General features: G+C 48.1%; 4 protein-coding genes across 8 annotated transcripts; 3 read left to right on the top strand and 1 right to left on the bottom strand.

Moving 5' to 3' along the window:
• The first annotated feature begins 12,218 nt into the window (after positions 1-12,218).
• On the top strand, positions 12,219-23,248 carry LOC136490881 (protein NRT1/ PTR FAMILY 4.5-like). 5 transcript variants are annotated; one of them, XM_066487086.1, is made up of 8 exons: positions 12,219-13,820; positions 13,947-14,016; positions 14,097-14,162; positions 19,815-19,984; positions 20,131-20,348; positions 21,356-21,796; positions 21,885-22,003; positions 22,118-23,248. In XM_066487086.1, the coding sequence occupies exons 4-8, from the start codon at positions 19,888-19,890 to the stop codon at positions 23,031-23,033; spliced, it is 1,791 nt and encodes a 596-aa protein (XP_066343183.1). In that variant the 5' UTR covers positions 12,219-13,820; positions 13,947-14,016; positions 14,097-14,162; positions 19,815-19,887; the 3' UTR covers positions 23,034-23,248. The 5 variants fall into 5 exon arrangements, with proteins under 5 accessions (XP_066343183.1, XP_066343182.1, XP_066343185.1 ...); XM_066487085.1 differs by having other exon boundaries at positions 12,219-13,419; XM_066487088.1 differs by having other exon boundaries at positions 12,219-13,419; positions 19,833-19,984.
• Positions 23,249-25,120: 1,872 nt separating this feature from the next.
• On the top strand, positions 25,121-28,839 carry LOC136494707 (protein NRT1/ PTR FAMILY 4.3-like). Its single transcript, XM_066490874.1, has 5 exons — positions 25,121-25,238; positions 25,357-25,574; positions 27,160-27,600; positions 27,702-27,820; positions 27,937-28,839. Exons 1-5 carry the CDS (start codon positions 25,151-25,153, stop codon positions 28,745-28,747), a joined length of 1,677 nt encoding a protein of 558 aa, XP_066346971.1. The 5' UTR covers positions 25,121-25,150; the 3' UTR covers positions 28,748-28,839.
• Positions 28,840-30,708: 1,869 nt separating this feature from the next.
• Positions 30,709-33,087, top strand: LOC136490883 (phosphoglycolate phosphatase 1A, chloroplastic-like). The gene is made up of 11 exons (XM_066487091.1): positions 30,709-31,048; positions 31,149-31,216; positions 31,297-31,389; positions 31,478-31,549; positions 31,619-31,690; positions 31,874-31,933; positions 32,019-32,071; positions 32,187-32,284; positions 32,371-32,470; positions 32,608-32,711; positions 32,799-33,087. Exons 1-11 carry the CDS (start codon positions 30,793-30,795, stop codon positions 32,903-32,905), a joined length of 1,083 nt encoding a protein of 360 aa, XP_066343188.1. The 5' UTR covers positions 30,709-30,792; the 3' UTR covers positions 32,906-33,087.
• Positions 33,088-33,227: 140 nt separating this feature from the next.
• LOC136490882 (uncharacterized) lies at positions 33,228-35,933 on the bottom strand. The gene has a single exon (XM_066487090.1). It carries the CDS (start codon positions 35,598-35,600, stop codon positions 33,612-33,614), a length of 1,989 nt encoding a protein of 662 aa, XP_066343187.1. The 5' UTR covers positions 35,601-35,933; the 3' UTR covers positions 33,228-33,611.
• Positions 35,934-70,116: the final 34,183 nt, after the last annotated feature.

The following is a 70,116-nucleotide window of genomic DNA, read 5'->3' on the forward strand; positions in this document are numbered from 1 at the left end:
TATTGATCACTGGAAAAGTTTCATGAAGTTTGGAATCAAAAAGTCGCATGAAATGATAAGTCATATCTTTGCATGAATTACTTTATCAAGTGGATGGAAACCTATGAAGTCAACCAAACCTTGCAACCTTGCTCAAACAACTCTAATTGAACTCTACAACAAAAGTCATGAAGGGTTTGTGTTGAGCACATGTCAAGAAAAGGCCTCAATTGGTCAAAAACTCTAATTCTAAGGGTTAACGAGATGCTGCTTTGATCAAAGTAAAAGAATGGTTTATATTCAAGATACAAGGTTTCACCTTAAATAAAAGTTGTAGTATAGTTTGTGTACTACAAACTTCATTTAAGGACCTAAGTCTAAATCTATCTCTAAGCTGGACAAACAAAGGTCACAAGATTGAATCTACTGTTGATTTGAGCACTTAAAAATATTCTAAGTCTGAAATTCATCGACAACGGCAAGTCGACAATGTTTGTGAATTTTTATCTTCAAAATTCATATGGTATCTCAATTGGATTCCTTAAGATGAGTTGAAGTACCTTTCATGGTGGAAACAATAAATCAAGTCTCATCAAATTTGGAGTTTATTTGGATCTTCAAAAATACTCTCCAAAAACAGCAAAAGTTACGTTGTCACTTATCGGACATTGACACGTCGGCATTCCGCGTTCTCCAAATTTTGTTAAGCAACTTGATTTGGTACCAAAACAAAAGTTGGAGTATACATGGTAGAGAAGAGCATATAAAAAGTTGGACTAAGTTTGACTCCGTTTTGGTCCTCAATTTCGAGTTTACTTAACCGTTGTGAACGCACTGACACTGTCATTTTGGGGCTTAATTAACCACTAACCTGCTGCCCTACTGGCTAGTCACCCTTAACGAATGTTGGAGAGGACTTAGAGAGCAGCCACTTTGCTTAAGGCTCCTAGAACCGAATATGCCCCGAAGATGCCCAAAACTTGGTTCTAATGTAGCCACGTCGTTGCCTACCAGCTGCTCGGTGGAATGACTCAAAGGGCGACGCGTGCCTGTGCATGGCGACCATGCACCGAGAATGCCCCCACCATTCCTGTGCGCTGCTGCCACGTGGCCGGCCGCTCTGTCGTGCCCCTGCTGATATAACCGAGCGCCAGAAGCTGCCCTCGCCTCCCTCACTCACCTCTCCCACTCACTGTCCTCCGCTCGCTCTCCCTCACGTGAACGCCGAGAACGGCCATAGCCGCCGTGAGCTCAAGTTTGGCCACCGCTGTTCTCCCACCTCCGAGCGCTTCGCAGCCCAACAGCCACCGCCACTACCTTCTCCTTGCCTTGCTCCATCTCGCGCGCATGCTCGCCCAAGCTATTGGCCTCCGGAACAACGCCGCCGCCTTGCCGCACAGCTGCATGCCACCGGCGTGTGTGGCCAAGGCGCCACGGCCCACCTCTGGCCAAGCCGTGGACACACACGGGTGCGCACGGGCCCATGGTCCCTCCCCGCCACTTCCCCCGCCGGCGACGAGGCTCCTCCGGCCAGCAAACAGCGAGCTCCTACGCTGCTCCTTCAAAAATCGCGAGCAGGGACCTTGTCTTGAAATTTGAAAAAAGTAAAGGTTCTAACTGCGAAGTCAGTGACTCATGTGAATAGTGCCGTAAGAACTGGTTTGTAATTATTTTGTAGGAACTTTGGAAATTCATAGTAAATCGTAGAAAATTCATAAAATAGTAAATGTGGACTTTTTGGAATCCTTGTAAAATTCTCTATGCATTAGATCTATAATATGGCATATTTTAGTTTTAATATTTTGCGGTAAAAATAGATTTGTGCAGTAAGGTTCTAATGCTAGTTGAATTTGTTATTTTCCATAACTGTAGATCTAGGGCTCCAAATGAAGTGAAATTTTTGTGGCATGCTACTCATGTGATAGTTGATGTGTGGTAAAAATTTCATGAGTATTGGATGAAGTATGAGTGAGTTATTGGTTTATCTTGCTCTCATATGATTTCTTGCTTTAGCAACTTGTCTTTTTCATAAAGGTTGCTATACATATTCAAATGGAGTGAAATTTGTACAATAAACTATTGAGAGGATATGTGAGCCACTGTAATTTTTATAGGACTTATTGTATACTTTTGGTATATGTTCATTAGGTCACCTTGTTATCTAAAATAAATTAAGAAATGCGTTAAAAGAATTTATTTTGTCATGGACACTAGGTTTTCTGGTGTTCTTTAGTCATGTGTGAAATGTTGGTAAAGTTGGTTTTGCCCAATTATGAATTTGCAACATAAGTTAATAATTATTTTCTTGCCCATGTGGTTTATGGACAGATCTGGAAACTTAGCAAAGTTCTTCATGACAATGTGCTTTGTTGTGAGACTTGTTTATACAAAAGTTGTAGATAATTTATGTATCTAGCTGCTGTTAAAATTTAGTGGTATTTGGTTGTGTGGTTTGTGAGTTATGCCTGTTTAAAGTTGGGTTACAGAATTGATTGCTCTCTGTCAATTGTGGACTAGTTTCTGTAAATGGGTATATTTGACTTAGTTAACTTGAGAATCATGCTAAGATGATTAAAAATGAATTGTAGACAATTTCATAAGCTTTCCAAAATGTCTTCTTGTAAGTCATTTGGATTTGTGTAACTCCAGTTATAGCTAAATCTTGTAGCTGCTATTTGCATGTCCGGAAATTGGCAGATTCCAATTATAGTGTTTGCTTGTATATTGTTAAGTGTGACTTATGCCTTGAATGATGACTGAGTTAGAGCACCTGAGATCTTGGGAAACTTGTGTCATGCTTGGTGTGGTCGTCTTCTTTGCCATCTTAGCATGATAGATTGTGTGATGTTTAAGTTAAGCATCGCAAAGTACTTAAGTGTGTTAGTGTAAACTATGCTTGTCTTGCTTGCTATTTTGTGATGCGTCTCATGGTACTATTCTTCATATTTATGCACTTGTATATTGCATCTCATCTAGGTACGCTAGATGCACCACGTGAAGGATGCGATGTTGGAGCCAAACCCAAAGACAGCGTTTGAAGGATCTATCCCGAAGATGGAAGGACTAAGCAAGTGCTAGGACCTGAGATGTCACCAGGACGGTGCCAGCTAACTGAACTGACTTGTGTCGGATCCCAGGCAAGCCCCAGAGCATATTAAGCCTCCTAATTTCTGAAATGCAGTTAAAGTATCATTGTTACATATATATATTGTTGCATTAAGTTTAGGTGTTGGATGCAAACACTTGCTGCATTGGTTATCCAATCCTTGTCCAGATATTGATACCCTGAATCCTATGTAGCTCAGGCTCGTGTAGTGCTTAGCCCAACTTAAACGCGGTAGAAGTCAGGTGATTTCCTGTCACCTGCGAGATATAGGGACATACATATGGCACGGTTGGCTATATTTGCTATCGTGGAAAAGAACCTGTCTTAATTTGAAATGAAGACCAGGCGGAGGCTTACCGATTTGTAGTGACTCCGTCTATGTCGCTTAAGGATTGAATCTTGGAGCCTTTCCTATTCATGTTGAATGCATACCTCTCTCTTAGTTGGCCGTGTCCGAAGACCGACCGCGAAGCCGAGTAGCTCAACTCAGGCCGGGAGTCGATAAGTATAAAGTACGCCTCGGAAGGGAGCCGTAGGCGTGAGTCCAAGGGTAGGTAATTTAAAAGTCCTGATTGTCCTGGCAGAAGGGTAATCCCTGAGAGTGCTGGCGCTGATCGAACCCACGAATTTGGTTCCTGAGTTGTACCAAAGGTGACCCACGGCTACCCTTGCAAAGTATGCCAGGGTGAGAGTTAGGAATACCCCTTCAGCTGAGTTGTAATTCAATTCGAGTCGCCGTCTCTCCCGGTTAGTGAGAACTTGACGGGCTTATCTCCAAAGTAGATACACTAAATAACATAATGATTTGGAAATGATGATATGATGATGACAGCCTTATTATACCTGCTATGGTTAATATTAATTGCTCCTAATAAGTGAGTGCTCTAGTACAGGTGCAAATCTAGTGGATAGGTAAATGATGATAAACTTGATGCGAAGTTTAAATTGGTCACTATATTCATAAGCTCTTTTATGCAACTGTGTCCAGCTAGCCCACCTCATAAGCCTTGCATGACCCTTGGTGTCTTTTATTTTTGGTTTTGACGGGTAAGTCTAGCTGAGTACCTTCTCGTACTCAGGGTTTATCCCACCATGTTGTAGGTGAAGTTCTTGGCCTGTGAAGATGGTGGCTAACCGCTAGTGGCTCGGTGATTCTATACTTACTTCTCATCTATATGCTTTTGTCGGATGATGTCACTTATGCTAGCAATGTATTTGGAACATATATTAATGTAATCTTTTGAAATCTATGTTGTTTTCCCTAATCAATTTTGAAACCCAAACTTGTACTATTATTTATAAATCCATTTGTACTATTATTTTCCGCTGCAACCCTATGTATGTGATGTGTATTTGCTTAATCACGCGATCTTGGTTGTGATGTTGATTTACCGAGGTCTTTTGGGACACTCGGCGGACTACTGGGTTTATATGAGTGAAAGTATGCGTGAGTCAGCATGTTAGCGGGGACAGCCGTACTTGATCTTGTATAAATTGGGTGGTTCTGTTATACGCGTGATGTCCACAAATCCTGGCATGGACCTTGAGGAGGAGCTGTTTCCCCTGGTTGGTAGGGATACACTTCATGAGCACCCCCAATGGACTCCGTTTGTAGAGTTCATCACCGAGCACGATGAAGGTCTTTGCATGTCGAGCGATCCATCGGGCTTTAGTCCTTTCAGGTGGGAAAACCTCCTCGAGGAGGTAGGCGAGTAGCGGCGCTCGCTAGTCGGTTTGATTGAGTGCCAATACGATGACATTGGCGGGTGACGTCGTCATGGAGGTACTGGGATCGGAGCCCCCGAGCGCTGGCTTGGCGTTGGGGTCGGAGCCCCCAGGCATCTGTCGGGCGTCGGGGTGTGTCTGGATTGGACCTTCCAGGATGCGGGTGGATGGCTCATGGACGTCGTTGATGAAGACCCCGCTTGGGGATGGATCCCGCATGGTGGCCAATTTTGTAAGAAAATAGCAGCATCATTGTCCTTTCGGGGGATGTGATGCAGCTCGATCCCCTAGAATTTGTCCTTGAGCTTGCACACCTTTTGGTAGTATGCTATCATGAGGGGGCTTTTGCATGAGGACTCCTTCATGACCTGATCGACGGCCAGCTCTGAGTCACCATGAACGTAGAGGCGCATAGCACCGAGCTCGATGACGATACGTAGTCCATTGATGAGGGCCTCGTACTCTGTGGCATTATTTGAGGCTAAAAAGTGGAGGCGGATGGCGTGTCGGAGCCTACTCCCATCCAAGGAGATTAGAACCACTCTAGCCCCCTGAGCCAGGCGCCATTATGGACCCGTCGAAGTACATTGTCTAGTACTCGTGGGTGACGTTCGGGGTCAATAGCTGCACCTCTGTCCATTCGGCCACAAAATCCATGAGAGCCTAAGATTTAATGGTGGTATGGGGGATGTACCTAATGTCATGGCCCATGAGTTTGAGTGCCCACTTGGAGATCCATCCCATGGTGTCGTGGTTGCGGATGATGTCCCTGAGCGGGTATGAAGTGACGACCGTGACTTCATGGTCGATGAAGTAGTGTAGGAGCTTCTGGGTCACCATTAGCATGGCATATAGGAGTTTCAGCACCTAGGGGTATCGGACCTTGGGGTCAGTGAGTACTTTCTCAACAAAGTATACGGGCCGCTGGACCTTAAGATGGTGTCCCGACTCCTCCCTTTCGACGATCAGGGCGGCGCTTACCACATGGTCACTCACAGCGACATAGAGGAGCAGGGGTTCTCCCTGTTCGGGAGCGATGAGGATCGGGTCCGATGTTAGGGATGCTTTGAGGCTTTCCAAAGCTTGCTGAGCTTCCTCAATCTAGACGAAGGTGTCCATCTTTTTGAGGAGCTTATACAGTGGCATCCTCCGTTCACCGAGCCAGGAGATGAATTGGCTCAAGGTAGCTAGACAGCCGATGAGCCTTTGCATGCCCTTGACGTTGCGTATGGGGCCCATGTTGGAGATGGGCATGATTTTTTCAGGGTTGGCCTTGATGCCACGCTTGGACATAATGTATCCTAGCAGCTTTCCCTTTGGAACCCGAAAACACATTTTTTGGGATTTTAGCTTGATGTTGAACCTTCAGAGGTTCGCGAATGTTGCTGCCAAGTTTACGATCAGGTCACAAGCTTGAGCTATTTTGACCACTATGTGATCAACATAGACGGCGATTGTTGGTTTTGGCCGCTCGGCTTGATCGGGCTGATCGAGCGAGTCAATTTGGTCGGTGAAGCATTGCTGTATGCACCTTTGGTAGGTGGCGCTAGCGTTCTTTAGACCAAAAGGTATGGTTACGTAGTAGTATGAACCATATGGGGTAATGAACGAGGTTGCGAGCTAATCAGACTCTTTCATCGCGATCTGGTGATAGCCCGAGTAGGCATCCAGAAAGGAGAGGATCTCATAACCCAAGGTGGAGTCGACTATCTAGTCTATGTGCAGCAAAGGAAAGTGATCCTTTGGACATGCTTTGTTGAGGCCAGTATAATCAACGCACATTCTCCATTTCTCAGTCTTCTTTTTAATAAGGACAGGATTGGCGAGCCAGTCAGAGTGGAATACCTCTAATGAATCTAGCTGCTAGGAGTTTGGTGATCTCTTTGTCTATGGCCCTATGCCTCTCATCATCTAAGCAGCGTAGGCACTGCTTGGCGGGCTTCGAGCCTAGGATGAGGCGCAGTGCGTGCTCGACGACCACCCACGGTATGCCCGACATGTTAGAAGGTTGCCATACGAAGACATCGCGATTGGCGTGTAGGAAGTCGACAAGCTCACATTCCTATTTTTCTTGGAGCTAGGCCTCGATCCGCACCGTCTTGGTTGGGTCGGTGGGGTCGATTCCCAACCCCTTGGTTTCCTCGAGTGGGCAAAAGGTCGTCGAGGAGGTTGGTTTGTTGTAGTCTAGGACTGCCAGGGTCGACGACTCCCCGAGCCATGGGAGCTCGGATGAGTGGATGACCATGGTGGCGAGCTCGAAATGCTCGCGGTCGCACGTGAAGGTGTGCGAGAAGGCACTGCTCATGGTGATGATGCTATTCGGTCTTGACATCTTCAGCTTGAGGTTGGTGTAGTTGGGGATCACCATGAATTTGCCATAGTATGGCTGCCCCAAGATGGCATGGTAGGACCCTAGGAAGTCCACCACTTTGAAGGTGAGGACCTCTGAGCAGAAGTTGGCTCGGTTGCCAAACATGACAGGCAGATTGATCTGCCCGAGTGGGTATGCCTGCGCTCCCGGGATCACCCCATGGAAGGGAGAACCCACAAGGCGGAGTTCCGACCAGGGGATGCACATGGCGTCGAGGGTGTCAACGTAGAGGATGTTGAGGCCACTGCCTCCGTCCATCAGCACCTTGGTGAGGTGCTTCTTGACGATGATGGGGTCGATGATGAGTGAGTAGCGTCCCGGTCTCGCAATGTGGGAGGGATGGTCCCTCTGATCGAAGGTGATAGGAGATTTCAACCAACTGAGGAAGGAGGGGACGGCCGTCTCGGTGGCATATGCCTCCCTATAGCGCACCTTGTGCTGGTGTTTGGTCTAGATGGCATCGGATCTGCTGAAGATCATGAAGCATTCCTCAGGGTCAGGGAAGCCATCTCCATCCTTGCCCGCCGCGCCTCCTTTCTTGGCTGCTACCTCTTTGCCATCTCCTTCTTTCGACATGTTGGCCTGTCGGAGGAAACATTTGAGGAGCTTGTAGTCTTTGTAAAGGTGTTTGATGGGGTAGGCACGGTTCGTGCATGGGCTATCCATGAGTTTGTTGAAGTGGTCAGGTAGGCCCTATGGGGGCTGCTTGCCCATGCGATCAACTACGGCGACCAACATGGATCAGCGCCAATCCTTTTTGTTCTTCTTGCCCCTCTGTGTGGAGGGGCCCTCATCTTGGTCCATGCGCTTGGCCTTGCCTTTGTCCTAGCCTTCATTGAAAACCACTCCGATTGCCTCCTCGTTGGAGGCATGGTTAGTGGTGATGTCAAGCAGGTCGTGGGTGGTACGGGGCTTCAGGTAGCCAAGCTTGTGGATCAGGGACTCACAGGTTGTCTCAGAGAGGAATGCGCTGATGACGTTCGTGTCGACGACATTAGGGAGGGAGTTGCACCATTGGGAGAACCTACGAATGTAATCTCATAGGGACTCGCTGGGATCCTGCTGGCAGCTCTTGAGGTCCTAGGAGTTTCTAGGGTGGACATACGTCCCCTGGAAATTTCCAACGAAGACCCTCTTGAGGTCCGCCCAGTCGCGTATGCTATCGTGCGGGAGGAATTCAAGCCATGTCCGAACATGTTCCCCCACGTAGATGGGGAGATACTAAATGATGAAATAGTCATCATCCACCCCTCTGGCTCGGTAGGTGAGCCAGAAATCTTCGAGCCAAATATTAGGGTTTGTCTCCCCGGTGTACTTGGTGATGTTGGTGGGTGGGGAACGACGCTCTCCGGATACGCTGATCAAAGGCCCATGGTCTTGGGCCCTCAGGGCTGGGACTCCGGTCGCCTGGCTAGCGACCATGCCTAGGGCACATTTCACTGCTCCCCTTGATGGTTCGGTCGGGACCCGTGTCGCCTGCCCTCATTGCCGCCCAGTGGATGTCATCATCATGCCAGGCCTAGTGCCGGTTGCTGATAATGCTACGAGCATCTTGGTGCGGATTGGTCCGTTCATGTACTGGCGGTCGGTGTAGGGCAGGCGCTAGGTCAGACCATGGCGTGGCCGCTGCCTCCTGAGACGAACTTGGTGGCTGTAGCGACGAGCGGATGGAGCGATCAGTCTGGCGCATCCCCACTCCCCTGGTGGGGTGAGAGGGCACATGTCGGAGTCATGATGCGGAGCTTTCCGCCTATTGAACGGCGATGGCTTCTACCAGTACCAGAAGGTTCTGGTAGACTGCTCGCTCCTAGGGGTCGACGGGCTCAGGAACACCGCGCAGAAGCATTACCGCAGCAGCGATGTTCTGGCTAGCCTGAGCGAACTATGGAGGATCATTCCCCTCGTTCATGATGTTATGTTGGACCTGGCAGGCGCGACCCCGAGCGTCGCTCGCCGGGTCATGCGCATGGGGTGCAACATGCTGTACCGAGCGTGTCAGCGCAGGCGGTGGCTGGTTCTGCCGCCGTTGTCCTAATTCCTCGGTGTGCGCTTGTGCAAACATGAGGGTCCCCGCACATAGGTCAGGAGGGGTGTGAGTCTGCACAGACTCCACAACCACCGATGGCTGTCTCGAAGCATCCACCATAGCGCACTCCCGAGATGGACGGTGGCTAGGTGCCACGTCGCCGATGCTAGAGCCGTCGCTCTCACCCTCGTCATCCAGGAGTTCGTGGAAAGTGATAGGAGCATAGCTCGCCATTCCCACGAATTCAAATGTGAGGGGGGATGGCGCCAGCATCCTTCAGAGCCCCCGAGCGCATGCGTCGGCGGGGGACGTGAGGCCATAGGGGAACTGATTGTACGACGTTCGTGGTGCGGTCAATACGGTCGCTCCGGATAATCAGTGGGAGATAGTAAATAGAGAGTATATAACAGTATGCATATTACTCACAGCAGAGTTTGAGCAGAGAGTTTGCTTAGAATAAAACACAGATGCCTCGTCGTTGAAGTCATCGTGCGTCCCAAAGCCGATGGAGGGCACCCCCTCCGATGGGCACCGGAACGAGTGCCTCCTCGCGGAGGCGTAGTATGCCGAGCCGGTCGGTGATGAAGTCCATGCTTCCAAAGAGGAAGGCCTAGAATGGCTCAAAGACGGGTGGAACCCACATCCCAATAGGTGGGAGTACGGGAAACTCTAGTGAGCAAAAGCGAGTAGTATCGCCTGAGCCTGCCATGGCGAAGGTGGTAGAAAAGTGGGTCATTCGATGACCAAAAAGTGTTGAACGTATGGTGTTTTCCTCACGGATGATGCCAACTATCGGTGCAGAAAGTGACCAACAAGTAAATATTTATAGTTTTGCTGTACGTTGTGATCGGAGGTGGCCTAGCACTCAATGATACAGGGTTTATAATGATTTAGGCAACGTGCCCTACGTCCAGTTTGAGTTGGTCGATGACTTTATTCCTGAGCCCAGGTGCTTGAAGTTTGCGATGGGGTTACAAATGAGAAGAAGAAAGATGGGGGGTACAAGAGGTCCGGTCGGAAGGGCTGAGAGTGACGGGAGCCCTGCTATGAGCTAAGTGTTCAAGCATGTGCTTGTGGTTCGAACCTGACAGTTTTATAGTTGTGTACTAGTGAACTTGATCGATCTAATGAATCTGAATCCACTCTTTTTGTTGAAAGAGAGCGCATCCCCTTTTATAGATGAAGGGGATGGCTTTACAAGCAAGAGGGAGGGAGTATGTTCGCTGCTAAGTCTTGCTGCCCACGCCGACGGGTACAAGACGATGGTAGGCGCCCACAATACTATCGAATGTTAGATGCACGTGAGAGGTTGTGTTGTCTTCTTTGGGTATGGTAGACGTCGGTGCCTGCCACACTGCTGATACTTAGAGGTATGTAAGGGGTTTTGCCATGTTCGCCTGGTACGGTAAATATCAGCGCCCATAACACTATTGATGTCCAGAGGCATGTGGGGGAAGCCTTACCATATGAGAGTTAATGGCGCCTACAATACTGTAGGGGAAAATGTCGGTGCCTACAATACTGCTTGGGCTCTGTTGTGCCGAGGAGGTTGTAGAGTACTGTTTCCATAGGTGTATAGGGTACGGTCCCTGGTAGCGTGGTTTGACTTGTGTGCCATGTCTTGCTTTCTCCGTTCGTTCCCTGGTCCTTACCGAGCGGGCGTTCCCGGTCGGTTGGTCCCAGTCGACTCTAATCACGTCAGTCGGAGAAGAGAAGTGAGCAGGGGTCTATCACATCCCCGGTCGTAGACGCGGGTCGGAGTCGGAAGTAGTGCTTTGACCAGGCCTCCTAGTCGGAGAGGCCGTCCGGAGGCGGGCTAGAGACCGAAGCGAGTGCTCCGGTCAGAGAGGTGGGTCGGAGTCGGAAAACAGGCATCGTTCCTTCTCGGCCAGACCTTCCGGTCGGTGATTGGATCGCCTTTCTAGCTTGTTGTTTAGACTCTTGGGTCGACCCATGAGTTGCGCGTTGTCTACCTAGGCCGAGCCTTTGTTGGAAAGCCGGTCCGCGAGGGACCCCGGGTTTATGAACCCGACACAACCGCATAAACAATTACACAGTTACACAACACACGAAGTTTGCTTAAACAAACGGAATTCCTAAACTAATCATATACCATGTCGGCCAATAGTAAAAACGACTTCAACCACCTGATCCCTAAAAAGGAACTTTCATTCCATAAAAAGGCTTCGATTCAAACTAAAGAACAACAACCTGGCCCTTGGTGCAGCACAGGGCCACCTAGCCCCGCATCTGATGTCGATCTGCACCCCTGGCACCCTCAGCGTTGGAGCACCTGCGCCGCACCCGCACTAGCACCCTCCGTCGTCGCCGTCGCCATCGCCGCCGTCGGGAGTTAGGGTTCAGGGTTGGGGAAGGAACGAGAGTGAGAGGAGGGTTCAGGGTTGGGCCGCCAGACATGGAGACTGGGCCGAAACCGCAGTCGTGGCGGGTTGACTAGACAGAAACCGTGGTCGAATGGGCGCGAGGGCCAATTTTAACTAGTTTTGAGAGTTAAGAGACTACGTGTGTTTGGTTTTCGAGTTAGAGGGCTAGAAAAAAACTATAGCCATAGTTGGAGGGTCAAAAATGGATTTTTTCCATTTAAAAATAGTATATGATTCCTGGTGTAAAATTATCTTCTATATTTTAGGAGTGGATTATTAGAAATTCTTGGAGATGGTCTTCTTTATTCTTTCTAATAATTTTTGAGAAGTTGTTACTCTTCGAGACGCTGTAACTTTTCTTACACTCTTAGTGGCTATAAGCAGTAAGTATACGAGCCTCGAGCTCGAGCACTATAAGATCCAAATTGAAAAAATTGTAAAAATGACACGGGAAAGATTGACTCCTGGATTATGATGACACTCGGGTGGATAATAAGTTGATCTATCTGTGTCTATGAATATGGATCCAGTATTAAATCTGTAAACGACCAATATTTCGAGTTTCATTTTTGCAAATTGCCCATCCAAATTAGGGACAATTCCGCAATTAGGGACAGATGTGTAAAAATGGAGGGAGAGAGAGATTGATTTTGCGCTGCCAAATGTCATGGCCGCCGGCTGCCGCCCGCCGACGCCCAGGTCGTCCGCAGCTCGCGGTCTCCGCCAACCTCGCTCGGGTCGCCGCTCTTCACCATAGCTTCACCATAGGTGCCGACGTGCCGTGGACTCCACGCGCGCAGCCGCCGCTCTCGGGCGGAACTCCGTGGTGGCATGTGCGTGCCTCTGTACAGTGTACAGGAGACATGCCAGAAGCCAGATGAACTCCCGCGATGGCCGTGCTAGCCCACAGCCAGCACGCCGGCATCCGCTTCGGTTCCTCCATCGCGAACGGCGGGTGGCCAGGTCGCCGCCCCAGCAGCCGCTGCTCCCGGCCTTTCACCCCTCTGGCCCGCGTCCTGCGCAGGGAATGGAAGAATCAAGATTCAAGAATGCAGACAGCTCGTTGTGTATTGTATTTCTCAACCAGTAGCTAGATCAATTTCATTTGGTTCTTATCTCCAATGTCTTCAGTGAGCGTAGAGGATAATAAAATACAAACCTAACATAGATTCCGTAAATTTGGATATTACCGGAATTCTGTGAATTTGGATAATATGGCGTCTTCGTTACACTTTTTTTGTTAGTGAAATCGTATGTAGGAGTAGGTGCCATACCGTGAAATACCTGATGTCCCTGAAAACATCCTAATTTCTGTAGTGTAGCTGTGTAGGGTAAAACTGGGGATTGATGATGGCCTGCAATGTAACCCAATTAGCCAAGTCAATGTGTCAGCTAGTATTCTTCAATCTTCATATGCCTGAAGTACCCATCACCCCTTGGCATGTGAGCATGTCAGTGCACACATAAATCATACTACTTAATAAAAAAAAGTCTGAGAAAACTGCAGATACTATCTCCACGTCAGTATGGATGGTTTAGTCAACAATGACTGCTTATCTCGGCTCTATGTGTTCTGACTTCTGAACGCTACTATTTCAACTCTCATCAATCATACCAAGAATAATGCCCAGAAGAAGAAAACTTGGAGTTGACTGTGGTAGTGAATGAACAAAGGGGTATGCTGAGAAGATAAAGGTGGGTAAGCCATATAGGCAGAGGGGGAACAGAACAAGCGGAGAACTCAAAATACTCGGAAAATACTTTTTGGGAATATATACGGGGATGGGAAACCAGCAAGGGTGAAGCGATTGAAGGAATTTACAAGCTTGTAAGTTCCAAGCCCCAGCAGTTTTAGTTATATCAAGTTTTATGTGCTTTCTACAGGGAAATCTTTTTTCAAAAAAAGTAAGGAGGTGATGCTGACAGCAGCAGTTGTATTTAGACCACTTCTTTTTTGAAAGATCTGGTAAACCGGCTTTGATTAATAATAATAATAAGAAGAAAGCAACATCCGATTACATGCGCGAGCAGCGCTCCCCACCGCAGCTTAGGCTGTGTGGGGTTTGTTTTACATAGCTAATTACTCACTAATTACTTGAGCAACCTATTTAGAGCACTTCAGTTTCTGCTTTTGGATATATCTATTCGTGGATCTCCTTTTGCTACTTGTGACCTTCCTGCTTACTACCTCCATATTGATGACCCTGAGGTCTCATAGAAATTGCGAAGGTGATTTCACTTCGTACTTAAAATGGTAGAAACCTTTACGTTAAAAAAAATGGTAGAAACCTGAATAAGATCTTAGTAACTGTAATCCTTTCTGATTTGCCTTCATTTCCCTCGCATCACTTTCAGGTATTATACTCCTGTAGTCCTGTTCCTGTAGTGAATATGAAGGGACTTCACATGGTGATTATCGCATAAGGTGGCTGTACCAAGGAGCTAATTTGTGTGTGTTTGTGTGTGGCAGGACCGCGACCTGATGTAGTTCATTTTTTTTGTCAGGCAGGATTGATTCAGCGGATGACTAACAAATTATCATGGTTTCAAGACTTTTCTTCTCGTGCTATGGTGATGGTTGCATTTGACTTCATTTGCTTATTGCTGCTATTTTCTAATTACTGTTAGTCTGTTACTGTATCAACTCCTGATAATATTGGTGATCCATGATTTGTTGTTTGCAAGGTTTTTATCATCTAAAAGAATATGTTTTGGGGAACCAATTGGTAGTTTATTTTGTTATTCTCGTCAACATAGTCATTATGTCAATTTCAGATGGTAGTGTTTTCTGTTCATAAGTTAGGCTGCACTATTTTGCTGAGGAAGTCAGCTTTTCAAATGACTGTTACATAAAACAATCAATGTTGCACTTTAGTAGTCAAGTGACAAAATGTCGCACTCAGGATGGTGTTATGCTGAAAACGATGACTGCTACATATAATTACTTGCTGAGCTCTCTCATTGTAAACTCCGCCTATGTTGTCTCAACATAGCAGGTCCCAAGCCCTGGTAAAGTAGGAGGGTTATGATAGGCGTGGCGAGCCAACGTTAAACCTAGCCATTCTAATAGAGATGAAACCCGAAAGAAAACCGTTGAGGCGTAACCCTCTTAGCGACGCGCCATATCGGAACTCGGGTATGGTGTTAAATGAGCAAGGGCCGGGTCGTCACGCCCGTGACACACCGTGTCGTGATTTGGGCACGGTGTCAAGTGAGCAAGGATCGGGTCGTCGTATCCTTAGTGGCACGCTACATCGGCGCCCGGGTGTAGTGAAAAATGAGCAAGAGTCTTCACATCTGAGTCAACGGGTGCGAAGGGTAAGGAAGCTAGTTGAACCAACTAGGATCCGTTTAGGTAGTTGGAATGTAGAGTCGCTTACAGGTAAGTTAAGAGAATTAGTTGATACCGCGACTAGAAGATGTGTAAATATATTATGCGTTCAAGAGACTAAATGGAATGGTCAGAAGGCGAAGAAGGTGGACAATACAGGTTTCAAGCTTTGGTACACAGGGATAGTCGCGAATAGAAATGGAGTAGGAGTTTTGATTGATAAGGGCCTCAAGAATAGTGTGGTGGGAGTGAGAAGGCAAGGAGATAGGATTATCTTAGTCAAGCTTGTCATTGGTGATATGGTCTTGAACGTAATTAGTGCGTATGCCCCCAAGTAGGCCTCGACGAGAGTGCTAAGAGACAGTTCTGGGAAGACTTAGATGGGCTGATTAGAGTTGTACCTAGTAGTGAGAAGCTTTTTAAAGGGGGAGATCTTAATGGGCATGTAGGTACTACAAGCGCAGGTTTCGAGGCAGTTCATGGAGGTTTTGGGTATGGTAGTAGGAATCAGGAAGGGGAGGAAGTTCTGGACTTTTCGGTAGCTTTTGACCCGATGATAGCCAACACTCTCTTTAGAAAGAGAGAATCTCATCTAGTGACCTTCAGTAGCGGACAACACTCTAGCCAGATTGACTTTGTCCTCGCAAGAAGAAATGACAAACGAGCATGCTTGGGTTGCAAGGTGATACCAGGGGAATGTGTTGTTTCTCAACATAAGTTTTTGGTGGCAGACTTTCGTTTTCAGGTGCGTGCCCGTTGGGATAAACAAGTTAAGATTGAAAGAACAAAGTGGTGGAAACTGAAAGGGGGAGACGTCAGAGGTATTCAGGGAAAGGGTTATCAAAGAGGGCTCTTGGAAGGAAGAAGAGGACATAAACAACATGTGGGAGAAGATGGCAACCAACATTCGGAAGGTGGCCTTAGAGGTGTATGAAGTAACCAAAGGAAGTGGAGGCGAGGCTAAAAATACTTGGTGGTGGAACGAGGAAGTTCAAAGGGCTATTAAGGAGAAGAAAGAATGCTATAGACGCTTGTACGATGACAGGAGCGTGGACAACATAGAGAAATACAAGGTGGCAAAGAAGACTGCAAAGTGAGCTGTAAGTATGGCAAATGGTAGAGCGTACGAGGATCTTTACCAACATTTGGGTACGAAGGAAGGAGAGAAGGACATTTATAGGATGGCTAAGGTTCGTGAGAGAAAGACAAGGGACTTCAACCAAGTTAAGTGCATTAAGGATGAAAGGGAGCATCTCTTGGTGAAGGAGGATGAGATCCGACATCGATGGCAAGAGTATTTTAACAAATTGTTCAATAGTGAGAATACGGACATAACCTTTCAGTTGGATGACTCTTTTGATGACACCAATATGCGCTTTGTGCGGAGAATCCAAGAATCTGAGGTCAGAGAGGCGTTGAAAAGGATGAAAGGAGGTAAGGCGATGGGACCGGATGGTATCCCAATTGAGGTGTGGAGATGCATCGGGGACATGGCTATAGTATGGCTAACCAAGCTGTTCAACCATATTTTTCGATCGAACAAGATGCCTGACGAGTGGAGGAGAAGTATATTGGTACCGATCTACAAGAATAAATGGGATATTCAAAGTTGTACTAATTACCGGGGAATTAAGTTGATGAGTCATACTATGAAGCTATGGGAGAGAGTTATCGAGCATCGCTTGAGAGCAATAACGCGGGTCTCTATGAACCAATTTGGTTTCATGCCTGGAAGGTCAACCATGGAAGCCATTTTCTTAATAAGACAAGTTATGGAGCGGTATAGGAAGAAGAAGAAGGACCTACACATGATTTTTATTGACTTGGAGAAGGCTTATGATAAAATACCAATGAATGTTATGTGGTGGGCTTTGGACAAACATAAAGTCCCAACGAAGTGCGTCGGGCTCATTAAGGACATGTACAACGATGTTGTGACTAGTGTTCGAACAAGTGATAGAGATACGGATGACTTTCCGATTAGGATAGGACTACATCAAGGATCAGCTTTGAGCCCTTATCTGTTTGCTTTAGTGATGGATGAGGTCACAAGGGACATACAAGGAAACATCCCTTGGTGTATGCTTTTCGCTGACGATGTAGTGCTAGTTGATGAAAGTCGGACAGGAGTGAATCAGAAACTGAAGTTATGGCGGGAGACTTTGGAGTCCAAAGGTTTTAGACTCGGTAGAACTAAAACTGAGTATATGAGATGTGACTTCGGCACTACTACTCGGGAGGAGGAAGGTATTAATTTGGAAGGTCAAGTAGTGCCTAGGAAGGATGCCTTTCGATATTTAGGATCAATGCTACAGAGAGACGGGGATATTGATGAAGATGTTAGCCATAGAATCAAAGCAAGGTGAATGAAGTGGCGCCAAGCATCTGTGAAAGCTCTAGTTTGGTTTTGGTTAATTGATGAAACCCTAAGTGCTAACCTAGTTTATCAAGATGATTATGAGATAGGTAGCACTACTTCAAGTGATGAAGCAATGGCGAAGATCATGACAATGGTGATGGTCAAATGCTTAAACTTGAAAAAGAAGAAAGAGAAAAACAAAAGGCTCAAGGCAAAGGTATAAAATGTAGGAGCCATTTTGTTTTAATGATCAAGACACTTAGTGAGTGTGATCACATTTAGGATAGATAGCTCGGCGGGATTCGGCGCTTTCGGAAAAATGAAATGCCTATTTTCTATTGCGCTGGATACAAATTCTTGTGGTTGGCACATTGGATCAAGGGTGAAGAAGTTAGAAGTGAAAACGAGTTGATCGCGAAGACGCTGGCGTCGGTCAACTGACCGGACGCTGGGTCTGAAAGCACCGGATGCTGGTTTCTGCGTCCGGTCAAACTGACGGGTCTGCACAGTACCGAGGGTATTGCACCGGACGCTGGTCTGTGTCCGGTCAAGGTGGACCGGACGCGTCCGGTCGAAAAAATATGCCTCAGGGAGCTTACTGGAAACGACCGGACGCTGGGGCTTCAGTGTCCGGTCAGTTTTACCGGAGCGTCCGGTCAGCTTCGTAGCCGTTGAAATCTGACAAACAGCGTTTGAAGCTGGTGACGTGTGGCGTCCATCGGGCGACCGGACGCTGAGGGCCAGCGTCCGGTCAGTATGACCGGAGCGTCCGGTCAAAACGCGTTTTGCCCAGTCAAGGGGTATAACGGCTCTATTTGATGGGGGCTCTATTTATAGCCCCATGGCCGGCTCAAGGGACAACTCTTGCACATTTTCATTGACATAGCAACCTTGTGAGCTTAGCTAAAGTCCTCCCACTCATCTCCATCATTGATTCATCATCTTTGTGAGATTGGGAGAGAATCCAAGTGCATTGCTTGAGTGATTGCATTTAGAGGCACTTGACATTTGTGTTGCGCTGCGGATTTCATTTGTTACTCTTGGTGGTTGCCACCACCTAGACGGTTGGAGCAGCGGTAGAGGATTGGCACGAGTTGGTGATTGTTCGTGGCCATCTCCGATGATTGTGAGGGGAGTTGTACCTTCCCCGGCGGAGCGCCGAAATGTAACTCTAGTAAATTGCTCGTGTCATTGAGTTACCTCACTTGTGGGTCGGTTCTTGCGGTGTCCTATCGTGTGGACGAGGTTTGTGAAACACCTCTTAGCCGTCGAACCACCAAGTGTTGGTCGACACAATGGGGACGTAGCGTGTTGGCAAGCACGTGAACCTCGGGAGAAAATCGATTGTTTCTTGTCTTTGGCATTCTCCCGGTGATTGGCTATATATTCATCTTGTGATTGGTTCATTCCCTACACGTCGGTATAATCACCCTACTCACTTATTTACATTCTTGCAAACTAGTTGACACAAGCTCTTTAGTGTAATTAGAATTGAGAGCTTGCTTTATTATTTACATTCATCTAGTTGAGCTCTTTAGAGTAGCAAGGTTGAGAGCTCTTAGTAAGTAATTACATAGCAAGTTTGTGTGCCTAAGTAATCATTGCAACTAGAATTGTTGGATAGGTGACTTGCAACCCTTATAGAGCTAGAGCAAGTTTGCATTAAGCTATTTGTCATACTAATCAAATTGCTCTAGTTGATTTGTAGATTTTTAAATAGGCTATTCACCCCCCTCTAGCCATATTAGGACCTTTCAATCTGGTGTCCTATGTGACAAAAGGGTACCACAGAAGCTAAAAGGCAAGTTTTATAGGACGGCGATTTGACCTGCTATGTTGTATGGTGCAGAATGTTGGCCTACGAAAAGACGACATGTTCAACAGATAAGTGTCACGGAAATACGTATGTTGCGTTGGATTTACGGTCATACAAGAAGGGATCGAGTTCGGAACGATGATATACGTGATAGATTAGGGGTAGCACCAATTGAAGAAAAGCTTGTCCAACACCAGTTAAGATGGTTTGGACATGTCCAACGGAGACCTCCAGAGGCACCGGTGCGTAGTGGAATCCTAAGCCAGGATAGCAACGTGAAGAGAGGCAGAGGAAGACCGAAGTTGACTTGGGTAGAAACAATAAAAGGAGACTTGAAATGATAGAATATACACAAAGACTTAGCCTTAAATAGGAGTGCTTGGAAAATAGCTATTCACGTGCTTGAACCGTGATTGCTTCTGCTGGGTTTCAACTCTAGGCTACCCCAACTTGTTTGGGACTTAAAGGTTTTGTTGTTGTTGTTGTTGTTGTTGAGCTCTCTCATTGTACATGTCCTGTTTTCCCCCTTTATAGTATGTGAGCATGTTGTAGCGTCCAAATTTCAGTCAGCAGCAAATAGTAACATTGGAAGTCAACTTTCGCATGTTTGAATTTGGACTATCAGAGCTTGAGATAGAAACAAAATAAAATAGGCAAGAAAAAACACTTTGGTTGATCATGTTGTCTCTATCACCCCTTGATCTGAACCCCCGTCAGTTTACTTATACCCCTCAGATCTGAGGGACTCAGCGGGCAGGGAGTAATCAAGAGGGAAAAGGAAAAAATCTTGATGAGTACCATGACAATTAGAGGCTTCTTAGACTGGAGAGGAAACCCCATCAACAGAGAAGTGCATGGAGGAGTGAGAGCAGTATGGTTTATATATTGTAAGTGTCTATACTCTATCCGCTATTCTTTGTTTCATTTACTATCTTTCCTGAATTATGAGTGTAACATTTACAGATGTAAGGGCTTGTGAATTTGAAGTTTTTATTATTTTTAATCTTCTTCTCCACCTTTTTCCTACTTGCAGTTCTGACAGTTGTAGCAAACATCGTGAATGTCCCAAATATGCTGAATATGGTCACCTATCTCCATGGAACAATGCATATGGGAGTGTCAAGATCTGCAACTACAGTCACTAATGTCCTTGGTACCACATCTGGGTTTGCTTTGATAGGAGCCTTCCTCTCTGACTCTTATATCACTCGCTCAAGAACTATACTTATCTTTGGTCCCTTGGAGTTTCTGGTATTCAATCATCTACACCCTAAAGGATTTTTACATGTTCGATCTGTTGCTATTGCTAGATTTGAAGTAACAATAGTAGAAATTAGAAAACATGGTATTACTTTTTGGATTTTTTTTAATTAGATAATTGAATGGAAAAACTATGCTAAGAAGGGTGATGCTAAGGTAAACTGTTGAAAGTTTACAAAAGCACAGGAATACGTCTTCAGGAGCTCACGCCTAGTTGGGTATACTGTATACATGTAAAACTATTTCAGGGGTCTGGTTAGGTACCGTAAGAATGGCCTACCAAGGGTACATATCCATAACAGTGATGGGCTTTATAAACAGATCATACGTAAAACTCTGACTTACATGCCTTGTTTTTTTTTTTTTTTTTACATTTCAATTCATGAAGTATGACTTCTCTGTGATAATCTTGCTGCAAAGTCCACTCAATTGAAATATTGAAAGAAATGGATTTATTTTTGGGTGCAAAGTAAATGTTTCTCCTTTTTCACCCTTAGCTAAGTAAGTCCTGCACTAAAAATTTAACATCCTCCTAGAATTTTACTGATATTCCACAGAGAATTTCTGAAAGGCATTACAAGGGTAGCCTCCTGAATTTAGACAGATTTAAGTCGTAATTTTGGATCAATCCTTACGTAAATATGCACATGTTGACACCCCTTCTAACCTTTATGCACAGTATTTTTTTGTCATGACAAAACACTCACTTAGCGGTATGTAATAGAATCCTAAGCCAGGATAGTAACGTGAAGAGAGGCAGAGGAAGACCGAAGTTGACTTGGGTAGAGACAATAAAAGGAGACTTAAAAGGATGGAATATACCCAAAGACTTAGCCTTAGATAGGAGTGCTTGGAAGACAGCTATTCACATGCCTGAACCATGATTTCTTCTGCTGGGTTTCAACTCTAGCCTACCCCAACTTGTTTGGGACTTAAAGGCTTTGTTGTTGTTGTTGTTGTTGTTGTTGTTGTTGTTGACAAAACACTCACTTGTGCAGGGCTACGGACTGCTTGCACTGCAAGCCCACCTTCCTTCACTACATCCACCTCCTTGCAATATTGAAGCAGAACCAAGTAACTGCAAAGAAGTCCATGGCTGGAATTCCACCCTGCTGTTTGCCTCCTTGTATATCAGTGCAGTTGGTGATGGTTGTATGCGTGCTTGCATGCCATCCCTTGGAGCAGACCAGTTCAACCATGAAAATCCCGCTGAGTCGCGCCAGCAATCTAGCTTCTTTAATTGGTACACCTTTGGGATCTCCTTTGGAGGTTTTATAGGGCTGATTCTAGTAGTGTGGCTTCAGAACGACAAAGGGTGGGACATTGGATTTGGCTTGTGTGCCATCCTAATTCTGCTTGGGCTGCTTGTGGTTGCTGTTGGTCTCCCTTTCTACCACAACCAAATACCTGAAGGAAGCCCTCTAACCCGAATACTGCAGGTTGTGCTCCTTTAGTAACCATAAATCTTATCTCAGTTATCAAGAAGTGTGTTGTGAATATTATTTCGCTGCAATCTTGCCTCTCCAGGTTCTTGTGGTCGCATTCAGAAACAGGAGCCTTGAGCTTCCGGAGAAACTGGAAGAAGCACAAGAAAGCAGTGCTGAGCCATGCTCTATTGAAGTACTCCCTGAAACAAAAAGCTTGCAGTAAGATTCAGAGAAACACATGCGTTTTTCACTGCAGGCCTATTTATATAGAGTAGAGAGCATTGCATTGTTTCTAGTATTGCCCATTATAAACTATTCCATGCATCTTGACAGAATCCTCGACAAAGCCTGCATCAACCGTGGGAAAGATGGAGCCTGGTCACTTTGCAGCAGGACGAAGGTGGAGGAGACAAAGATTGTGCTCCGTGTGCTTCCTCTGTTTATCAGCTCCATTATCGGATACGTATCAAACCCTGTCCTCTTCACATTCACCGTGCAGCAAGGTGGCATGACAAACACAAGGCTGGGCAAGATCCATGTTTCCCCAGCTACACTGTTCATAATCCCCACCATATTCCAGATGGTAATGCTTCCAATCTATGACCAATTCCTGGTGCCATTCTTACGCAAGCGCACAGGCTATGTTAGTGGCATTACTCATCTGCAGCGCGTCGGCTCCATCATACTTGCGTCAGTCATCGCAGCAGTCGTTGAGAGGAAAAGGAAGGAAGCTGCGGTGCAGATGTCCCTATTTTGGCTCACGCCTCAGTTTTTGTTGCTGGGAGTGTCAGACGTGACATCGTTTCCTGGGCTCCTCGAGTTCTTCAACAGCGAGGCGCCACGAGGCATGAAGTCGATCGCGGCAGCCTTGTTCTGGTGTGTCCTAGGGCTCTCGTCATTGCTAGCCACTTTCCTGGTGCAGATAGTAAACAGGGCCACGAGGCATGGGAACCAGGAAGGGTGGCTCGATGCTACAAGCTTGAACAGCAGCCGTCTTGATCTGTTCTACTGGGTTGTGGCTGTTGTCGGATTGCTTGCCTTCTTGAACTACCTGTTCTGGGCCAAGAGGTATGTATACCGGCACAATTTACGCATCGTCGTCGCTGACAAGCCACCGGTCGATCAGGATCCACGTTTGAAATATCTCGCTAGGATCGTCCTTCAGTTCAGCAAAAGCAGGATAAGTGTGGTCTGGTTTACCATGACATGGATTAGAGCCTGTTGTGTGTTGTCGTATTCAGATGCCTGATTGTATGCAGATCATTGGTGGACATCATTCGTTATACTTAGCATTAGCAGTAGTTCACATTTGTGAAATGCTCCTTATCAAAGGAAATGTTCTAGTTTGTGCAAGTGTAAGTGGGTGTTTCTTTGTGACAATGTAAGCTTCAGACACAGAAATATGTCAAATTGCCAAATTGGTAAGAGCTAAAGTGCCAGCTTGAATATATTGATGCAACATTAATACCATATGGTTCAGCGTGAATGAATTTTCAGCATATGGGGCCGAGACAGTCGACAACACAAGCGATGATCATGCGCTCCCGCTCCAGCGTTTGTCGGCTCACAAGCTGATACACCTCTCACGGTATGCTGCTGCTGAGGTCATCATATAGGATAGATCTGTAAAATTTTTGGAAATTACAGCCCAGTTCAGGGTTGATATGAAAATATATATGGACTGATTTGAATAAATTTTGAATTTTGGATCACGATTAATGAATGGCGACTCAGAATAGAGATTTAAGGCTACTAATAAAATAATCTCGATTCAAAACAGGGGCTTATCTGCAAAATATTGGAACTGATTTGCATAATACTGGAACGCAGGTAAACCCAAAACAGGGGCTTATGTGCAAAACACTGGATCAAGCTTATTAATTGTGATCCAAAACACTGGTTTGCAGAAGTACAGGGATTGATTTGCAAAAACCCGGGGACTGATTTGCAGCGACTTGCCCGCCGACGGCGAGGCCGCTTCGCTCGACGCCTCCGCCGAGCGCCAACCTTGCTCGCATTGCTACCGCGCACTCGGTGTAGCCGCCGTGAACTTCATGCACGCATGATGCGAAACCCGTGCCCCACGTTGCCTGGCGCTATGCAGATGCAGCCGCCTTCAACAGTTCAACTAGAGCCTCCCCCACCGCTACGCTGGAGCGCCTCCATCTCGCCCTCCTACTCCTATGGTGGCATAAGCGCGGAAAATGCAGGCAAGTAGGTCTTAGTGTAGGCATTTTAGTCAGCAGTGACCACTTTCACAGTTGCGCGAAGGTCACCAACTATTCAAACTATCTCAGGGGTGATGGTGCCAGCAGCAGCTGTAATGAAGCCACACTTCAGTCTGATCTACTTGGATAACATTTCGCTCATGGTAGTTGGTAGGTGTTAGGTGTTACCTGTAAGAGCATCATCCTGCTTACTCTCCCATATCAATGGCCCTGAGGTCTTGTGAAAATAGCAAAGGATGATTGCACTTCTTGCTGTATTGATAACAAATGGAATAAAATTAACACAACAGGTTCTGTCCGTTCGGCTGGCTGGAGCCGGCTGCTTCCTCCTCACAAAACACTGTTCACCTACCAGTTAGAACAGTGTTTTGTCTCACAACAAATCAGCCGAAAACGATCGGACGGCTTTAATTCAGCTCAGCCGAACAGACAAGCATTTCCACCTAACTTTCACATCCCTCATGCCGCTGACAGACATATTCCCATGATGAGTAGTTGAGTACTATTCCATTGGAATAGATGTCAGCAATACCACAAGAAAGCTATTTATTGAATAGATTCCAAGCAGTAAGGTCTTTTTATGCTATTTATTTAGATAGAAGTTATCATGTCACTTTCAGGCTAACTCTTTCCTCTTCATAAGTTAAGCTGCAATTTTTAAGAGCAACTTAGATTTTGAAAATCCTATTGTTCAAATACAATGAATCGATTTACATCAAGCTGTTCGGCTGATGGTTTTTGCGGCTGTTTTGGTGTGAGAGAAAAACATTATATCATGGCTGATAAGACGGGCTGATAAGTTCAAGCGATGCACTTGGAATGACTTCATACTTGTGAACCTCTGTAACCATACATGTCCCTGATTTCTTTTCCTGTAGTGCTTTTCAATACTTATAGTAGACTTGTAGAGTCGAATTTCATTATTTAAGTCAGCAGAAGATAGGGACATTAAAAGTCAACTGTAGTTGGTACTAGTGGGCCTTGTCATAGAGATGGCATAAAATAGGCAGTAAACTTTGATTTATCTAATTGTTGCTATCACCCCTTAAAATTCGTATGTCTACCGTTTATTTATACCCATCTCGTTTGTGAGGGATACAGTGGGCAGGCAGTAGAGAAGAATCTTTTCAGAAGTACCATGGCAATTAGAGGCTTTGTGGACTGGAGAGGAAACCCCATACATAGAGAGGTACATGGAGGTGTTCGAGCAGCAATGTTTATATACTGTAAGTGGCTGTACTCATATCTTTCCTGATTTATGTGTGTAGTCATTTTGGACACATGTTTCACTGATGAAATATGTATTAATTTTGAACTTCTGCTCCATATTTTCCCCCTTTACAGTCCTAACGGCTGTAACAAGCATGGTGAATGTCCCCAATTTGCTGAATTTGGTTACCTATCTCCACGGAACAATGCATATGGGCGTGTCGAGTTCTGCAACTACAGTAACTAATTTTGTCGGTGCCACAAGTGGGTTTGCTTTGATAGGGGCTTTTCTGTCTGACTCGTACATCAGTCGTTCTAGAACTATACTTCTCTTTGGTCCATTGGAGTTTCTGGTAATTTTACTCTCTTTTTTTTGCGAAGTGGTAATTTTGCTCTTGATCTATGCAATCTACATGCTGCAGGATATTTTACACGTTCCATTGCAGTTAATAAATGCAAACCTACCAATAGTACAGAATAGACTATTTTTCATAGTTTCGTCCTCTTTTGTGAGGACATAGTTCTGTCAATTGGAGAAGTGGATGAAAAAAGCTAAGCCATTAGTGCTAAGGGTTGACTACCAAAGTCACTTAAAATTTTTAATGAAGTTGTTTTTGTTTTAGTATAAATGTATAACTATCCTTATTAGGATGTGATCTTACCATAAACATGTGTGTTTACAATTTAAGTATCTCCAATTGCTGAAGTACTTTCTGATGCTCATATATTGTTAAGTATATACGTAAATCAAATTGATGGGCCTCAAATACTAAAATAGATTTGATAAACAGCTGAAACATAAAACTCAGACGTAGAGCCTGCTGTGTCAAGATACCTCTGGCATAATCTTGACTGTGAAGTCCAATTATCCACCTAACTGTTAGCATCTCTTTTTTAAGTAAGATTTAAAGTCCTACATTAACAATTTAACACACTCCTGATAATTTGCTTACCGGTATGTGCCTAGTATAATGTTTCAGGTTTCCTTTGTGGCATGTAATGTAACAATGAATTGAGGGTTGAAACTGAACAAGTTTTTTTTCGTAATGCAATGATATGCATTACTCAAAGGATCCCTACCATCATACTAGTATATAAAAATAAGTATAACCACATACTCTATGTATAGTTGCATACTTAACATACATACTAACCCAGGTGATCACTTTGTCGGGCCATATATATATATATATATATATATATATATATATATATATATATATATATATATATATATATATAGAACTACTATCCTATAGCTGGCTGCAGAATAACTTATTCTGTAGCCACTTTGAGTTACGATAATTACTATGTTAATTTACGAGATTTACAGTAACTCCTTACTAAGTGATTTACTATAACGTTATGGTAAATATTCCCATGTGTTATAGTAACCCAACTATCGTAAATATGTATTGACATTATGGTAAATTAGTATATAAAATTATGGTAAATAGAGGTGGCTACAGAATAACTTATTTTGTAGCCGGCTGCTGAATAGCTTCTCCCTATATATATATATATATATATATATATCCTAAATATTGAGATACACAAATGGGAGTAGCTACACCAGGGCCATATACTGATTTCTGCTGTAAAGTTTGCTATATATACTAATGTTTATGACACCAAAAAAGTATTATTGGATTTACCATGAAATATATTATCATATTCTACCTGTTCGGTGTCCTAAATATTAATTTTCTTTCCTATAAATTTGGTCAAACTTGAAATGGTTTGACTCAGGACAAACCTAAAACATCACTTATCTTGGGACGGAGGGGGTGGCTTCTAAAATGCATTAAACCAAACAGGTTTCGTTTATAATGTTGGATAAGTTCTTAAGCAAATGTGCACGATCTGACAGTTGCTTTATGCACTCTTTCTTAGTGATTATGTACAGCATTTGTAATCCACTAAGCATGCACTTCTTAGGGCTTTGGATTGCTTGCACTGCAAGCCTACCTTCCATCACTCCATCCACCATCGTGCGATATTGAAGATGAACGAACTGTCTGCAAAGAGGTTCATGGTTGGAATGCTACCCTATTATATGCAGCCTTGTATATCAGTGCATTTGGCGAAGGTTGCATCCGTGCTTGCTTGCCATCTCTCGGAGCAGACCAGTTTGACCATGAAGATCCCACTGAGTCCCGCCAACAGTCCAGCTTCTTTAACTGGTACACCTTTGGGATCTCCTTGGGTGGTTTAGTAGGATTAATTCTGATTGTGTGGCTCGAGACCTACAAGGGGTGGGACATTGGACTTGGCTTGTGTGCCATCCTTGTTCTGCTTGGGTTGATTGTGTTTGCCACTGGTCTCCCTTTCTACCGCAACCAAGTACCTGAAGGAAGCCCTCTAACTCGAATACTGCAGGTTGTGCTCATTCCTGGTTGAAAACATATAAAATCTCATAGCGTCATCTCAATTAGCACACAGTTTACACTTATTAATTAGCTACAGCATTGCTGCTCCAGGTTCTTGTAGTTGCATTCAGAAACAGGAGGCTCGAGCTTCCCGAGAAGCTGGAAGAAGCACAGGAAATTAGTACTGGGGCAGGCATTATTGAAGTACTCTCCCGAAAAAATAACCTGAAGTAAGATTCAGAGAAGTACATGCCATTCATGTGGTATTTCCAGGCAAAGAGATTTGAGGGCATTGCCCTCCCCTACTAGTATTGCCAATTATAAACTATTTCGTTCATCTTCTCAGATTCCTCGACAAAGCTTGCATTAACAGTGGGAAAGATGGAGCCTGGTCACATTGCAGTGTGGCGAAGGTGGAAGAGACAAAGATTGTGCTTCGAATGCTTCCCCTGTTTGTCAGCTCCATGATCGGATATGTATCGAATCCTATCATCTTGACATTCACTGTGCAGCAAGGTAGCATGACAAACACAAGGCTTGGCAAGATCCACATCTCCCCGGCGTCACTCTTCATCATCCCTATCACATTCCAGATGGTAATGCTCGCCATCTATGACCGGTTCATTGTGCCGTTCTTGCGCAAGCGCACTGGCTACGCCAGTGGCATCACTCACCTGCAGCGGATCAGCTTAGGCTTCGCCTCCATGATACTCGCATCAGTCATCGCAGCACTTGTTGAGAGAAAGAGAATGGATTCTGCAACTCAGATGTCCCTGTTCTGGCTCGCGCCTCAGTTCTTCCTTCTGGGCGTGTCAGACGTGACATCGTTCCCGGGCCTCCTCGAGTTCTTCAATAGCGAGGCGCCACGGGGCATGAAATCCATCGCCACCGCATTGTTCTGGTGCGAGGTTGGGATCGCGTCATTGCTGGCCACTTTCCTGGTGAAAGCAGTGAACAGGGCCACGAGACGTGGGCACCAGGGAGGGTGGCTCGAGGGTACAAGTTTGAACAACAGCCGACTTGACCTGTTCTACTGGGTTGTGACCGTTGTCGGACTGCTTGCCTTCTTGAACTATCTGTACTGGGCGAAGAAGTATGTCTACCAGCAGGATCCACGCGTCGCTGATGAGCCATCAGGTGATCAAGATGCACCTTAAACTTCGTACATTGTTTTGTTTGGTTCAGAATGTAGAAGTATCCTAGTTCACCATTCCATGGATTAGTCATCAAATTTGCAAAACGTCTCTCTTGTGCTAGTATCTTTGTAATATGCTGCACCGCTGCGCTGATGCGGTGATGCCCGATTGTATCGTCTTCATTGTTCTGATTTCAACCTGTGATACTTCCCGGAAAGTTGGCTTTGTAAAATGGTCTTCAGTAACGGCAATCGCCACAATCTGTAGTGTGTGTAACTGCTGATTTCTCGGTGGAAGATTCATGTGCCAAATCTGTAAGAGCTGAAGTGACATCCTGAGTATATTGCGTCATCGGTTACCCAAATGCATGATGTTATGGTTCACCGTGAACGGGGTTGTCGATGGATGTCTTGCACATCAATGACCTGCGTAGCAGCTATGCGTGGCTCTCCGCGCCTACATACAGGACTCAGCATCCCAATCCCTAGTCCTTTCTCTAAAACAAAGGACGGGGATTTTGGCCCTGTCCGTTTCTCTTATAATCCGTTTTTTTCAGCTTGTTTTTTTTAAGTCGAAACCGTGTTTTTTTCTCACAACAAATCAGCCGGAACAGTGTTTCGGCTTGTTTTTTCAGCGATGCGAACGGGGCCTTTGGCAGTTTCATGACTTCTGAGTCATGATCTCGTGTAAAAAGTTACTTTTGTCTCATTGTTTGTAATTCGGGTTTGTTCCTTAACTCCAATGCAAAACCTTATATATCAACTCTCAAAATCATTTAAATAACCCCCTTGACCCAGTTAAAAGTGGTTTCTAGTTTTGTCATTTTATAATTGAAAAAACACAATAAAAACTTCAATAAGGTTTTCAAATTATGAAAAATGTCTATAAATTATTAAAATTTTAAGAAAAATCCTAGGGATGGATTGGGACACGATAAACACAAATAAAATAATTAGGTATCATGAATATATATCTGGAAGCTTCCAAAAATTAGATTTAGATTTAAGAAAATGGGAAGAATATTCAAAAAAAATCTGAATTTTTTCCAAATAAAATTAATGTCTAAATGCATTTAAAAACTTTTCACGACAAAACACATGATGAAACCATCACAAATGCATTAAGCATGAATGCATTCAGGATCAATGTATCTTGCATTCATGTTGGTTGCATCTCGTATTTTTGTTGTGAAAATTTTAGAAACATATTCGGTCATTGGTTACATTTTTTAGGATTTTTTTCAAAAAATAGTTAGAAAAATTTCTGTTTTCTTAAATTTAAATCTATTTTTGGATGATTTTAGATATATTTTTATATTCTTTTGTAAATATTTTATTTGGGTTTCTTGTGTCCCAATATATTTTTAAGATATTTCTCAAAAACTTTTAGAAACTTAGAGATCGTTTTATTTGTTTAAAACTTTATTAATTGCCTATTGAAAATTTTTATATTAATTGCCAGAGTAGGAGGCAACTTAAATGGTTTTAGGATTCAACGTGTAAACCTGAACTGTGACCATAGTCCAGGCGGAAAAAGTTACGGTTCTTCACTTCTTCTAGAGCGAGCCATGATTCTGAGCGCCCGACGAATTGACACACCAACAGCCCAACAGGGCCACCAGCCCACCACCGTAGACGGGCCTAACAACAAATCGCGCCGGAAGCCTAAAAGCCATCACGAGATAAACTAACCTCTAGACTAGAGGTTTGGAACTGTTCTAACCTGTGTCCTAATTTTTCTTTAGCAAACTGATCAAAACTTCCTTGCAGAATTTCACTTCTCCATGCTTTCCTCTTTTTGCTCCTCTCTGTCTCTCCTGGGACTCGCATCACATACCTTTCGTTGCCTCCTAGTCCTAGCTCGAACAGCAGCCACAACACGAGCCCAGACCCCAATCCCTCCCCTCTGCCTTCCCAGCCACAAATCACAGGCCCGCAGACCAATCGAAAGAAGACGGGAGAATCGCTGGCGCGTAGCGCCCAAATCATAACGCACAGGCACATCACACAAACGCCAACCAAACGCCACCCGATAATAAAAACAGAGCGCCACGAGAGGCCGCGGCGATGCTCCAGGTTCGCGCGTCCCCGACCTTCCTCCCCTCCACCACCTCCTCCTCGTCGCAGGCGCCGACGCCCTTCCCGTTCTCGGGGAAGAGCCAGCGGCGCAGTGGGCTGGTCTCCGCGGTCGCGGCGCCATCGGCGAACTGCGCGGCGAGGAGGTCCGTGATGGCAGCGGCGGGGGCAGCCCCGGTGGCAGCCAAGCTCGAGGACGCCGACGCGCTCATCGACTCCGTCGAGACCTTCATCTTCGACTGCGACGGTCAGATGACACACCGATCACCACCGGCTTCTTGGGTAGACGGGTAGTGGGTGCTGGGTCTTGCTCAAATTCGCGCGTCTTCTCTGCGTGTGCCGCGCAGGTGTGATCTGGAAGGGCGACAAGCTGATCGACGGCGTGCCGGAGACTCTTGACTTGCTCCGGTCAAAGGTCCGTCCCAAACCGCAATGCTCTCATCAGTCGTCACTTCCTGATGATTCACTGAAGCTGCTGCCGGTACGCCTTTTCAGGGCAAGAGGCTGGTGTTCGTGACCAACAACTCCACCAAATCGAGGAAGCAGTATGGCAAGAAGTTCGAGACGCTGGGAATGAGCATCGACGAGGTCGGGTAGTTCGGCACTTGTGATGAATATGAACTGCTTCTGTTCATCAGTTTCTTCTGCTAACCGATGAGACCGGATTGCTGCGCAGGAAGAGATCTTCGCTTCGTCTTTTGCAGCTGCTGCGTACCTGCAGTCCATCGATTTCCCCAAGGACAAGAAGGTAACTATCACCATTCAAAACATGTACGAAAAATGAGCAAAGTTTAACAACATTTTTTGGCTACTTCAGGTGTATGTCATCGGAGAGGAAGGGATTCTGAAGGAGCTAGAGTTGGCTGGATTTCAGTACCTCGGAGGACCCGTAAGTAACAATTTCTCTGAAATTCATGACAGAACACTTGTACAGAAGACGAGTTTCACTGACACTTTAGTACATTACAATGTTAGTGAGCCAACATATCATGGATATCAATCAGTATTTACTAATAGCACTGTGCAAAGTCTGAATACAAACTTACGCAACTTAGATTTTATCGTCATGTAGACAGATGGAGACAAGAAGATAGAGCTCAAGCCTGGTTTTTACATGGAGCATGACGAAGATGTATGTATGATGATCCTTCTTCATGTTCTGGGGTGGCATATAGTGAGAAGAAAACCCAATGACACACTATTTGGGTTTCTTACAGGTGGGAGCAGTTGTGGTTGGATTTGATCGCTACTTTAACTACTACAAAGTTCAGTAAGTCTTAGCTTCGCATCACTGTGTTATACTCCTCTTCATTCATGTTCATAGATATAGATTTGATACTAATCGTTCTACAAGGCCTGTAAACTTGCCGCCAATGCATTTTTAGGTATGGGACACTATGCATCCGTGAGAATCCAGGGTGCCTTTTCATCGCAACAAACAGGGATGCTGTCACTCATCTTACTGATGCCCAAGAATGGGCAGGTAAGTAAGCTATTTGCATTCTTTCTATATATGCTACGACGAAACGTACCAGTTGCTCAATTATGAAACATTTGGCCTTGCATCAGGTGGTGGATCAATGGTCGGTGCAATTCTTGGTTCAACTAAACAAGAACCGCTTGTAGTCGGGAAGCCATCCACTTTCATGATGGACTACCTGGCAAAGAAGTAAGAAACTTAGTTAAGTCTAAACATGTTCAGTATTAGAAATGTTCATCGAAGGATGTGTCACAATTTTAAGTGTAATAAATCATACAGCTCACTGCAAGTTTTCAGATTCTTACGTTTCTTCACCTGCATGACAGGTTCGGAATCACAACATCCCAGATATGCATGGTGGGTGACCGGTTGGATACTGATATCCTGTTTGGTCAAAACGGAGGCTGCAAGACTCTGCTTGTTCTCTCAGGTTTCATCAATTCCTCAGTTCTAACTCTGATACAGGCACTGCTGGCTTAACATCAGCATAAGCATTGAGCTCGGCTGTCTCTTGCAGGTGTGACTTCCCTGCAGACACTTCAGAGCCCCGACAACTCGATCCAACCAGATTTCTACACAAATCAACTTTCAGATTTTCTCACCCTCAAAGCAGCAACTGTCTGAAGGAAGAGCCTGCCTTCCATTTGCATAGGCAGCATCGACCGTTTTTTTTGTAACAAATAAGGAAACACAAAGTATGGTTTTGTTTTTCACTGCTGTATAATCATGATATATCTTTATGTGTAACATCAGTCATGCACATATCACAAGGATGCCAAGAATTACTCTAAATTCTCCAGTTAGAACCTTCTTTTTTACTTCAAACGAAATGCATATATGTCCAACGTACAAGCATAAAAAAATTAAGAAAATGGTGATAAGAACAAAGTAGGTAGGTGCAAACATGACCTAAAAAGAATACTGAAAAATGTACTTCTGTGATTTCTGTCTGTATACAACTTATTAGTATGTACATGGATATGAAGTAAAAGATATTATGGCGAGTCCAGCGGAGTACTTCTGTCCATGGCACCTGAGCGCCTCTGGCAAAGTTGTAAATATTTCACTCGTATTGAAATCTTATTGAATTATTTTCATACCAATAAGAACATTTTATCTTGTATGTATGTACAGAAAGTCAATAAAAAACACACTAATCTCACTCAAGTGCTCCCTAAGCTCAAGCTAGCCACGCCCACAAAGCTCAATCACATAATTTCACTATCTTGGCAAACAGAAAAGTGCACTTCACAGCTCATGATAATTTTAGTCTTGCCCCCAAATCGCAAGACAAAAATCCATACAGCTCCAGTTGTGAAGTGTTGGCCCTTTATTTTGCTGATTTCTTCAAGCTGTTCATTAATGCTCGCAAAGCTTCTTTCACATTTTGGCCCTTTGTTTGTCTCACCTCCTGGGATGTGAGCCGTAAGCTCTCAAGGCCACGGCCCAGAGAAGCAATCATGGGAACAGAAGGTGCTGCCTCGGCTGCACACTCGATCCCATCTCCATGCATCACAAGGCCAGCACATGCAACCATGCTGCAGCCAAATGTTGCCCAAGGAGTTATTCTGAAAGGCTGCCTATGCCTCTTCTGCATTATTTCGTAGAATGAAGTTCGCATAGCCAATAAGCTTGTTCTCTCAGCTGATGATATTACAGTGTGTGCCACCGCTCGGATCTTCTCTGCTGAAGCTGTGAACTGCAAAGCAGAAGCCTTCGAGCCAGCAGTAACAACCCCATGAGGGAGCATCTTGCTTAATACAATAGCAACATGTCTTTGTAGCTGCATCCATCCATACTTTAGAACCACTGGACTTTTGTAAGGGGCGAGCTTAAGGAAGGCGGAAGCCTGAATAGATTTTGATAATGATGAAAAGCCCAAGAGTGCTGTACCTCCTGCACCAACAGCAACCACAGGTTTCTCAGATATCCAACTTTTTTTATCAGTGCTGTCTGCCGAAGGTACCTCAATTTTATCATCATTTTCAGCACCATAGTGATTGAAGCATCTGCTAGCCAATTGAGTAATCTCTGAAGGAACAGGGGTGTTCCAATGTCTCCTTATTCCAGATAAGCAGCTCGCGTCAACTATAGCCACCACAGAACCAAACTCTCTTAGCTGACTCCTGAGAGCTTGCACAAGAAGAATGTGGCACTTCTCATCAGATTGGAGTTCTGAAAAATCCAGATCTTTTGAACCATGTTTATCTCTGGTATCAATATGGGACCTTGCTGCACTGTTTAAACCCATCCTGAGGGCCTCTATTGCAATTCTAAATACGTACACATCAGATAGCATATCACTGCTGATTGGCTTCCCCTCGTGAACTTGAGTAAGCAGCTTCTGAGCAGAAGCCGTAGCCCTACCAATCGATGGAATATCAACAAATATATGATAAAGATCAGCAAGTAAAGGGTAGACAGACTGAGCAAATGGTGGAGCCTCATATCTGTCAGTCGGCTTGCATTCAGATGGCCTGCACTCAGTGGCAGCATTGGATGAGACTGCTTGGGACATCAAGAAATTAAGAGTTGGTGCCAGTGACTTCAACAGTTGTCCTCCATTATCATCCATAAGGCATATATTCCTACCATGGGATCTCACAATTGAAGTGGCACTCCTGGGGGTCAAGCAGTTAGCCTGCAATTGCAAACCTGAGTCATCATCCGTGGTGTTGTGAGCTAGCAAGCAACTAGCCTGTAATGGCTGAGCTGAGCTATCGTCTGCAGCACTATTCCGGCTGCCCGATCCAACCCCGCCACAATTCCTCTCATACGGAGACTCAAGCAATAGAAAACACGAACCCGTCTCCTCTGCAGCTCTCTTGGCAGCAAGCAGATGGCCATAAAACCCGACCCCAAAAATCTCCTGCAGGACCTGGCACGCGGCAGCCTTGACGTACTGGTCCTTGCTCCTCTTCTCCGTGATGCACCGCTTGATCACCTGAAACGGGGACGCCGGTACCGGCATGCCCCCTCCTCCATTGCCGGCGAGGCAATCCTCCTCGATCCGGACGTCTTCAAGGGCCGGGCGCGCGACCTGGGTGACCACGGCCCTCGGTCGCACCTCCTTGATCAGGCGCTCGGCGTCCGAGGCAGATTGCTCCGACAGGTTCTGCGCGGCGAGGATGTAGATCACGCCGTCGCTGTCCCGGTGCCGGTCCTGCGGCGACCCGCCGGGCTCCCGGAGCGCGAGCACGAACTGCTTCGTCTCCTCCGGCACAGAGAGCGACCCGATCAGCCGCGCTGACGCGCGTAGGTCGTCCTCCTCCCTCAGGAGGGCAGAGAACGGCCACAGGGCCTGCAGGTATGAGAGCATCCCCGACGCCACGGCCGGCGCCGCAGCATCAGCGGTGGCGGGAGCGCACGATCAGGCGGCGAGGAGGGTCGGTTGACTTACTCCCCGCCTTCGCCTTTTCCTCCCCTTCCGCTGGGCCTGGTTGGATGAGGACGGGTAATGCGCCTGCACGGCGGCTATTCTTCTCGGACCGCCGCCGCCGCCGCAGTGGACGCCGTCGTCGGCTGCGGGGAGGCGAGAAGGGCCGGGAATTTCGGTGCCGTGTGGATGGGCGGCGTGACCTAGGTTTGGGTTGGTTTTCCCCCTCCACAGTTTTTTCTTTTTTGTTTTGGGAAGCTGCTGCTCAGGGCGCGACGGGCTCCTTCCAGAGTCCGGTCCAGGCTCCAAACTCCGGATATTTAACTTTTCACCGGACGGCGACTCCTCAGGATGGCAACGGACTCCGATACCCGATACCTACGGGTATTTGATCCATTAAAAGATAAAATGTGATCATATCTTTATCTATGGGCATCTAAATGAACAAGAATCTATTCTTGATGGGTATAGCGGGTACGTAAACATTCCCTGTTTATCCGTCCCCATTACCCGTTGAGGAACCCGACTATTTAAGTTGTCATGCAAGTATTAAGCCCAAAGAAACTCAACATAGGTATTTTGGTCCAAACCTGAACAATCATATATATATATATAGTTTGTGTGTTCTAAGAACTCTACATTAATTTTTCCTCATCATCTCCGTCAGCTGCACAAGTACGCATGCCTCACGAGCGCTCGTGCCCCTCGCTTCCTCAGTTCAGTCTCTCTGCCACATTTGCTCGTCCTCCTCGCAACCTCGCCCCTTCTCCTCGGCGTCTCCGAGACTTCGACACTTATACCCGGGTGAAGAAGAAACGTCTCCGATTGTAAAGCTACGACCCCAAGTGTCCTTGTTTATCGGGTATGCAGTACCCGTCGGATATCTGTTACCCGACCGATGCCCAACGGGTACAGGGATGGGCAAGAATCTATACCCGAGACAGTTAACGGGGACGAGGACGGGATGAATTCTCCGTAGCGGGGAAGAGAACATTCCGGCGATACCCGATAGATACATCACCATTACCATCCCTTACTCCTCATGTAGCGGATCGGCGATACGATTTTACCAGATGGCGACTCCTCATGTAAGCTACAAAAGTACACGCACGCAAGCCACGATGGCGCTGACAGCCGATGCGAAAAGACCATGCTGCCCTTCCTCTCTTACTTTCGCCTAGGCCACAGATTGGACGCCTCATCATGGCTGTTGGCTGATATACGTATACTTTTATTTTTAAGACATTTCTTTTTTAATTTTCAAAGGAAAAAAGAGTGTATATGATGTCATCAAAATGTCATGGCTAAGAGCCGAACACGGCGTGCGTACAATTCAAGTCAGCGTTCGGCACGCTCGTACGAGGCCGGCGAGGGACTCCTTAGAGGCATGATCTTTCGCAGCGTGGCGGCGTTCGTGCTTCTGCTCGTCTATCGATAGAATATCGTCGATAATAATCTGAGGGGTATCCTACGAAGGTAGATTGATCGGTAGAGAAGCGTGTGATTGAGAATAAGAAGGCAACAGAGACACACGAGTTAGACAGGTTTAGACCGTCAGTATGACGTAATACCCTACTTCTGTGGTCTGTTGGTTTGTATTAGCTATCGTATGATATTGCGTGAGTTTGGAGGAGGTCCCTGCCCACCTTATATAGTCCGAGGAGCAGAGTTACAAGTCGGTTAGATCTAAGAGATAACTGAAAAGTAATAACTGATTACAGAAATCTTTGGGATCATACATATCCTAACAGATCTCGTACTATCTTCAAGATACCTTCTCGGTGTCTTGCGGAAGGCGCCGAGCAGAGTCGTGTCCCGCAAGGCTTTGTCTTGTGGGCTGGGCCGCCCTAGGGCGCAGCCTATGTGTTCCGCCATGGGTATCTAGGGTCGTACCCCCACAGCTAATCCCCGAGCGCCTTGTACTCGTTGTGCAACATCGTCTCGAGCTTGTCCGAGCAGGTGCGAACAAAGTCGAGCAGTCAAACTCATGGTTTGACCACCGTGATGAGTTGCCAAGCAGTTGCGAGCAGTTGCCGAGCAGCGTGAACTGTCGCCGAGCAGCGTAACCCAAGTACGGCTTGTCATAAGGGTATAAGGAGCTCAAGTTTAGAATCAAAAATTTCTTCACAGTTGACCAAGTGTGCCCACTTAGAGTCCGACCACGAGAAAAGGAGATAGTCTTCTTCAGTTTCTAGAGGCTCGGAGTCTTCCAGAATAAAGCAAACACATTCACCGCGAGGTGAAGTGTGCCCACTTAGTCCCTCGAGCCTAACAGTAGATGACGTAGTCATGTGGTGCTAGGGTCTAAATTAAAAGAAAAATAGAAGACTAGCCGAGCAGGTGATCAGTCCCTAGGCGTTGCCCCAAAAAGCACAATCACCGCAAGGTGAAGTGTGCCCACTTAGTCCCCGAGCCTGATAGTAGGTGACGTGGTCATGTGGTGCTAAGATCAGAAACAACAGTCAACTTGGAGAAAATAGAATCGTAGAGAAAACACCAGAGCAATGACTGTATAGTAGTAATTACCGAGCCATAACGGTTGACGGAGATGTTAGCGAATATTCGGCGAGTAATAACCAATTGCAGCGATAAACCAGCAATAAGGGCCAGGGCTGCGCGAAGGCCTAGGTAACGGCCCACCTTCAGTTGCGGGGGATTCAGAGAAACACAAATCGTGGGAATAGTTTCTCAAAAACCCTTGAATGCAAAAAGGTGGGGGGAGTGCTTTATAACTATGTCGCCGCATCCCGTGTTTCCACCTTTGCCACTTTGCCATTTCATCTTCCTCCTCATCCCTCACATTTCTAGATTCGCATTCACACTTGCTTCCATCGCCAAACCCTAATCAGATCTGAGAGATGGCGTCGAAGAAGGAATCTACCAAACCGAAGAAGACGAGCCCCAAGAAGGCGAGCGCCGAAGCCCGGCGTGACAAAGAGTGGGTGCCGTCGTGAACAGGAGAAGCGGAGCTCAACAAATTGGTGGAAGTTAGCGTTCTTCCTGACCGCGCTACCGTCGGATGGCGGCCGGCACTCGGTGAGCCCTTCCCAACGCCTCATACCGATGAAGTGGTGGTATTTAAAGATTATTTCTAGTGTGGGTTGGGATTTCCTGTTCATCCATTCCTGAGGGATTTGTTGGAGCTGTGAGTGGTTAGTCTGTGCAATCTCCACCAAAATACCATTTTACACATCTCTATCTTCATCCATTTCTATGAGACATATCTTAGAATCCTTCCCCACTTCAACCTCTTCCGTCACCTATTCTGGCTGAAGAAGAGAGGTGGTGGTAGTTCCAAGGTGGTCGGTAGAGTGTACCTTTAGCTACAGGATGGAATGGTAGGGGAATAGCTTACTGTGCCGCTGAACATGTCACTGAAGGGGTAGAACACTAGGTGGTTCTACATGAGGCAGAGCCACCCGGTCACCCGCTGCGATGCCGACCATATCCTGGAGAGCTAGAACAGCTGGTCAGAGATGCCAAGCAGCGCTGATATGGAGCAAGTGAGGGAGCTCCTTAACTTAATAAAGGGTGTGAAGACCAACGATGGATTGGTGGTGGTGAGCTTTATAGTGCGCCACGTTCAGCCCTGTAAGGAGATAGCCCACCCCGCCTTTGAATTCAAGGGGGAGACCGACGGTACCCGGGAGAGGCCGGAGATGCTGTCGAGGAACATTGTGGAAGAGTGGGCTGCAGAGCTATTCGCTCTGTTTGCCTCATTCAGCATATGAGGGTATACAAAGCCCTTTAACTGTAGGAATATGCCTCCTCAAGTAAATATCTTAGTTGTATGTTCCCGATGCTTTTTACCTTTTGTCATTTCCAAGCATTGGACTGATTCACTTATGCGAAGATCCACTCACAGGATAGGGCGTTTTCTTCTCGGGGTGTCGAGGAGTGAATGGCCGAAGGGAGTAGACACCCAGCCACTACCACTGCCTGAGGAGGGAGCAGTCAGCATCTCGTTGGAGAGTTCGTCCCTGGTGTTGGAGAAAATCTGGGGGAAGAGGGCAGCAGCAGACGAGCCAACCTAGAAGAAGAGAAAGATAGTGGGTACCGCTCTCCTCAAGCTGGGCGGCATCTCGCTTGGTGATGACCAGACCACTTGGACGCGAAGGACCATGGTGTTCGAGTGGTTGGATGATGATGAAGTTTCGGTTGCTCCTCCTTCGAGCACTGAAACACCTTCGTGCAACATGCGTGCGGGGGTATAATCAAGGAGAGACGAAGAAGTCCCCGAGCAGCGGGCGACGGGCGTTCCCACATAATAGGCGGTGGGACTCCCCAAGCAATAGGCAAGGGGAGTCCCAAAGCGACAGCCGGAGAGAGTCTCAGAGCGGCAGGCGGAGGGGAGGTCGATGGTGGAGAAGGCAGGACCTCCACCCTAGAGCATAGGAGTTGACCCCACGGCCGTGCCTAGGGGCTCTGGTAAATAGTGCCGGTTCAAGAAATTATACCGGCAGACCAAACCGTAAGTATCTTCACCTTGGAGTTACCGTATTGTCATTCCTTAGCTTTTTTGTGATTGATGAGCTAATCTGATGCAGAGCGAAGCGTACGGAGGACCTAGCTCTACACGTCCAGACTGACGAGCAGCCGAAGACTAGCCCCGGGTTAGATGAGATGCCGGTGGACCCCATCCTAGAGTTCTTAGGTGCTCGGCAGCCTGTGGAGGAATCAACTGGCCCTTCTGTCGGACATGGCGACAACGAACGGTTAGCATCAACAGTGGATGGGTCGGCTGCAGTGCCTGAGGCAACGGCAGGAACCACTAGGTCCTCAGGAGCAGAGGCTAGGGTGAAGAAGCCCGTGGTGCTAGAGGAGCAGACGGCGCTCCCTGAGCCCTCGGAGGGCGTGGTCGGACACGCTATCTGGCAACCGAGCCCCTAGGTGGTGCCGCCAGCTGCAGTAGAGGAGGACGAAGTGGAGGAGATCGAGCGTGAAGAGCCTTGACCCCAATCTGTCTGAATCCTCTACAAGCGTGGTGACGAGGTTGTAGTTGTCGAGGAGGACACCACTAGGGAGATGAGGAGACTAAAGTTCGCCCTTGCCGGAGTGGTGAAACAAATCAAGGTTAGTGCTACACGTGGAGTGCTTGTCTTTGATGTTGGAGATAGGAATTCATCATTATCATTGTTCATTTATAGGGGATAATTCAGACTGCCGAGCAGGGGCACCAGCTGATAAAGAGGATGGAGCCCCTCGCTGAGGAGAACAAAAAACTCAAGGCAATGATGATCCTTATGGAGAAAAACATCCAGAGGGCTCAGCATGAGCGAGACCTTACTGAGTCCAACGCGTGGGACCTAGAGTACCAAAAGGGTGTCCTATCTGAGCAGCTGGCGACTGCGTTAGAGCAGCTATGTGGCAAGTCCGAGCAGCTGGCGAGTGCTTCCACGTAACTAGAGCAGAAGTCTAAGCAGCTCAGAATCGTATCCGAGTAGAAAGCAGGTACGGTATATCAGCAAATGTGTTGTGTACAGTTGAATGACCATATCTGTGGTGATGACTATTATGCTTTGTAGAGAAAGATGCAAAGCTCAGCCAGCTGCGCCAGACCATCGAGCAACTCTAGGAAGAGAAGGCGAAGGAGTCAGGACGAGTAGACAAACTGGCCGAGGAGCTGAAAGGTGAATACTTTCTGGTTGGAGTTACTGTTGAAGTAGTCTCCTTGTATGATGGAACCTTGTAATGCTTGCAAGCTACCGTCATAAAGCCAAGGCATAGTTTGATGTGCTGGTGCAAGAGGCCAGGACCCAAAGGGATAAGTTTGATGTTGTAGTCGTCGTAGTTAAATCGGTGCTCGACTGTGTCGACTTGGAACCGGCTCCTCAACCCGACGGCAGGCCGCAACGTTCGGATACCATCATCTAGAGGTGTAAGAAAGCGTGGGAGAACTTCAAGAGCTTCAACCGTGATGCCATTGTTACCATGGCTACTCACGCCCTTATGGTGGTTCGGTCCTACTATCCAGCCATTGACCTTTAGGCGATAGGGGCTGGATTCACTGAAGGGCTAGGCGAGGTGGAGACCCAGTAGCTGGAAGATGAGGTGGAGGACACGGCGAAAAAGATGGTCGGCGACATTGACCTATTTAGTGAGACGGGCGGCGATGGTGAAGCTCGGTGATCTGCTCAGAGATTATCATTTGTAACATCTGGTCAGTGTAGTTAGAACGTGCGAAAGCACAAAAAATATTTATGTATGTGTATAAATGTTATAAGGTGCGAGTGTATGTAGTTTGCTGGTATTTCGGTGAAAAAGTCTTTGTAGTTTTAACCATAACTCAATTATACATAGTATAAGTAGCATCCGAGCAGTTAGCTCGCTACTGAGCCCTATGGCCTCGGCTAGCCCATAGTCCATAACGTCGAGCGCGGAGCCCATACATGTGTAGGAGTTGCAGGCATGACCAAGGAACCGTAGCCGACCACCCATAACACAGAGAGCGAAGCCCGTGGCACATGTAGAGAGAGATCGAAGACTAGGTCTTCTCCATAGAGAATAGAGAGGAACGTGTGCTGCTCGGTGGTTGTCGAAATAACTTGTAGATATACGTAGTATTAGTAACATCCGAGCAATTAGTTCTTTACTAGGCTCTCGGCCTTGGCTAGCCCATAGTCCATAACATCGAGCGCAGAGCTCGTGCACGTGTAGGAGGAATAGGCTTGACCAAGGAACCACAGTCGATCACCCATAACGCAGAGCGTGGAGCCCATAGCACGTGTAGGAAGAGATCAAAAACTGGGTCTTCTCTGAAGAGAACAGAACAAAACGTATGCTGCTCGCTGATCGGCGAAACATCTTAGAGATTTGGAGCAAAGTGTTCAGCGATTTGGAGTAAACGTGTGCGGCGATTTGGAGAAAACGTGTTCGGCGATTTGGAGTAAACGTGTGTGGCGATTTGAAGAAAACGTGTTCGATAATTTGGAGAAAACGTGTTTGGTGATTTGGAGAAAACCCGTTTGGCAAAAACATTGAAGATTTGGAGAAGCGTGGTTGGCGCAGTTATGGCAATTTCATATTAGAGTTCATTATGGAGCAGCATAGAGCTCGGCGACCGTAAGTGGAGATTAAACTGTAATGGAGAAATAATGGAGATAAATTATGGAGACCAAAACTTTATTCATCATAAAGTGGAGAATACATATATGGGGCATTTCAAGGATAGAAACATAAGAGGTGTTCGATGTGCCATGAGTTGGGGACATCGATTCCATCTAAGTCACATAGGCAATAAGACCCTGGTCGGGTAACCTCTTTGACGACATAAGGCCCTTCCTAGGGGGAGGAGAGCTTGTGCATCCCTTTGGTTTTTTGTTTTCTGTGGAGAACGAGGTCGCCGACAGCAAATGAATGACCTTTGATGTTGCGGTTTTAGTACCTCCGCAGGACTTCTAGATATTTGGTTGTGCAGACGCAAGTGATTAGGCATTCTTCCTCAGCCCTATTGACGTCCTCTATCCAAATAGCTGCGACTTGCTCTTTATCATAATTTTCAACTCTAGGTGCTTGAAAGGCAATATCTGCGACTGGCTTGAGTGCGCAGTCCCTAGACTACAGTTGGTAGCTCCTTGAGCCATCTTTTTGAGGGCATCAAGGATCATGCCATTCACCCATTCAACTTGGCCGTTGGCTCTAGGATGGGCAATGGAGACGTATTTGACAGAGATGCACCGGTCTTCGCAAAAGTCCCAAAAGTGATGGCCAGTAAAAGTAATTCCAAGGTCGGTGATTGATGTAGACTAGGCCCAATCTTCCGAAAGGTATGATAGTATCGATTGGTGGAGACTCAACGTTCATGATCTAGGCTTCGAACCAAGGCTGATTCGGACCCCCATAACCGTTACACCACTGCTCTGTTGGTTATCAACCATGCGAACGCGATTGACCTCGCCGAGAAGGCTTTCCTGCAAGCGAATCGAGAACACAAGCAAGAATGGGATGAACGCAATCTAAAATTGCAAATAAATATGAGGCTTATGATAACAAGAAGGAGTTTAAGTCTTTATTCGAAAGGACTAATCGTCATAGACGAACAAGATCAAGAACTAGGGCCCTGGTTCACAGCAAGCAGCTTTGGCGGCACAGTTGGAACAAAACGTTGTCTGTTTCACGAGGAAATCAAGAACTAAACAAAACCCAAACCCTAAGGAGAGTGACGGCTACTATTTATAGAGTCTTGGGTGTCACCCCCTGGATGCGCCCCCTAATGGGCCCAAACATGATACATGGTCCGACGGACCAAAAGACGGTGTCGCAGCACCCTGGTAGATTCTGGATGCTGACTTGTTTTGATTATTCCTATTGATTCTGAAAGGCTTTTGATGTGAAACTACTTGCATTGGCTTCCTTATTAAATTAGCTTTCCAACCATATGTAGATCGTCGAAAATGGAGTCCGGATGCGTCCTGGGTGGCCAGTTTAAGGCAGACTGGTCCTAGAACCCGAGATAGGCTCTAACTTCAATTGGACTGGGCCTCCACCATGAGAAAGATGAATTGGACGCCCATGCTGGTCCTCCTCCTCTCCTTGGCTTGTATGTGATGAAGAAGTGATGTCCTCATCATCCTCCCTTTCTTGCATTGAGGTCGTCCTCGACTAAAGTAGATCGTCTCCTCCATTGGATGACAACAACGATAGCTCCAGAAGAAGACGTTCATCTTGGCGCCCAATCCTTCACAAAGGTGGCTGCCATGGTGGCTTCCCTGCTGGGAATTCATCCTCCTCCTGCAAAAGGTTAGTACCAACAAGAGGCATAGCACTAGAAGCAGGACCAAGTGGACATATAGGCGATGTACAAGTTAAAGCATAACAAGGTTCATCATGATCAGCAAGAACAGATTTAAGAACAAATAAAACTTTTTCATGTTACTTGATGGTTCATTTGTTGGTTTACTAAAGTCTTTATCATGGCCTTTCTTTTTCTTTTCAGCAAGTTCCTTTTCATATTGCATAATTTCAGCAGGAGTTAAAAGAAGTAAAGCAATGGTCTTTCCCTTAAATATAAAAGTATATCTATTTTGCCTACCATGATGTAGAACATTATTATCATATTGCCAAGGACGGCCTAACAAAAGTGAACAAGCTTGCATAGGCACGACATCAAAATCCGCATAATCATGATATGATCCGATAGAAAAATGCACACGAGCAGATTGTGTTACCTTTGCATTATCACTATTGTTGAACCACTAAACATGGTATGAATGTGGAAGAGCATGTGTAGATAAACCAAGGGTCTTGACAAGCTCAGAAGTTACCAAGTTATTGCTGCCTCCTCCATCAATTATAGCACGAACATGGAAATTATTGACAATGAGGAACATTTAAAACAAATTGTGGCGTTGTAGCTTGTCTACTGGCTCAACTTATGTACTCAAAACACGCTGAACAAGGATTGATTTGTAGTTTGCAGTGCATGTCACACTATCAATTACCTCATCAGGATCTTTAGCACTATCCACAAATTTATCTGCATAAAGATTAGTTGCAAGTGCAAATTCATTCTCTTCATCACTAGCACCAGCATACCCACCATCATCAGTAGCAATATATGCGCATTTGCTAGGGCATTCTTTAGTAATATGTCCCATGCCCTTGCAGCAGTGACAAACAATTTTAGAAGAGCTGCTAGAGGAAGGTGTAGCAGATCCACTAGAAGAAGGTGTGATAGAAGAACTCTTCTTTACAGGCGCTAGTGGTGTCTGCACATTAGAAAATTTACTCACCTTGGTTAGACATGAAGGAGTGGACGGAGTTGTGGAACGCCTAGGTTGTCGTTCCTGTACTTCCCTTTCAGCTTTAAGAGCATAATAATATAACTGGGAAAATCTAGTCCATTCTTTATAGTCAAGAATATCCTATATTTCATGACGCAAACCTCCAAAAAATCTAGAATACTTATCCATTTCATCCTCTTGTATGTTACTACGTGCTAGACCAATTAAAAGTTCCTGATAATATTCCTTAATAGTTTTACTACCTTGATTTAAATGTTGTAGTTTTAATCGCATATCACACTGATAGTATGGAGGAACAAATCTCGATTTCATTCGTCATTTAAGTATAGTCCAGGTTTGAGATATTTGAGCATTAGCATTAGCATTAACATTATTGCAAATATCATTCCACCAGAAAAGAGCAAAACTAGTAAACTCACTAGTAGCAAGTCTAACTCTATATTTTTCAGGGACTTGATGGGAGCTAAATTTTTAATCTATAGCCATCTTCCAATCTAAATATGATTTAGGATTAGCAGAACCAGAAATAGGAGGTATCTTAAACTTGGTTTTAGAGAAAGGATCATTATTACCTTGGTTATTACCTCCCATACCGCGTCGGTTAAAGTTCAACCGATTACGGTTACGTGCATCCTCAGCACGTCATTGAGCTTCAACTTCAGCCTCCACGTCGCCATCCTCCTCCTCAGAGAGATCATCATCATCTTCTTCATCATGTGGCTTAGGATGTCGTTGTTCAATATCTTCAATCCTCTTGGCCAAGTTGGTGATTTGTTGAAGGATCTCATTGAACTTGTCATCAAGAACGGCATAAAGCTCATTCTTAGAAACATGGTCATTGAAATCTGTAGGTGTGTCCCCGTTTCCTTTGCCGCTGCCTTTCACTTTTCCTGACATGGTTAGTAGAAAGAAGAAGACAACACAAATAGTATTATCCCTACCAACTACTTAGGTTGTGGATAAGGAAAAACAAGGCACTTAACTCTCAAGCGTCTTAACATGGTCTTACAAGTGTTTTTACCAAAGCAACAGGCGGTGCAATCGGTCGATGACTGTGATACCATTGTAGCTTGAGTGTAACAGTTGTAAGGCGAACTTGTACTTGATTAGAAGAAAGTGGAGCTTGGACAGGCACAATATAGTAGCAAGAAATAGCAAAATTCGCAACTGAATAGCAAAGCTGAATAAGTATCCCAAGTACTTGTCTTAGTTGCTGGCCTACTCATGTTCCAAGTACCAGATGTATTAAGTGATGTAAATAGCAGGAATATGATTAGGAGCAAGGTAGAAATCAGCACACGCAAACACAGCTCAAATGGCGCTCTTTATGTGCTCCTCTAGATATTGTTCCACTTTTACCCATCTCTTTTTTGAGCCAATTCCCTCAGTGCCACTAGAAATTTTGCCACTTCTGTGTGTGCCACTGAAATTGCTAAATTTCCTTACTAGCCATTGTAAAATAATTCTATCCCTTGTATGCCACTTTCGACGGATTGCTGTTAACCTGAAGTCAGGTTTCCCCTAAAAAGACATATTTGCCCCTCCAATGGAATGAAGTGAAATTTTGCTCTTCTCCTTAGTTGACATCACTGGTTCATATTACATCAACATGACAGCAACATAAGTCAAGCAAAATGAGAGCTATAATGTCTTGTAATATATAAGCAAAATGACCTGCAAAATAGGAGTTTACAAATTAATATGTCATCAACAAATAATATTTCATCAGACAAGCCACATAACATTATGAGTTCCAAGTTTCTCATCACACAGACCACATGAACATCAGTTTTTGATGACATTACATCAACCTAATATCACCATAGATACCTAGCAAAATATGAGCAGCCACATAGATGGCATGAGTACCAAGTTTCTCATGACAGGCCACATGAATGTCAGTTTTTTATGTCATACCAGGAACCTAATCTCATCACAGACATAGCAAAATAAGTGATCAGTATAGGTATTCATTCTAGGATTTTTCTTTTGCTCCTAGTAGACATTACAGGGCTTTCAGGAGTCTTGCTTCTAGTGCACATTGTAGGACTATGTGCTGCCACCAAAGGTTTCTTCTTATTTGCTTGCATTCCCTTTGTCTTCTTTGTCTTTGCTTTCCCTTCTGCCTTGCCTTCTCTCTTTCTCTTGCCTTTAGGTTGGGAGGGGGCAGGTGGTGGTGTTTCACAAGAACTTGGCAAAGGATACTCAATGGATAATTGTTCTGGTTGATTTGACCCACATGCTGACCTATACATGCAAATTATTACTTTGAGCTGAGAAGAAAAGGTACTATACATTTGCAAATGGTACTTGATGCATTGAATTTCAACTTACTTATTACTTTTTCCAAAGCTCAAGGTAGTAGAGCAGCCTTGGCTGCATTAAAACAGATTGATTTCAACTCAGGAATAGAAAAAAACTGAATCTAGGTTTTAGAAATAAAACATTTCAGAATTGATTTCAACTCACCTAGGTGGAAAATACATTTGTGTTGGTCTAGAGGAAGTAGATGCACCAGGAACAATGCTATTCTCAGTTGTTTCTTGTGCAAAATCATTTTTTTTCTTCTTCTTGCGAGGGCCCCTGCATAACATTATAAGTTATTAGTACAACAAAGTATTAGTATAAGTTATTAGTTTGCATTAGTGCAAGATAGGATACATTACCTCTCAGCTAATAGGGCTGCAATATCATCTGGGTTACCATTTTTGCATGTGCGCCAATGGTGTCCATATTGTTGGCACACTTCACACCTATGCTGCCCCTTCCTATGTGTTGTGCTGCCATTGTTCTCTATACACCCTTTGAACCTCTTGTTCTTCCTTCTACCAGCTATGGGCTTCAAAAGCGGAGGATACATGAAGAAGCCATGGGCTGATTGTGGCCATTGGGACTTGTTAGTAAGGGCAGGGATAAGGTTCTCATATGCACCTCTAAATTTTTGAACTAAATAGTATGGGTCAACATACATCTCCAAAGGATGTCCTAATGAAGTGATAAATGCAATAGCATGCATGCAGGGAATGCCAGAGACGTCAAATTTTCTACATGAACAAGTTTTTTGTTCAAGGTTCACCACACACTTGAAGCCATTGCTTCCCTTCACACACACTTCTGCAAGTTTATTTGAGCATGAATCTACATCCATGTCCAAATTGAAGCTTTGTTCCTTCAACTTTTTAATTATATGTGTCGGTGTTTCGTACAAGCACCGGCAAGTAAATTTATAGTAATGCGCATTAGGCTCGGATGGTGCGCTAAAGGACACAGGATTTATATTGGTTCGGGTGGAACGTCCCTACGTCTAGTTTGTTGCTGCTTGTGTTATTAGCACCGTGAACGGTCTGTAGTAAGGGATACAAACTGCCGAGAGAGGGACTGGTCCCAAGTCTCTGATCGAAGGATTGAAAGGTGGTCGAGAGCTTCGTAGCTGCTCGTGTGTATGAGTGCGTTCTATTGTTCGGTCCTATTTTTTCTGTCCCTTTGATGGAGGATGCGCATCCCCTTTTATAGATGAAGGGGCTGGCTTTACAAGGGTGAGGACTCCAAGATGCGTATTCTACTTAGTCTTGTGGCTTACGTCTATCCGATCAGGTCCTCCATTCTGATGAGTGCGAAGGAAGATAAGTGCTTACAATATTGTTGATGTCTCTGTAGGATGTCAGGTTAGTCACAGAATGCTGCCCTGCGTAGGGTATGGGCTATAGTACGGTGGTTTTGACTTATGAGCCTCTCCCAGCCTCGCTCCGTGCGCCTTCTAGTTCCCATGATTCCTTGTTGGGAGAGTTCGGGGTCGGAGTCCGGTGTGGCACCGTGGCCAAGGCCTTCTGACTGGGAGGACCTGAGGGGTCGGGAAGCGGGCGCCGCTCCCTCGGGTCCACAGCGTGGTGATGGAATACCCGTTGTCCGTGGAGATAGCAAATCCGTTCTTGGAGCGTAGCGATTGTCGTATATCTTCGTTGGGTTCCGTGTCCCAGAGCTGAAGGCGGCGCCTACAACTCTGCAGGGTGAGGCATACACACCTGTAATACCTTTTGAGCTCTGCGGTGCCCGAAAGGGTCTAAAGCATCAGTCCTGTCGTTCCCTAGCAGTCCTTTTCCTGCCAGGGCGCAGGGTATGGTCATTGGAGCCATGGTTGACCCGAATGTCTTGTCTCGTCCTGTACCCATCATTATGAAGGATAGATATCGATCAGGGCAAGGCTCGTTCTAGGCCGTCGGGTGAGGCGGAGACCAATCCCTATCTCTTGGGCGAGACTAACCCTATCCCTCCGGGATCGGGTGAGGCGGAATCCATCCCTTTGCCTTCGGGCGAGACCGAGCCCGCCCTATAGGCGTCGGGCGAGATGGAGATTAGCCTTGAGCTTTTGGGGCGAGGCAGGGTTATCCCACAAAGGCATCGGGTGAGGCTGACCCCGCCCCTCTGGGATCGAGCGAGACGAAATTCATCCCTCAGCCCTTGGGCGAGACCGAGCCTGCCCTCAAGGCGTCGGGCGAGACAGAGTTTATCCCTCGGCCCTCGGGCGAGACCGAGCCTGTCCCAAAGGTGTCGGGCGAGGCGGAACCGAACTCCTGTCACTCGAACATGGGATGACATGGAGCCCTTATGCGTCTAGAAGTTTTTCACGTTCGGTGGTTATCGGTTCCACCTTCTGGGGTACCCTGGTATTAGGTCCCCGATAGTAGCCCCCGAGACTCTAGGTGATTCGGGTTGAATCGCCTGGAGGGTGTTTTTGATTTCGCCGAAGCTAATTTGCCGGAGGGTGCGCGCGAGCGCACCCGATGGGTGTAGCCCCCGAGCCCCCGGGTGACTCGAGTAGAGTCGCCCGGGGGGTTGTATCGGCCCCTTCACGGGTAAGGCTGAAGGACTTAGTTTTTTATTAACTGGGTGTTTTTTCGAGTGGGTCGTGGCGTCCCGTTTGCTGGGGACTGATTCAGGGCTGTCCTAACTGGTGCTTCTGCCCCTGGTGGCGGATCGTTCGTGGATTCCTTCTTAGTTGGGCCGGCCAGCGAGTTGCTGGGCCCTAGGTGGGCCAAAGAGAAAAGAACAGGCTTTTGTGGCTCGCGCTTCCCCGGTGGGTAGAGAGTCCGGATTCGCTTGGGGAAGGTGAACCGTCCGCCGAGTTTTTTGGGATGAGAAGATAGGGACTGCGGGCGCGTGTCCCACGACGTGACGCGGTGGCGCGCGTGGCAGGCCTGGAGATCGAGGCGGACGGTTGCCCTTCTCGTGTCCGTCGCCCCCTATAAAACTGCAGGGTTCACCCCTAGGGTCCCGTATTTCGCTCCCCTTCCTTTGCGTTCTGAAACATCCGCCACTAATCTTCCCAGCCTCTCACGCCCGCATCGCCATCATCGACCGGCCTGCGTTCGTGTTCCAGCCGTCGTTAAGCTCGTGCCTGCCCTTCCCCCCTACTGCTTCAATGGAGTTGTGGGGCTGATCAAGCATCACTTCCCGGCGTCTGGAGGGCCTCGTCCGCCGTGGCCTTCTCCGCCCATGATCCGCCGTCCAGGAGTGGTTGCTTCCTGGCGACGAGGGTGAGCCGGTGCCGCCTGAAGGGTATGTCGTCTCTTTTGCCCTCTTCCATGAGCGGGGATTCAGGATACCCGTGCACAGATTCCTTCGGGGGCTATTAGATTACTATGAGGTAGAGCTGCAGCATCTAACTCCCAATGGGATACAGCATATGGTAGCGTTTGTTGCCCTATGCGAGGGTTTCCTGGGGATCGATCCCCATTTTGATCTATGGCGGTATTTCTTTAGCGTTAGTCTATCGAAGAGGAAGATTGGGGGGCAAGAAGTGAACGCGCCGATGGGGTGTGCCAGCATTCATCTGTGCCATACCCGGTCGAAGGGTTACCCGTACATGCGTCTGGCGACATCCAACAAGGGATGGCATTCGCAGTGGTTTTATGTTAGGGATGATAAGAGTGCCACCCTCCCAAAGTACACCGGACGTCTTATTGTGGATGCCCCGGGGTCGTGGGGCTAGGGCGTCCAGGCTAAAGACAAGAAACACATCTCCGACCTTCTCTCCGCCCTCCATGCCCTGAAGGGTTGGGGTGTAAAGGGGACGGGGATTATCGGCGCCTACCACGTGAGGAGGGTGGCACCACTGATGGCGTGTGTGCTTCCCCTGCATCGAATGATGTCTGGGATATCATTCGAGGGGACGGTGCTCGTTGATGAGGCGCTCCCTTATTCGGAAGTAGCGCAGCGTGTCAAGGAGGCGACGGAGCCGACGAAGGACTCCGCCGGCATGGTCCTCGACATCGTGTATCCGGTGCCCGGGCATCCTCCAATGCGACCGGAGCCTGGGTTCTTCGAATTCGTAAGCCCTCTTCTCCCGCACTCCTTTCTTTTTCCTGAATCTCCCTTTTTTTAATACTTGCCTTTGTGATGTTGGGGCTAGCCGAGGGGGCTAGTCTTCAAGGATAGTCCGGCTCCACTGCCGAAGGACAGGGCTGTGGCGGCGGCGAATCGACTCGTGGCTGAGCGGGACAAGAAAGCAAAGGAGGAGATGAAGAAGGCGAAACGACTGAAGCAGGAGGCACAGGATCGGGGAGAGGACGTGAGTAGTGAGGATGACGACGATGATGAAGATGACGACGATGACGAGGTAGCCATCGACATGGATTGGGGCGTCCTGGAGGATGAGGAGACGCTGACAAGTGGCCACCCACCCGTGTAGGGGCCCTTCACTTTTCACGCAGAGGGAAGTGAATCGATGAGGTCAATGGAGGCCGGCGAGTCCGCCGTTTCGCACAGCGTGCTGGCCGAGGATCGGTGGATGGGGGATGCCGGGCTTGCTGCTGCCGACCCTGAGGCAATCATGGAGGGGGGTGGCACTGGAGCCGCACCCGGCTTTGGTGCCGCGCCTTGTGAGGTGATGGAGGGGAGCAGCTCCGGTGCTGCGCCCCGTGAGACGAGGGAGGGGGACGGCTCCGGTGCCGTGCCCGACGAGACGATGGAGGGGAGCGACTCTGGCGCTGCGCCTGACGAGATGAACCCCCCTGCCCTGGAGCAGGGGGCAGGCATGAAACGGTCCCGTCCGGACGAGTCAGGGCAGGGATCTGGGGATCCATCCCCAAAACGCTTCCGCCGGCCGAGGACGTCAACGTAAGCTCTTGACTCCTCTGTTTTCATCTTTTTTCCATTTTTATTTTGACTTAACGGTTATTACCTTTGTGTAGGTTCTTGCGGACGGGTCACCCCCTAGGGCTGGCGCCCAAGAAGAGTCTCGCCCTTCAAGCAGGACAGACGGCATCGTCTAGAGTCACCCCTATTTCGGGCAGGGGTGGTGCCGACGTTGGGGCCGCGTTGGCCGAACCGACGGCGTCCATGGTGGCTCCCACGCCCGCGGAGGCTACTGAGTGAGCGGTCTCTTCCGTGGTGGGCGTGGAAGAGGCGGCCGAGGACCGCATATCGCTGGTGAAGGTGATCGTGACTGCACCGAGCCAGGATCAGCCGGGCGCGGTCGTGGTGGCACCCGAGGGCACGATGCAATGCACGGCGCCAGGCGCCCATGTGGATCCGCCCGTGGCGCCCGAAGCGGTCCAGACGGAGGAGGGTCCTTGAGTGCGGTGGTGGTGCCGCACAGGGTCAGAAGGGAGCCACCACCGGCCCCTTTGTCGGGAGGAAGCCGCTCCCCTACGCGGGGGGAGCCGCCGCTCCAATGGATGGCCGCTCAGGACCCGTCGTCGGCTCTTTTCTCGCTCGATGATCATTCCGAGAGCATGGAGCGGGAGGGTCTTGACGTTGGGATCTCGACCATGCTGAACGCCCTGGACCAGGCCAGAGGGGCCCTCCATGAAATCGTTATCCCTACCACTCAGGTATTTTCTGGGCTTTCTTCTTTCTTCGTATGTTTGTGTGTTCTCACATTTCTAATATCAGTCTTCTTCTTCTTCAGATTCTTGTTGCTCGTAGCCGGAAAAAATCCCAATTCCTCCGTGAGCAGAAGGCGGAGCGGGATCGCCTCTCCGAGGAGGCCCGGCTGTGAGCAAACATGGCCGCCCAGCTTGCTATCGTCCAGGAGCGGGAGGCCCAGGCGCGTCAGGATGCGGAGGAGGCGCACGGGATGTTCGAGGACCTGTCGGCGAGGTCTAAGCTGGATGGAGAGGAGATTGCCAGGCTCCAAAAAGAGCAAGACGAGCTGTTGCAGAGGAATGCCGCGGCCAATGAGAAGGCCAGCAAAGTCCTGAAGGAGCTGGAGATGGAGCGGGACCTCCGGCGGAAGGCCGAGAGTAGGGCCACAGCCCTCCAGCAGAAGGTGGACGAGGACGTCGTGGTGGTCCGCTCTCTCCGGGCGGAGCTTGGTGATGCGGTGGAAGGAAGGTTGAGTGCTGAGAACGTCGCCACCAAGCTAGAGAAAGAGGCTGCCTATACGCGAAGGGCCCTTCAGGCTGAGAGTGATGAGCACGATCGTCTACAAGCTGCGGTCGGGGTGGTCCTTAACGCCCTGAATGTGACGGAGCCGGTGGAGACCGGCCCGCTCGCAGCTCGTGTCGGAGGTATCGCGGCTCGGGTGGGCCAACTTGAGGAGAGTGCCTTTCACGCCGGGATTACCCAGGCCTTCACCGTCGCCCACGCCCATTATGAGAAGGAAATAAACCTGAGGGTGATGAGCGAAGGCTTTCTGTCCACCTACGAGGATGAAGAGCTGGAGGAAATGGAGAAGATGGTCGCTCCCCTTGCGAAGAACCTGGCAGATAGTCTGAAAGAAATGGTTCTCCCTTCGCGGGAGTAATTAATTGAACAATTTTGAGAACAGCTTATATGTAATATGTGGACAAGTGTTGGTACTTTTCGAGTCTGGACGCCTTTCGTGCTTTTGCGTCTTAATTTCATTTTGTTTGATTTTTTGCGATTTGATTTTTTACGGTCTTACCAATATGTTCCCCTAAATTATGCCGCTGATTATAATACGAGGAGATTGTTCTGAAGGGAGGAAAGGAGGTGGCCATACCTTAACAGCCCCCGAGTAAGGTCCGACCCCCGCACCTGCTGGGGTTGGGTGTTACTGGAGACCGGAATCGTGGTTTTGGTGACAATGGATGTCATCACAATAATCCCCACCCTGTCTTCCAACAGAAATCCCAACTGGGGACTCTATGGGCTCGGCAGGGTGGGGCCTTTGAACCTGTGTCCCTGCATTGTTTGGCCTGAGCCCCCGAGCCTTGTTAGGGTCTGATAGGGGTCGGCCGTTATTTGCGTGTTACCCCGTCCTCGGTTTTCGCAATCGGAGGGGCTGAGTGAACGACACTTGCCTTGACGGCTTGAGTACCGCGCTCAACGAGCTCGCTAACGGGTATGTTCCTGCGGAATCTGGGTCCATCATTTGCTGATGGGGTCGGCAGAGCCCTCTGGTGGCACTCCACAACTTCTTAACCCGCCTCCCGGCAGATGCCTGAGTCATTCGATAAGCTCAGGGGGCCCGATGGCCTCTCCTCGATGGAGATTCTGTGGGTTTGGCTCGAGGTTAGAATCGAACGAGAGAAGGTCGAGACGTCCTGGTTCGCTTTTGAGCGAGATCGGGCAGGGCCGCTAGGGCTCGTCTTGGTTATCTCTCCCTGGCCCTGTTCGGCGTGAGGTGGCCTCGAGCCCTTCGTGGGCCAACCTTCGAACCTCAGCCTATGGTTGCCTATATCGAATGAGGCGACAGTCGTTTCATGGTGCGACATGAATCGTTGGGATGTAATTTTTTGCATATGAAATGTTTTGAATGCAACATTTAATTGAAAATAAAGGCAGGGTCGGTAACGTTATCTTGGTGATATGAGTGGCGGAAAAGCTCCTACCAGATGGGTTCGGGCCTTGGCGTTTGTGACGAGGTTGAAAAAACCTGCGTAAGAATTGCTATTCTTTGTTTTCGTGTCTCGGTGACGATCCGAGCCGTTTGATTAACTTGGGCAGCCTGACAGCTTCTCCTTTGGGGAAGACTCTATAGGCGGACCCCTCCGATCCCTTCTTTGAGAAGGCAGACATCGAAACTAGAGATGCGAGGGGCGTTGAGTAGGATTTTTCTGGTAAACAGAAACACCGTAGCTATCGGGGCGTAGGGTTTGCTAGTTCGTCCAGTTTTACTCAAAGCTTTGTGCCTATATGTCGTGCCCTTAGTTTCAAGCGTACGGAGGGGTCGGGTGAAGAGGATGTCTAGACTGGTAGTCATCCTCGGCAGCCCCCGAGTGATGCTCGCGTCCCTGCTATTTGACGGGGTCGGAATCTTGCGAACGAATTTTAACGCATAAAGTAAGAAAGCTGAGAGGCTTATCTTTCTTTGGTCGTTCGTTCGTCGTGTCTTCTGGGCCGAATGGTCGACCCAGGAGATCTGAAAGGTCCCATCGTCGGGTCGTCCGTGGTCCTGCATGGGGAGGCGAAAAGTTGTCTGCCTATGTGGGTGCCTTAATCACCGCGTCCGGAGCGGGTCAGTGGCGGGCCATACCCAGGCAGTGTTCAGTTTGACCAAAGAGGGACGCCTCGCAGACCGGGGTTCGTCCCGTCACTTCTGGCGCGTCCCCTCAGATGTCAATCAGCATTGATTGCATATTAAAAAAGAGGGAAGGGAGAGGGTTTTTCGTCCGACCTTTCGCCTTTCCTTAGTTACAACGCTTCCTCTTTAAATAGGGAGGGGGAGAGGAGCTCTCATCCCACCTCCCCTTCTACCTCCGAGCCGCTATCTCTCCTTCTTCTTCCTTTCCGCCAAACGCGTCCGTGCGTCGCGGTGGTTCCTGAGTGAGGAAGAGTAATGCCAGAGAGAGATAGAGAACTTACAAACTTGCTCATGAGTCTGGTGCGTGATGTTGAGCCGGAGGTTATCCAACGTAGATGAGATGGTGCGCGCGGCCCTTGCTGAGGAGTCACTGCTGCCGAAGGAAAGGAGGCGTCGATGGGCGTCGTACGTCGTTGACTGCGCCGTCGTTCGCTGTGCTCCTCCCTTAGCGGGAGGTGTTTCCTGCCCATACGCCGTTGTCAGGGTTATGGCTGGGGATGATGGCGTAGTCCCCAGACGCCATGATGGTGGCGTTGCTACCAGGGTTGCGGCTGATGACGATGGCGTAGTCCTCGGACGCTCCGGCGGAGGCGTCGTAGATGGTGGTGCCTTTGAGGATCCAGTGAAGATGTCACCGATGGAGAGCGTGGCACGGTGACCGTAGTAGACGAGTTGGCCCATGTACACGCCTCGGACGTCACCGATGGAGAGCGTGGCGCGGCGACTGATGGGTACAGGCCCGATCTTCCGAGAGGTAGCCGGTAAGTTCGATTTGTGGAGATCTCGACGTTGGCGATCCGGCTTCAAATCAGACACGATTCGAACCCTGCAACCGTTACACCACCGCTCCGTTGGTTATCAACCAAGCACAACTTGATTGACCTCGCCAAGAAGGCTTTTCCTGCAAGCGAATCGAAGAGCACAAGCAAGAAGGTAAAACACGCAATCTGAAATTGCAAATATGAATGACGCGAATATCAATAGAGGGTTCAAGAACTCGGTTCCAAAGGACTAATCGACACAGTGGAGGAGATCAAGAACAGGGGCCCTGGATCACTGTAAAAGGATTTGTCACCACAGTTACAATGAACGATTCAGTTTCTCGAGGGAAAACTAAACTCTAAACAAAACCCCATTGTGTAGCAGCGGCGGCGGCTGTGTTTATAGTCTAAGACTCGACCTAGGGTTGGGGACGGCCAGGGGTTGGGCGCCCACAACTTGGGCTTAAGGCCCGACACGATACATGGCCAAGTTGGCCCAAATAGGTGACACAGCACCTTGCCGTGGTCACACAGAATGATCCACGGACCTTCTAGAGCTGGGACCAGATCCAAAACGACGGCATCGTCGTCCCCTTTCCAACGCATCCAAGAACGGCCCGTTTCGATGTCGTATGAGGAAGTTATGACCAAAACAGTGACGACGTGTCTGCTGAATCCGAGGACGACGTGGCAGCTGAGTTGGAAACGAATTGCAACTTGGGGAAGACCATGGCGTCGGTGTGTCCAGCGTGGCGATGTCCTCATCATCCTCCCCTTCTCGAATTGGAGTCATCCTCGACTCCATCTCGGTGATGTCCTCATTATCCCCTCCTTGTAGAATTGGAGTCGTCCTCGACTCCATCCCATCATCAGCGAACTCCTGCAAAAGGTTAGTGACAGCAGGCAATGCACCAGACATAAAAGGTTGACAAAACATAGTATAACATGGTGCATCAGGATTATCACATAACTCAGCAGTAGCAGGAGTTGTAGCAAGAAAAGCACCTCCTTTTAACTTAATCCCATTATTTTTAGCAATGTCTGTTGGAGGTTTATTTTTGATCTCATTAGCATGTTTAATAATATCCGTAGGAGACAAAGGCAGCAATGTAATTTTTTTGTCCTTATGTATGATAGTGTATGTATTAGTTCTACCATGGTGTAAGGCATCATTATCAAATTCCCATGGGCGACCTAACAAAATGGAACAAGCTTGCATAGGGACAACATCAAAATCAGCAGTATCATGATAAGAGCCTGTGAAAAAGCTAATGCGTGCTGATTTAGTTACCTTAGTCTTACCACTATTATTGAACCATTGAAGTTTATATGGATACGAATGTTGTCGTGTGGTCAAGCCAAGCTTGTCAACCAAATCTGAACTCACCAAGTTGTTGCAACTCCCGCTATCAATGATAGTGAGAACACGACAACCCTACACAATGAGATACATGTGGAATAAATTGTGGCGTTGGATCTTCATCTCGTCTTCATGACCCACACGTGTACTCAACACACGCTGCACAAGAAGGCTAGGGTAGTCCGCGGCAGCAGCGACAGAGTCAATGGTGATGGCCTCCTTGTCATGATCGCCCTCGATGGGATCTGCATCAATGTTAGCAGCAAGGGCTAAATCATCTTCAACATCACTAGCACTTACATATCCATCCTCGGTAGCAATGAAAGCGCGACTACTGGGGCATTCCTTCATGACATGTCCCATGCCTTTGCATCGGTGGCAAATGATTTTAGAGCTGGATGAGGAGGAGCTAGTAGAAGCACCCGGAGTGCCACCTTTCTTCAGCTGTGGAAACTGCACATTAGACAATTTACTTACCCCGGAAGAAAATGGAGGTGTAGATGGCTGTGGTGCAACAGGAAGCTTGGGCGTCTCCGGCTCGGAACGCTGCTGAAAATTCCTCCCATTGTTAGACCTGAAAGGCTGGTGTTGTTTGCGTCCCTGTACTTCTCGTTCGGCCTTAATAGCAAGATGATACAATTGGGAAAAATTGCGCCATTCTTTATAATCAAGTATGTTCTGTATATCATGGTTTAAACCACAAAAAAATCTAGCACTAGCATCATCATCATCTTCATTTATACCACAACGTGCTAAACCAATAATCAATTCTTGATAGTATGCTTCTACTCCTTTAGCACCTTGTTTTAAAGTTTGTAGTTTCAAACGTAAATCGCGTTGGTAATAAGGAGGAACAAAACAAGATTTCATACGTTGCTTTAAAACATTCCAAGTTTGAGGCACAGCAGCAGCATTATTGGCATTGCAAAGATCACTCCACCAGAACAACGCAAAATTAGTAAACTCACTGGTAGCAAGTCTAACTCTATGCTCAGCAGGGACATTATGAGAATCAAATTTTTGTTGAACAGAAAGCTCCCAATCTAAATATGCCTCTAGATCAACATTACCAGCAAAAGGTGGTAGACTAAATTTAATCTTAGCAAAAGGATCATTATTACCATGATTATTACCTGCCATACCGCGACGATTGAAGTTGAGGCGGCGACGGGCACCACCGTCAGCATACGCATCTTCATCACCAGCATCTTCATCATCAGCATGATAAGGTGGAGGGCGTTGCTCAAGCTGTTCAATGCGGGTGACCAGATTATTCACGTTGCGCGTTAGCTCGGTCATAAGATTGCGTTGTTCAGTCATGAACGTTGCAAGCTCGCCCTTGGACACGCACTCATTGAAGTCCGTCGGAGTTCCTGCCATGGTTAGAAGATAGAAAAAGACAACACCAAAGTATTATCCCTATCAACTAAAAGGCAACAAGTGGTGGTGGTGAAAGTGGAATGCAAAATCACAAGCGGCTTACCACCGTCTTGCCTGTATTCTTACCAACGCCAAACAGGAGCAAAACCAAAGTGGCGAAGCAATCTGTTGTTAAGCGTGGGTAACAGTTGCAAGATGAACCTGTGCTGACAGAAGAATATGTGGAGCTATGGGTAGGCACACAATATGACAGCAAGGATTAGCAATTAACGAGTGCAGAGTAGCGATTGTTCAATCTGGATCCAAAGTACAAATCACAGTTGCTAGCTAAGACGTGTCAAGACGTAGCGCAACAAGGTGAAAACAAAGGACGATCGAAAGAACTCATAGAACAAGCAAATAGCCCGGATTTCTCCTTTTTCCTGAATTTTTCCCGGATTTTCCCAAAAGGCACTAGTAGGAAACAAACTTTTTTTTTACTATTTTTTTTATACTTTTCTCTGAATAAGGATCACAAAAGAGGCAACCACAAAAATTGGCACCTACAACTAAGGTGGGATGTGGTCTACAGAAATTCAGCACGTTCTCTGAAAAGCGTGCAAAAACTTTGACAATTTTTTTTCTATATTTTCCCGAATTTTTTTGGCAATTCTGATGAAACCAAACAGGGCAAAGCCGAGTTTGGGTCGGGTCCAAATGGTGTCAAGAAGCTGCACAAAAAATTTCAGATTTTTCTGATAAACGAGCGAAAAGTTATGCCTGTTTTACCGAAGGTATGTCAAGGTATGTTTTCCGGGAGGCACAACACGGCGGCGGCAGTTAGGGCAAAGCGTCCCTAAACTCTAACACCGATCACAGCAGTAGGTATTCGCCTGATGATGTAAGGAGGGCTGCGATGTAGGCAAAATAAGAGCGGCTGGCAACCTATCTAGGGTTTGCGCGGCGGCGAGAAGTTACACAAGGCGGCTAGCGGGGCAAGTCGAGTAATGTGGTGGCTTCGACTTGTTGTTTGGGAACGGTGGATGGGATAGCGGCGGAAAACAAAATCACAGCAACGGGCGATTGAACTACGACCACGAACACAATCCTAAACCAGCAACAAGACTCGACCACGGACACAAACTCAACAACACGAATCTGAAACGAAATTGCAAAGGCACAAAGGGCGATAGGACAGCGGAAATTGAAATATTTTTGGGCTTTTTGTGGACTCTAGGTAATGAACAAATATGAATCTAAGGCAAACGAGATTATACCTCACGGTAAACCTGAAAGCTCTGATACCAATTGATGGGTACAGGCCCGATCTTCCGAGAGGTAGCCGGTAAGTTCGATTTGTGGAGATCTCGACGTTGGCGATCCAGCTTCAAATCAGACACGATTCGAACCCTGCAACCGTTACACCACCGCTCCGTTGGTTATCAACCAAGCACAACTTGATTGACCTCGCCAAGAAGGCTTTTCCTACAAGCGAATCGAAGAGCACAAGCAAGAAGGTAAAACACGCAATCTGAAATTGCAAATATGAATGACGCGAATATCAATAGAGGGTTCAAGAACTCGGTTCCAAAGGACTAATCGACACAGTGGAGGAGATCAAGAACAGGGGCCCTGGATCACTGTAAAAGGATTTGTCACCACAGTTACAATGAACGATTCAGTTTCTCGAGGGAAAACTAAACTCTAAACAAAACCCCATTGTGTAGCAGCGGCGGCGGCTGTGTTTATAGTCTAAGACTCGACCTAGGGTTGGGGACGGCCAGGGGTTGGGCGCCCACAACTTGGGCTTAAGGCCCGACACGATACATGGCTAAGTTGGCCCAAATAGGTGACACAGCACCTTGCCGTGGTCACACAGAATGATCCACGGACCTTCTGGAGCTGGGACCAGATCCAAAACGACGGCATCGTCGTCCCCTTTCCAACGCATCCAAGAACGGCCCGTTTCGATGTCGTATGAGGAAGTTATGACCAAAACAGTGACGACGTGTCTGCTGAATCCGAGGACGATGTGGCAGCTGAGTTGGAAATGAATTGCAACTTAGGGAAGACCATGGCGTCGGTGTGTCCAGCGTGGTGATGTCCTCATCAGCGACCGCAGCAGCACTTGTGGTAGAGCTGAGCTGAGACTGTAATGAAATAATGTTGTGGGGAAGCCCCCGAGTAAACAGTCCTCTGAATATATTATTCCGTTTTGTAATGACATTGCTTCGTAAGTGGTGAATTAATGCAAAAAATGAACAAAATTACATCCTTTGCTTATGGCAAGTCATTTTAGCGCTTTCCAACTCTTCTCATGGTCTAAGTCATAGGAAGCTAGGAACGTGGGTGAACTAATTCTGATTGAACTGGTGAGCAAAGAGGTTGCAGCCGCTGGGGCGTGGGTGTCTCGCAGTCCTACCAGTTGTATTCAGAATTGGTTCCCAAGATCTTAGCCCTCGAGACTTATTTACGAGGCGAATGGAAAACTTATAGAATGTTTGTAAGTATAACACAGGGATTTTTTGCAAGCGCGATACTTGTATTACACATAACATATGTTACGATCACATGCCAGCCCCTGAGTGAGGTCTGACCCCTCGCGATTTGCAGGGGTCGGAAATCACTAAGGATCGGGGTTCTGTTAAGACAAAAACTGATAAAGAAAAGTGTAAGCTTATTTTAAGGATAGAAATGATGTAGCTGCTCAATGTTCCAGGCGTTGGTGAAGACCTCGCCTTTGATGGTTTTCAACCGGTAGGCGCCTGGGCGAAGTATTTCCGCGACGATGTAGGGCCCTTCCCAGGGCGGGGAGAGTTTGTGACGATCCTTGTTGCTCTGCACAAGGCAGAGGACGAGGTCTCCGACGTTGAAGGCTCGACCCCGCACCCGTCGGCTGTGGTACCGCCGTAACGCTTGCTGGTACTTGGCTGAACAAAGGAGGGCGATGTCGCGGGCCTCGTCCAGCTGGTCCATGGCATCTTGGTGAGATGCCTCGGCTCCCTTTTCGTCATATGCTCTGATTCTTGGTGCTCCATAGTCGAGGTCCGTCAGGAGAATGGCTTCGGAGCCGTAGATCATGAAGAAGGGTGTGTAGCCGGTGGTCCGGCTAGGAGTCGTCCTTAGGCTCCAGAGCACAGCCGGGAGCTCAGCGAGCCAACGCGCGCTGAACTTGTTCAACCGGTTGAAAATTCTGGGTTTGAGGCCTTGAAGAAGCATGCCGTTTGCGCGCTCGACCTGTCCGTTCGTCCGGGGATGCGCGACGGCTGCCCAATCAATTCGGATGTGTTGTTCATCACAGAAATAAATGAATTTCCTACCAGTGAACTGCGTGCCGTTGTTTGTGATGATGGAGTTTGGTACTCCAAAGCGATGGATGATGTCGAGAAAGAACAACACAGCTTGCTCAGATTTGATTGTGGATATTGGCCGAGCTTCAATCCATTTTGTGAACTTGTCTATGGTGATAAGCAGGTGGGTAAAGCCTCCGAGCGCTTTTTTAAGTGGCCCAACCAGGTCAAACCCCCAGACCGCAAAGGGCCACATGATGGGGATCATCTGAAGAGCCTGGGCCGGGAGGTGTGTTTGCCGAGCGTAGTATTGGCACCCTTCGCAGGTGCGTACAATTTGCTCGGCATCGGCTACTGCGGTGGGCCAATAGAAACCCTGTCGGAATGCCTTCCCGACCAAGGTTCTTGGTGCGGCATGGTGTCCGCATGCCCCACCATGGATGTCGCTCAGTAGGAGTTTTCCCTGTTCGCCAGGGATGCAAAGCTGAAGAATTCTGATGTGACTTCGTTTGTAGAGTTCTCCCTCTACAAGAACGAAGGATTTGGCGCGTCGCGCGAGCCGTCGGGCTTCTATCTTGTTGGTTGGTAGTACGTCGTGGAGGAGATAGTCGATGTAAAGTGTTCTCCAGTTATTGGGAGGATCGGACTCCGTTGCTGGGTCTTCTTCAAGCTCCATGACCTCGGGGTCGGGAGGAACAGTTGGCGGATCGGCCTTGGGGGTCGGACTAGAAGGGCCATCGTTGGCTTGTTCCGACCCCGCATAGCGTACCGAGGGTTTGTGTTGGTCACTGGCGAAGACGCCTGTTGGAACTGGCTCTCGGCTGGATGCTGCTTTTGCGAGTGTGTCGGCCGCTTCGTTGAGGCGCCTGGGGATATGATTGAGTTCAAGGCCATCGAATTTGTCCTCTAGACGTCGGACCTCTTGACAGTATGCCTCCATCTTGGTATCGTGGCAGCCTGACTCTTTCATGACCTGGTTGACGACCAGCTGAGAGTCGCCCCTAACGTCAAGGCGTCGGATGCCCAGCTCGATGGCGATTCGTAGGCCGTTGATGAGCGCTTCGTATTCTGCAGTATTGTTTGATGAGGGAAAATGAAGCCAAACCATGTAGCTCATGTGGACCCCGAGGGGGGATACAAAGACTAGTCCTGCCCCGGCGCCCTTCTTCATTAGCGATCCGTCGAAGTACATTATCCAGTACTCTTGATCGACGGCTGCTGGTGGCATCTGGACCTCGGTCCACTCCGCGATGAAGTCAGCTAATGCCTGAGATTTGATCGTCGTTCGGGGGACATAAGAAATGCCCTGATCCATCAGCTCGAGTGCCCATTTTGCGGTTCTTCCCGTAGCGTCATGGCTATGAATGACCTCGCCGAGGGGGAACGACGTTACTACTGTCACGGGGTGTGACTCGAAGTAGTGGCGTAGCTTCCTTTTGGTGATGAGGACGGTGTAGAGGAGTTTCTGGATCTGGGAGTAGCGGGTTTTGGAGTCGGATAACACCTCGCTGATGAAATATACAGGGCGCTGCACCTTGAAGGCGTGCCCCTCTTCCTCTCGCTCTACTATTAAGGCAGAGCTAACCACTTGGGTGGTGGCCGATATATATAGCAGGAGAGATTCTCCATCGCATGGAGGAACTAGGACCAGCGGCTTAGTTAAAAATTGTTTAACCATGTCAAGTGCCTCCTGAGCCTCGGCCGTCCACTCAAAGCGGTCAGTTTTCTTCAGGAGTCGATAAAGGGGGAGTCCTCGTTCGCCGAGGCGTGAAATGAATCGGCTGAGGGCGGCGAGGCACCCGGTGATCCGCTGAACCCCCTTTATGTTTTGGATTGGGCCCATCCTCGTGATGGCTAATATCTTCTCTGGGTTGGCTTCGATGCCACGCTCGGAGACGATGAAGCCGAGCAGCATGCCCCTCGGGACCCCGAAAACACATTTTTCGGGATTGAGCTTGATGCCGTTCGCCCGGAGTTTCGCAAAGGTGCGTTCAAGGTCGGCGACAAGGTGGTCAGCCCGCTTAGATTTGACTACGATGTCGTCGACATAGGCCTCAATGGTTCGCCCGATGAGGTCTCCGAAGCAACTAAGCATACAGCGCTGGTACGTTGCCCTAGCGTTCTTCAGACCAAACGGCATTGAGACATAGCAAAATGATCCGAAGGGCGTGATAAAAGATGTCGCGAGCTGGTCGGACTCTTTCATCACGATTTGATGGTAGCCTGAGTATGCGTCAAGGAAACAGAGGGTTTCGCACCCCGAGGTGGAATCGACTATTTGGTCTATTCGTGGCAAAGGAAAAGGATCCTTTGGACACGCTTTGTTGAGGCCAGTATAATCAACACACATTCTCCATTTCCCGCTCTTTTTCTAGACAAGAACGGGATTTGCTAACCACTCTAGGTGGTATACTTCCTTAATGAATCATGCGGCCAGTAGTTTGGCTATCTCCTCGCCGATGGCCCTACGTTTCTCCTCGTCGAAGCGGCGCAGGCGTTGTTTTACTGGCTTGGAGCTCGGGAGGATCTGGAGAGTATGCTCGGCGACCTCCCTCGGGATGCCCGGCATATCCGAGGGTTTCCACGCAAAGATGTCCTTGTTGGCGCGGAGGAAGTCGACGAGCGTGCTTTCCTATGCGGAGGAGAGTGCGGTCCCGATTCGGACTTCTTTGCCCTCGGAGCTACTGGGATCCAAGAGGACACCCCTGGAGCCCTCTGCTGATTCGAATGATCCAGACGACTTTTTTACGTCGGGTGTCCCCTCAATGACCTCCTCCCTGAGGGTGGCGAGCTCTTCGGATGCGATGACTGTGGATGCGTGTCCGCAGCATTCGACCTCGCACTCGTAAGCGCGCTGGAAGGAGGTGCCGATGGTGATGATCCCATGGGGGCCCGGCATCTTCAGCTTCAGGTATGTGTAATTGGGTACGGCCATGAACTTCGCGTAACATGGTCGCCCCAATATGGCGTGGAAAGTCCCCGGGAACCCCACTACATCGAAGGTGAGGGTCTCAGTCTGGTAATTGGATTGATCCCCAAAAGTGACGGGCAGGTCAATCTGCCCTAGCGGCACGGCTTGCCTTCCTGGCACGACGCCATGGAAAGGTGCTTGGATGGGGTGGAGGCGCGTTCGGTCGACGCCCATCTCGTCGAGCGTCTTGGCATACATGATGTTGAGGCCGCTGCCCCCATCCATCAGTACCTTGGTGAGCCGCTTTGGACCGACGATCGGGTCGACGACAAGCGGATACCTTCCCGGGTGTGGGATGGTATCTGGATGGTCGGTCCGGTCGAAGGTTATGGCGGATTCCGACCACCGGAGATAAGCTGGTATAGCCGGTCCAGCGGTATAGACCTCTCGACGTGCGACCTTCTGGCGGCGCCTGGAGTCGTAGGCTGTTGATCCTCCAAAGATCATGAGGGCACCGGTCAGAGTTGGGAAGGTGTCGTCCTTCTCCTCCGTGTCGTTAGTGGTGGGAACAGGCTCCTTCCCCTGCTCCTCCTTGTTCAGACCCTCGGCCAAGTATTTGCGCATAAGGCCGCATTCCTTGTATAGGTGCTTGGCCGGAAAGGCGTGGTTTGGGCATGGCCCCTCGAGCATTTTTTCAAAGTGGTTTGGAGTGCCCTCCGCGGGCTTCCGGCCACCTTTGCAGTCGGCAGCGGCCGCGAGTGAGTTGTCGCGCCGTTGCTTCTTATTTTTCCCTTTGGTGGGACGGTTGGAGGCGCCTTCGCTGGCGTCCTCGTCCCACCTGGTCTTTCCATCGGAGCGATCAAAGATGGCTCCGACCGCCTCCTCTCCAGAGGCGTGACTGGTGGCGATGTCCAGAAGTTCCTTGGTAGTTCGCGGGCCCCTGCGTCCTAGCTTGTGGACCAGGGATTTGCAGGTCGTTCCGGACAGAAAGGCTCCTATCACGTCGGCGTCGGCGACGTTCGGGAGCTCGTTGCACTGTCGGGAGAAGCACCGGATGTACCCGCGGAGGGTTTCATCGGCCTTCTGACGGCAGTTCTTGAGGTCCCATGGGTTTCCAGGGCATTTGTACGTGCCCTGGAAATTACCCACGAAGATCTCAGTCAGATCCGCCCAACTCTGAATAGCGTTGGACGGTAGGTGCTCCAGCCATGCTCGTGCCGAGTCGGCCAAGAACAGCGGGAGATTGCGAATAATAAAATCATCATCACTCGCACCACTGGCCTGACATGCAAGCTGATAGTCTTTGAGCCAAAGCCCGAGATTTGTTTTGCCAGAATATTTAGGAATGTTCGTAGGCGGTCGATACCTTAGGGGGAACGCAGCGTTGAGGATGTGCCGGCCAAAGGCCTGAGGGCCTGGCAGAACGGGGCTCGGGCTTCGGTCCTCGTTGCTGTTGTAGCGCCCGCCACGTCGGGGATGATAGCCGCGGTGCGCTGCTTCTCCATCGTCGCCATGGGCACGTCTTCGGGCGTCGAGGATGCTACGTACATCGCGGCCACGGCCGAGGCGTTGATGTACAGGGACGACGGAGGGCTGCCCGCCGGCTGGCGGTGTTTGGTGTACGGATGCGTCTTTGGTGGGACGCACTGAGGGCGCGCGCTGGCTGGTGTCGGGTTCGCGTCGTTGAGACAACAAACTTTCCGCCTGCTACGCTGCTGCACGCTCGAGCAACGTGCGAATCTCCCGATAAGCGCGTCGATCCTCGAACGTCGCGGCCTCCGGGAGGCCATGCAGCAAGGCGGTTGCTGCGGCGATGTTCTGGCTGGCTCGAGCAAAGTGAGGAAAGGCCCCATCGTCGGTGAGGATCCTTTGATGTACGGTGCGGGCTGTGGCGCGCGCGCGCCCCCCGTCTTTGCGGTGTTCAATCTCGCGATTGATGTCCGCGTATTCCTGTGCGAGCCCTTTCCCGGCCTCATCGATCTCTTGCTATCGAGCCCTTAGCTGCTCCATCCTCAAGTGAGATGGGGCTGTCCCCTCTTCCCCGGATCTACTGTCAGGATTGTTTGTGGGGGTGGCCTCTTCCCTGGAGGCGCTTTCGACGTGACCCTCGGGGGTCTACGTCATGTAGCATTCCCGGGAAGGGTGGTGACTCCCCCTACTGGAATCTGAGCTAGAGAATGATACGGGCTCCTCGTTGAGGAGCTCGTAGAGGGTCTCCGTATCCCACTCAATCATCCCCACGAACTCGATGTCCGTGGGTGGTTGAACCACACGTAGCGCCAGAAGGCGGCCAGCGGTTGTCGCAACGTTGCGGAGACCGAACGGAAACGCTGTCGGGGCGCTCCATACAGACCCTTCCGGACACATGGTGGCATTGTGAGAGGTCTCCTTGGGTGGCAGAACTCCCCGGGAGTTGCCCGGTGGACCCTCAAGCCTGAGACGGTTCAGGTTGATGGAAGGGAGAGACGGAGCGGCTGAGTGAGTCAGCGCCAGCTCTCCTCCTAATGTGATGATGAAATCCAGGTCGCCGAAACGTAGGTGTGTGCCCGGGGCCTAGGTGATTGTGTGGGTGGCCATCCGAGACCTGATTTGGAATGCGCAAAGCCCCTACCTAGCACGCCAACTGTCGGTGTTTCGTACAAGCACCGGCAAGTAAATTTATAGTAATGCGCGTTAGGCTCGGATGGTGCGCTAAAGGACACAGGATTTATACTGGTTCGGGCGGAACGTCCCTACGTCCAGTTTGTTGCTGCTTGTGTTATTAGCACCGTAAACGGTCTGTAGTAAGGGATACAAACTGCCGAGAGAGGGACTGGTCCCAAGTCTCTAATCGAAGGATTGAAAGGTGGTCGAGAGCTTCGTAGCTGCTCGTGTGTATGAGTGCGTTCTATTGTTCGGTCCTATTTTTTCCGTCCCTTTGATGGAGGATGCGCATCCCCTTTTATAGATGAAGGGGCTGGCTTTACAAGGGTGAGGACTCCAGGATGCGTATTCTACTTAGTCTTGTGGCTTACGTCTATCCGATCAGGTCCTCCATTCTGATGAGTGCGAAGGAAGATAAGTGCTTACAATATTGTCGATGTCTCTGTAGGATGTTAGGTTAGTCACAGAACGCTGCCCTGCGTAGGGTATGGGCTGTAGTACGGTGGTTTTGACTTATGAGCCTCTCCCAGCCTCGCTCCGTGCGCCTTCTGGTTCCCATGATTCCTTGTTGGGAGAGTTCGGGGTCGGAGTCTGGTGTGGCACCGTGGCCAAGGCCTTCCGACTGGGAGGACCTGAGGGGTCGGGAAGCGGGCGCCGCTCCCTCGGGTCCATAGCGTGGTGACGGAATACCCGTCGTCCGTGGAGATAGCAAATCCATTCTTGGAGCATAGCGGTTGTCGTATATCTTCGTTGGGTTCCGTGTCCCAGAGCTGAAGGCGGTGCCTACAACTCTACAGGGTGAGGCATACACACCTGTAATACCTTTTGAGCTCTGCGGCGCTCGGAAGGGTCTAAAGCATCAGTCCTGTCGTTCCCTGGCAGTCCTTTTCCTGCCAGGGCGCAGGGTATGGTCGTTGGAGCCATGGTTGACCCGAATGTCTTGTCTCGTCCTGTACCCATCATTATGAAGGATAGATATCGATCAGGGCGAGGCTCGTTCTGGGCCGTTGGGTGAGGCGGAGACCAATCCCTATCTCTTGGGTGAGACTAACCCTATCCCTCTGGGATCGGGCGAGGCGGAATCCATCCCTTTGCCTTCGGGCGAGACCGAGCCCGCCCTATAGGCGTCGGGCGAGACGGAGATTAGCCTTGAGCTTTTGGGGCGAGGCAGGGTTATCCCACAAAGGCATCGGGTGAGGCTGACCCCGCCCCTCCGGGATCGGGCGAGACGGAATTCATCCCTCAGCCCTCGGGCGAGACCGAGCCCGCCCTCAAGGCGTCGGGCGAGACGGAGTTTATCCCTCGGCCCTTGGGCGAGACCGAGCCCGTCCCAAAGGTGTCGGGCGAGGCGGAACCGAACTCCTGTCACTCAAACATGGGATGACATGGAGCCCTTATGCGTCTAGAAGTTTTTCACGTTCGGTGGTTATCGGTTCCACCTTCTAGGGTACCCTGGTATTAGGTCCCCGACAATATGTGGCAAAACAACTCCTCCAATTTTTGTTGACACTGTCCTCCTTGTGTGCCATTTTTTCATGAGAAGTTGTCTGATCTTGTCTAGGAAGTCATCCACATTCATGGCCTTGAAGGGCTTTACCCAGTTATTGAAACTCTCAACCAGATTATTTGTGACATAATCCACCTTGCAATGGGTTAAGAATTGACTTCTTGTCCAAATCTTTTTATGGTGCTCCCTTATGTAATTCATTGCCTCTATATTAGCTTCATCCATTGCTTTCCAATGCATATCAAAAAAATATGAAGACCATGAATAAGCTACTGCCCAAAGATGGTCATCAAACACTTTGCCTCGGTACCTTTTCTTGAAGTTGGACACCAAATGGAACATGCATTCACGATGCTCAGCTCTTGGGAACACTTGCTGCACTACAGCCATCACAGC

The sequence above is a fragment of the Miscanthus floridulus genome, chromosome 11 (assembly GCF_019320115.1).
Source record: "Miscanthus floridulus cultivar M001 chromosome 11, ASM1932011v1, whole genome shotgun sequence".
NCBI classification, from domain to species: Eukaryota; Viridiplantae; Streptophyta; class Magnoliopsida; order Poales; family Poaceae; genus Miscanthus; species Miscanthus floridulus.

Coding starts and splice junctions, on each gene's coding strand:
- LOC136490881 (XM_066487086.1), top strand. CDS start 19,888: ATGAGTACCATGACAATTAGAGGCTTCTTAGACTGGAGAGGAAACCCC. Junction 20,349..21,355: donor TTGGTCCCTTGGAGTTTCTG/GTATTCAATCAT, acceptor TCACTTGTGCAG/GGCTACGGACTGCTTGCACT. Junction 21,797..21,884: donor CTCTAACCCGAATACTGCAG/GTTGTGCTCCTT, acceptor TTGCCTCTCCAG/GTTCTTGTGGTCGCATTCAG.
- LOC136494707 (XM_066490874.1), top strand. CDS start 25,151: ATGGCAATTAGAGGCTTTGTGGACTGGAGAGGAAACCCCATACATAGA. Junction 25,575..27,159: donor TTGGTCCATTGGAGTTTCTG/GTAATTTTACTC, acceptor TGCACTTCTTAG/GGCTTTGGATTGCTTGCACT. Junction 27,601..27,701: donor CTCTAACTCGAATACTGCAG/GTTGTGCTCATT, acceptor TTGCTGCTCCAG/GTTCTTGTAGTTGCATTCAG.
- LOC136490883 (XM_066487091.1), top strand. CDS start 30,793: ATGCTCCAGGTTCGCGCGTCCCCGACCTTCCTCCCCTCCACCACCTCC. Junction 31,217..31,296: donor TTGACTTGCTCCGGTCAAAG/GTCCGTCCCAAA, acceptor ACGCCTTTTCAG/GGCAAGAGGCTGGTGTTCGT. Junction 32,285..32,370: donor TGATGCCCAAGAATGGGCAG/GTAAGTAAGCTA, acceptor GCCTTGCATCAG/GTGGTGGATCAATGGTCGGT.
- LOC136490882 (XM_066487090.1), bottom strand. CDS start 35,600: ATGCTCTCATACCTGCAGGCCCTGTGGCCGTTCTCTGCCCTCCTGAGG.